The sequence below is a fragment of the Pteropus medius genome, unplaced genomic scaffold (assembly GCF_902729225.1).
Source record: "Pteropus medius unplaced genomic scaffold, Ma_sr-lr_union100, whole genome shotgun sequence".
In the NCBI taxonomy this organism is placed as follows: Eukaryota; Metazoa; Chordata; class Mammalia; order Chiroptera; family Pteropodidae; genus Pteropus; species Pteropus medius.
This window is the reverse complement of record NW_024349800.1, coordinates 48,254,675-48,315,622: the sequence shown is the minus strand read 5'-3', so window position 1 is coordinate 48,315,622 and position 60,948 is coordinate 48,254,675. Positions and strand designations below refer to the sequence as shown.

Below are 60,948 nucleotides of genomic sequence, written 5' to 3'. Positions count from 1 at the left end.
TGCCCTCGGTAGTGTCTCAGAGACAAGGAGGGAGCCCTAGAAAAGCGCTGAGAAGACCAGGAGGGGGTTCATTTGGCAAGCCCTGGGCACATGTGATTCAGTTGGCCAGGCCTCCTGGATGGGCAAACAGTCTCTCACCAGCTCTCCCTGCTCTTTATTTCATAGTCTGCCAATTCATCTGCAAAAAACATGGAGGGATCTGCCTTGAAAAATTCTTAGTGTCTTTGGGTGAGTGGCTCTTTGCAAGGCTGCATAAAGTTGGTGAAGCCCTTGGCTTCCCCTATGTCCTTTGGATGGTGAGGGCTAGAAGGGGGTAGGGTGGGAAGTGGGAGAGGTCATCATTCTTGGGGGGAGATGCCAGCTTAGAATTTCTGTCCAAGGGCCTGGGCTCAATGAGGAAGCACACATGGACTGCTAGGGTTCACATTTTCCAAGCGTTGGGGCTGTGGAATCTGGTTGGGGAGGAGGCCATAAGCTTCCTGCTATGTAAGTATTTCTGGGAAAAGGCGCTAACCGTGATGGAGGGCCTGCTGTGTGCTAGACACAATCACAAGCCTATTATGTGCCCTATTTAATCCTTATAGTAACACTATCAGGTCAGTACTATTGTTATCCCCATTTCATAGATGAGGAACTAAAGCTGAGTAAGGTCAAGCACTGGCCAGAGGTCACACAGCTGGAAGAAGCAGGATCAGGATTCCAACCAGCTCAGCCTGCTGCCAAGGCCTAGACACTTCCAGGAGCAGCTTGAGAGCTGAACCAGGATTGGTCCCAGATGCCAACTGCAGCAGAACCAGGGGTTAACTGCCAATGGCCTCCCTATCCCAAGCCTGCCATGCACTCCTTTGCTTGGTCACCATGTAGTGGGGCCCACCTCTCTCTTTCTATAGCATCCCCACAGGAGAGTTTGGCCACTTGGGAGGGCCCAGTGCCCAGGAGAGCCTCAGAGGAAATGAGGCCAAGGGGAACCGTCTCCTGGCTCCCTCTCTCCCCCATGCAGGGAGCTGTGGGCTCCTTCAGAGCAGTGGTTGCTATGCAGCCTTGTTTATTCAAGGAGAGCCTGGCAGAGAGCAGGAGCACGCCAGCAGCAGGGCCAGTGGCCACCTCCGGCACCTGCCCAGACAGGAGGCCCGCAGCTCAGGGCTGTGAGGCTGAGGCGGGGCCAGGGCAGGCCAGGCGTGGGGCTGCTCCGTCCCTGCCTTCTTGGATCCACCGGCAGCATTGTCTGCAGAGAGACCATGGAAGCTGGATTCCTCCGGTGACAGGAGTTTGGCCTCTGGATGGAGAAGTGAGAGGTGATGTGTCCACCAAGCTTTTTGTGGGGAGAGGGGAATGGGAGGGTGGATCAGGACACCTGAAGTCCTTGGAGGGGTGTCAAGGACCTGATCTGGAGCAAAGACAAAGGGTGCGGTGAGAGGAAAGGCATCATGCCATGAAATGGAGGCTGCGTGACTGTGGGGAGGTCCCGTCCTCTCTCTGGGCCTTCCTGTGTTGGCTCTGGAGGAGGCTGGACTGTTGCTGAGTGCTGCAAGCCAAGGAAGGAGGGGCTGCCCTGGGCTGTCCCCTCCCCAGCCATGGCCTCTGTCAGAGCTCTCTGGGAGTAAACTGCATGCAGCACCCACCTAGTCAAGGCCCCCTGGAAGTGCCAGGGCAATGACACCGGGAGGGGGTGGGACGGGTGGTGGAGAAGGCTCTGTGCTCAGGGATGCAGAGGACACCCCAGTAAAGCACAGACCTTGGAGGGGCTTTCTGGGTGCAAATTCCGACCCCACCTCTTACTGGTTGTGTGGACTTTGACTCTTTTTACTCTCAGCCTCCTACAGGTGAGTTTCCTCACCTGTAAAGTGGGGTAAGTAATCCCCCCTGGGGCTGCTTGTGAGGAGTGGAGACAGTGAGAGCGACCAGTGTGTCACCCCTGTGCTGGACGGAAGCCACTTTTGTTGATACCGTTATTATTATTGTGGGGATGATCGTGTTCCTCTATAGAGCAGATTTTGGGCTCCTGAAATAGGAGTTTTGTGAATTCCTTCTTTAGGACAAGAACTCACATTGGCTGGGGACCTCAAAGAGGTCCCAGGCCCCTGGAAGGCACTGAAGGGGCTTGGCTCTGTTGGTACACCACTGAGGCGTGTCATAGAGCATGGTGGTGCCCGGCCCCAGGTGGGGGAATGTAGGAGGAAATAATCAGGCTGCTCCCCACCACTCCCTGGCAGGACCGGGCCCTGCAGCCTTCCAACCCCAGGCTGGCCAGCTCCCAGGACTGGCTCACTGGCTCTGTCTCAGCCCATGGAACCTTGGCCTAGCAGTTCTGAAGAAGGGAGAATGTAGTGCGAGCAAGTAATGGGGAGATATCCAGCTAAGCTCTGGCCAGACCTACCTCCGAAGGTCTCTCACTGTCCCCAGGCCACCTCAGAGGCACCAGACCCTGCTCCCCATCATGGATACTTGGAAGTTTATCATTTGTTTTATGTTCAACCTCTTGTAGACAGAGAATGTATGAAACTCATGAACTGCTTAAAGAAGAGCTATAAAGTGAATGCGTAGTCACCACCACCCAGGTCAAGAAATATATACTCGTCTTTTTTTAAACTTTATATAAACAGAATGACACTCTATGGAGTCTTGTGTCTGCCTTCTTTCACTAAATATTACACTGTGGATTCATCCATGGTGTTGTGTAGAGCAGTAGTTTGTTCATATTCTTTGCTGTGGAATATTCCATGGCATGAGTACACCATGATTTATTTCTCCCCTTTTCTGTTGGGAATTAAGATTCTTTCCAGATTTTGGCCATTATCAGCAGAGCTGCTATGAACAGTCTCATATTTCTTTCTTGGTTCCCATGTGCAAAGTGTTCTCTGGGGTGGATGCCTAGGAGTGGAATTGCTGGGCAGAGGGTTGGCATGTCTTTAACTTTATTGGGTAAAGCCGGACCACTTTCCCAGGTGGTTGTGCCCACTTGTACCTCACCAGCCACGTGTAAGCCATACTGTTCTGCATGTCATCAGCACTTGGCATTATCTATAATCTTTTTAAAAAATTAATTATTAATGTTTATGGTGACATTGGTTAACGAAATCCAATACATTTCAGCTGTACACTTTGACAGTATATATTTATACTGTGTATTCACCTCCCATAGTTAAGATTTCTTTCTGTCACCATATATTTGACCCCCTTTACCCCGTCTACCTCCCCCCTCTCCCCGCTCCCGCACCCTCTGGTAACCACTAGTCTATAGTCCGTGTCCACGAGTCTCTGTTTGTTTGTCCTGTTTATATGTTGCTTTTAGGTTTATATCCCACATATAAGTGATATCATGTGATTTTCAACTTTTTCTGTCTGGCTTATTTCGCTTAGCATGCTTACCTCAAGGTCCATCCATGTTGTCGCAAATGGCAGGATTTTATCTCTCTCATCTATACTCTTGATGTTTATCGATCTTGGAAGATTGGTGATAGCATCTCATCCTGACTTTAATTTCATTTCCCTGACTACCAGGAGGTGAAATACCTGAGCTTGCCCTTCTTCCTCCCCGCTTCCCTTTGGCTCCATTCCCTGGTCCCCTCTCTCAGCCCCTCACCGAGCCGTTTCCCAACCTCTATTTTTCTCTCTGTCCCCCCTGCTCCTCTGTGTCTACTCTCCCGGTCTCCTCGTGACATCAAGCACTTGTCCAAGTTAGTGCTCTGTCATTAACCCTTGAGCTGCAGACCTGGGCTCCAGAGCAGCTATCTGCAGGTCTAAGATTTCCGCTTTGTCTTTGCTTCAAAACTTCTGGTTCTTGGCCCAACTTCCATCCCTTCATGGGCCATGGACTTCCTTTCAATAAAACAAAGATAGAAAGAAAATGGCTGTCTATAGTTGCCTGGGCAAAACCTTGACATATGCCCAGGAGACGCTCAAGTAAGATTCTAGCTCTTGGTCAAGGCGAGCTGGCTTTCTCCTGGGGCCGTAGGGGAAAGGTCTGAAGTCTGCTCTTTGTATCTCCGGCTGCTGCACCGAGAGGAGCTGTCGCCACATCTCAATGGATGGCCATAGGGAACTGCTCCAGCTTCCTGATCACGGGGAACAAGCAGAGCATAGCACCCAGCACAAAACCTGAAGGCCCGCAACTCCTTCCACGACAGCGGGCTGATTCACTGCCAGGCGGTGGGCGTGGGGCCGACGGCTGCAGCAAAGGCGTGGTGGTCGTTGGAGATCCGGCCTCGAAAGCCGGCCGCCTCCCATGTGCGGACCACCATCAACAAGAACGCCTGGGGGCCACCCTCAGCAGCATCCCGCACGTGATCCGCATGGGATCTGCGCCTGGCCGCCATCTGCAGAGCCAGTGCCATCCTGCACAGCCAGCCGGGGGCCGTGCTGGTGAAGAGGCAGCGGGCTGCCCCACCCTCCAAGCAATAAAAGGGTCAGCTGACCTTTTTCAACCAAAAAAAAAAAAAGGTCTGAAGTCTTCTGAGTTTCTTGCTGGGAGAGAGACCTTTGCCAAGAGCGCTTTCCTGGAATGGGATAGACATTTAGATGCCAGGCATGGCCAAAATGACCTTGTGGAGACTCCCATTGGAAAAGATGTTTTACTTCTTCCCACTCCCTCTGGTCCTCTGGTGCCTGTAAGTGTTCGCAGACTGCAGTTTGAAGATCGGAGTCCCTGCTTCTGAACAGGGCTCCCGGAACACCTAAATCAAGCCGAAAGCATTCCTGGGGCAGTGGACCAGGCCGCTTTCTGTTCAGGACTCCGGGACTGCAACCTAGGACAACTCAGACCTTGATGGTGGACATCTCAGGGTGGGTGGCAGACTTCTAAGCCCAGGCCAGCGGCTGCATAATTTCAGGCAGGATTTGACACAATGGCATCCATCCCCACTAAGAACCTTGGTCCTCAGGAATGTACTGTCATGGCTCTGACCAGGCACTGCCATACGGAGGTGACTGTTTTGTGAAAGACTTCGTGGGAGGTTGGAGAAGGAAGCTTTCCTCCTAGCTCTGCTCAGTGGGTGGCCAGTATGATGCCTGTAGGGGTGTGGGCCCCAGGATAGCATGGGCTCTTGACAGCTCTCAGTATGTCCTACAGCCTCTCTGGGCCTCAGGTTAATCCCCCCCCCTCCATTTACCAGCCAGGAGACTAGCTGAACAGGTAAAGGCACATCTTGTCCCCACAATGTGAAACTTCACTAAATTACTAGCTCATGTTCCGATCTCTGATTTATATTTGCATCAACATGATACACAAAAGTGAGAGCAGGCTCAGCAGATTTTGAATTTCATAAATTTATGGATACATTAAGAACCTTTTGTCACAAGGGCTGCCATTTGCTCATACAGTGCCTTTGCGTGAATTAGAAAAAGACGCCTCTTTCTCGAAAAACTTTGCTTTTATTCATCAGAGAAGGGCTGTAATAAATAAACAAATCTTTACAGTAAGGGATGTCCCCTGAATTGTGATGTCCTGTACAGTGACCGACCTGGACGATCAAACAGAGCAGCCCTGTTTTTCAAAGACAGTTTAAATAAAACTTTATCTCACTGAAGCCTTTCCCTTATCTTCTAGACCAATGACTCTCACTTCAAAATTTCTGGGGACTGTTCTCAGCAGGGGACTGTTTCAAATGTCACAGACCTCAACATGTACATAGCTTTCCCCTTCCTCTCTCTCTTCCACCCACCCCCCCAAACCAACACGCTGAGCTATTACACATGGAAGACTGCATTCCTCAGCTGTGTTGGGCATAAAGACGGTTGAGAAGCACCTCTTTGGGCTCTTGGCCATGAGATCTACTCTGTCCTGAGAGGCCATTAAGATGTGGGCACTAACAACGTAGGTAAGAAGGGATGTCTCAGAGCATTTCCCAGCAAGGTGGAACTTCAACTGCTCTTGTGAGTGTCCTGCTTTGGCCTGCCTGTTGCCTGCTGCTCACCCCAGAGGGTATCCTGCTCCACCAGGTGACCCCTCTATTTTGCCATCCAGCCTCAGCCAGGCCTCTAGCTTCTTGCCCCAAAAACTTTCAGGAAGGACATTTCCCTCTCCTTGGGTATCTGAACACACACAGTAAAATAGTTATTAAACAAACAATAATGTTGATAGCCACTTTTTATTGAATACTTGCTAGGGGTCAGAGATAGTATTAAATGCTTTTCACATTTTATTTAATACTCTCAATAACCTTGTGAATAGATATTATTATGTCCATTTTGCACTTAAATGGAGGCTTGAAGAAGTTTAGTGATGGGTTGTGTGCTGAGAGTTTAGCTGTGTGACTTCACTCAGCTAGCAGGTCCAAGTCTGGTGACTCTTCAGGGCTCACTCTGAAATACTGTGTTCCTCCACTGCCAAGAGCAGAATAGCTCTGTGGCCTTGATCTAGTTCCTTAACCTCTCTGAGCCTCAACTGAGGGCAATAATATCTGCCTTGTTGCTCTGTTTCCAAAGTGAAATGGCGTAACATTTAGTAGCACCGAGCTCAGTGCCTGGCCCATAGCAGCGTAGAACAAGAAATGTTTCCTTCACTTAGTTTCTTCTGAACAAGACTGGCTGGAAAGACCTGCTCTAATTTTAATTCATTCTTTCATGCTACAATTGTTGAGTTGTTACCATGTGCCTGCCACTGTGTTTGCACTTTGTCTGCATTTCTTTAAATTCCCGTGGGTCTGAGAGCTGACCTCACACTGTCTGGAGGACAGATGGCTTATAGGAGTATGGGTCCCATCCAACCCCACGGCAGGGATATGGCAACTGCAGCCACCTGTGGGTGTATCTCCAAAGCTGCTTAGGGGACCCAGGAAAGGAAGGTTATAGGGGGAAGCCCATCTCACCTGTGCACTGCCTTCCTGCTAGCCCATGTGCCAGTCACAGCAGGAGCCAGGAGCCTGAGTGGGGAGCCCTTGGATATCCCCTCACAAAGGGTCTGGTGGGATGAATATCAGTCTCCCAATTTTGGGTGGAGGTGGCTGTTGGGGCTATCAGCTCCAAGAGAGGCCAAGTTTTTACCTAGAGGATGAGAGGAAATCAGCCCTGCCCCAGGCTAACAAAGATGGAGGCATCTGGCTGGGGCTGGGTGGGAAAAGGAATGGAATCGAATTTTTTCTGGGGTCAGAATACACTGTGTTCCCGAACTTCTGAGTGCAGCTCTCATGCTCAGCAGGCGTACCTCCCACTTCATTTACAATGTCAAGGCCTTCCACCCTGGCCCCTCACCTTTCTGCCTGCTCCCTCTGGACCCCCCATGCTGCCCTCCTCCAGCCAGGCGAACCCCTGCCTGTGCCTGTACCTTTCTCCCGATCCAGTTGGCTCTGGGATTCTGCTCCGTCAATTCCCCTTTCACCTTCCACCTTCCACATCCTCAGCCTTTCCCTTCTCCTGGCCATCTCTCTCCTCCTGTGAATATGCTCTAGTAATTTCTACCCATAAAAACACGGAGAACACATCAGCAAACAACACAAACTTCATCCACCCTTCACTCCCCCCCAGCTACCACCTGGTCTTTCTCCTCCCTTTCTCATCCAACATTTCTAGAGCTGCCTATACTCACCGACTCCAGGTCCCCACATGCACAGAAAGTGCTCTCACTAACCTTCAGGATGATCGATTACCTAATGGTCGCATCCACTGGGCTCTGCCCAGTCCTTACCCCACCCGACCTCTTTGCTGAGCGGACGCTTCCGCTCACTCTTTACTCTCCTGGCTTTTCCGGCACCTGTTCCCCAGGTTCCTGGACTGTCCTTGCTCCAGGCATTCTGTCCAGGCATTCTGTCACAGCCTGGACTTCTCACTGATGACCATCCTCCTCGAGCCGCAGACTTGCTGCTTCCTGGATGCCTCCACCTGGGTGTCCATGAACCAGCTTGTCCAAACCGGAACTGAGTCTCTCTCAGACGGGCCCCTCCTCCTGTGAACACCGCCCTGTCCTCTAGGTGCCCGCGCCAGAAACCAGACTCAGTCTAGATTACCCCCAACTCCCCTTATCCTAAGCGTGTTTCAGGCCTGCCTCTTTCCCCAGTTTGATCCACCTCGGCCCCAAATTGCACTCTTCTTCTCTCTCTCCGGGATTCTTTCCATAGCCTCCTGCCCTGTCCACCCAAACCCGTCCACCTACAGCTGCTGCGAGCTTTGTTCGTTGCACTAATGATGGCTATTACTACTTGTAAGGGCCAGACTCAGCACGCAGTGAGTTTTGTATTTTATCGAATGCAATATTGAAGTGGGATAGGTATCATCTCCATATTTACAGTTAAAGAAACGGGCTCAGAGAAGTTAGGCAACATGCCTGCAGTCGCACAGCTCATAGGTCCTGGAATTTAATCTTATTCACCTTTGTATCCTAGTACCTAGCAAGTGGTCGAATGAGTGAGTGGATCTCAGACTTTGAGTTATAGATGGAACCCGGGAGGTCAGAGGCCGATAGGTCAATTGAGAAGATCAAGAGTTTTCCCTGGAGGTCTGTGGGATGGCCGCCTCCTGTCGGGGGAGGAGGAGCTGGGTAGAGGGGTGAGGTGTGAGTATGATGAGCAGAGGGGTCCAGTGGTGACTCTTTACCCTTAGGGAGACAGCTTGGGGTATAGGAAGGGTTATGCTATCTGGTCTGAACTCTGCCAATGACTAATGGCAAATCTTGGTTAAGTCGCATATTTTCTCTGTGCCTACTCCAGAGGCTGGGCTAGTGGTGTCTCATTTTCAGTCCTAAGATCTTGTCAAAGGCCCTCCTTCTCTAGGAAGTTCAAGGGATCTGCATGAAAACGCAAGTCAGACAATGTCATCCCTCTCCTTGAAAAGTCTTTAGAGAGCTCCCTCTGCTAGCAGAACAGACCCAGACTCTCTGACAGAGTTTCCCAGGTCTCCCATCCTGGCCCTGATCCACCTTCTCAGACTCAGCTGTGCGTTCCCTTCATGCCTTTGCTTAGACTGTTTCCTCAGCCTGGAACACCTTTCCCATTTCTATACTCATCTGGATCCCGCTTCCTGCCAAGCCCGGTGAGAATGCTGCTTTTCTGGGAGCGTCTCCAGGTGCTGAGCCAGACAGGGCTGCTGCTCTCCCTGTGAGCCCATCTCTGCCCAGGACTGACTGCATTCTGCCGGGCATCACAGGGAGCGCTGAGTTAGCGGCATGGAATCATGGGTGAGATCTGCAGGGGGTCAAAGGACCGTCTAATTTGCCCCTTTACTCTGTAGACCCGTCTGTCTCCTCCTCATGAGGATTGCCTGTGTCACCTGGGTCTGTCTTGTAGGAATGGAGGACTGGCCCATCATAACTCCAAAGAGTGTGGGTGGCATGGGTGGGCAGGGGAAGGAGGAGAAAGAGCTCAGACCTGACATTATCGAGCAACTACTAGGTACTAGCGAGGGTCCTAAATTATTTTTATACATGACTTCCTTTAATCCTAACAGTATCCTTTATTAGGACTTTTTTTTTTTTTTTTTCAGATGGAGAAACCAAAGTTCAAAGAAATTAAATAACTTTCCTAAGTTACTATAGGAGGGTTGAGGGCAGGTCTCCAAAGCAAAAGTTGTGAGATCCCTGAGGGGGGCGTTCAGGAGGATTCTGGGCATGGGGTGTGGGGTAGGAGGGGTGCCTCAGTCTGAGCCTCTCTTCGAAGAGTGTTTCCATGGGGGGCGTATTTTTGGGTTCAAAAACTAAGTTCGTTAGCTCTGCCCACTTTGCCCTCTTCCCTTTCTCCACTCATCTTGACGTGGGCGCCAGTCCACCAAACACGTCCGAGGAGGTGAGAACCCTGACTCACTGGAACCCACGTTTCTCAGGAGTCTGCAAGGAGAAGTGGACAGGGTCACACCCACGTGAAGAGAAGCTTTGGGTGCAGCAGCCCCTGGGAGGGTGGGCAGGTGGGGCTGCGTCTCAGGGTCAAGGCCATCTCCTTGTCCTCTCTGCTCTGACCCTTCCTCCCTCCTCAGGCTTGTCCCTTGCCTTCCTGTCCAAGGACTATTCTCTCAGGACCAGTCTCTGCCTCGCTCCCACAGAAGCGAGGTGGACGTGGAACAAGGCACCGGCTCCCTGTGGGCTGTGCAAGGCCCTGGGGTGGTTAGGATTTTGCTCTAGAACTGGCATTCTTTACTGGGCTGGTCCTAGTTTTTGTTTCCTGTCCACTTGAAACCTGTTTCTTTTGTCACCTTTCCTCATTCCTGTGGTGCCGGTCACCATGGAATCTCTAGTCATAGCTTCGGTGGAAGGAGTGGGCAACGGCCAATTTTCTTGGACTGCCCCATTCCCTGAGCTGGAAAATTGAAGCTGAGGGTGGAAGACCCAACAGCTCGAGGAATCAGAGCATCGAGACATGAGAATAGAATCCTGGTCCCCAGAACCCACTGGCTCTTAGTCCTTTAGGTCAGAGCCTGACTGTTCCAACAGGGGTTAGTCACGCCTTGGTGCACAGAAGACTGCCGGAGGCAAACGGAGACTCACTGAATCGTTCCTTGGGGATCAGGTGTTAAGTACTGTCCATACTAAACCCCAAAGCTTTGTCCACATTTGGGCTGGAATATCTGATTCTAGTCTTTATAGTTTGGACATGGATTTTTACGTTCCCACCAGGTCCTGGGCCTCTGTGACTTTCCTGGGGGAGGTGCCACCCGCTGCTCTCACGTAAGACATAAGACATAGTTGTTTGTCCTTGGGCAGGTAGGCGCCTAGGTGATCCTGCACTGTAGACCCTGGGGGCTTGAGAGGTCAAAGGTGTAGACACAGGCAGGGGCAGGCTTAAAAGGGACTCTGCCTGATGGATGCCTTAGCAGGCTGTGAAGCATCCAGGTTTCTTTTCTGTACTGCTGATTTGCTCTGGGGCATAGAATAATGTGGGCTGTCTTGGCCCTTCTGCCTGGAGAAGTTTGTGGTGGCTGAGGTGGGGAACAGTCTTGTTCAGAAGGCTCTTTACAGTAGAGGTGGCCACTGAACCCTGTGCTATCTATACTCTCAGACAGCTCCAAATCTTCTCTTTAGCCTTTTTGGGAGTGACCGCTTGGGGAAACTGAGGCAATAGCCGTTTTGATGGCGAATGTGAGAAATAAGGCTGGGATCTTATTATAAAGTGAATCTGAATTATATGGCTCAGTTGTTCTTAATCCTGTTTGAACATGAAAATCACTCAGGACTTAAGGGAGAAAAAAAAACAAAGAAATGAAACAGATCCCTGTGGCCTGCTCCCTAGAAGAACTAGTTCAGTAGGGGCCTGAGGTGGGGTTTTGGAATCTGTCGTTTTAATCAGTTCCCAGGTGGTTCTGAGCTACAGCTGAGGTTAAGAACAAGAGCTGTAGGTAAATATTACTCATCTACACAAAATTTGCACAGAACTTCTATGCTCTAGTTGGTTATGGGTAGCAGGAGGTTGTGGGGCTCGCAACTCTCATTGTCCCCAAAGCCTGAACTCCACCTCGTTTGCTGTAATTCAGCCGTGGGAGGTGTGTCCCCTCCTGGAACATTCCTGTTGGGCTTTGTCAGAAGCAGCCACCTCACCTACCTCCTGACTCTTTCCCAGCCCCTGAGGCGAGGGATGGGGTGTTGGAACCTGTGGGCTAGAATCTTCTACCGCCTTGCTAGGGATACCTGCTATGTCTTGTGGACATTTCTGGCTGCTTGTCATCCCTGTGGTCAGCAGACAGGGCGTTGCCTTCTCCTCTGATTGTGGAGAAAATCGTCCTCAGACAGAGGACCTAAGTGGCTTGAGGTCGTGAGCGGTGAGACGAGGCCAGGACTGCGCTGGAGCCTGTGTTTGGCCAGAAGGGTTGCTAGGAGCTGCTCTGCTTGCTGGGGACTGGGCAGGGAGGGGTGGCGGCCTGGTTTCCAGACAGGAGGCAGGTTCTCTCAGTTCCTGAGTTGGGATTTCTTGCTCAGCCAAAGGGAGTTGGCACTGCATGCTGCCCTGTCCCCAGATGATATCTCGAGAGAGAGCTACTCTCGAGTAGAAATTAGTGGCCTTTTAGATGTAGATGTGACCTTTTGCCCTGATTTAATCACAAGCCACCTCCCTACCTGTCAGGGTAAAAGTGACTCACCATTACCTCAGCAAATGACTTATAAAATTGTGCAAAGTCACAGAGTCTGGGTGAGACCCTTGTCACATAGAAAGAGAATGAAGTTAGGTTGAGGGCAACAGCCGATGACTGACCCCAGAGGTTTAAGGGAGGCTGGAAGGAGGCTTGGGGTGGTCAAGTAGTCAGCCACGGGACCGTGAAATGGCTGAGAGGGCCAGAGGTTTGGCGTGGCCACTGAGGTGAGAATGAGGGCCAAGAACTTCAAGACACAGGTGTGTCCCAAAAGGAAACTAGAGAGCTAGTTCCTGGGAGACACCACGTGATAGCTGAGTGATGATCAAGGTCACAAAGCTCAACATTTGTCATGAGCTTCCAGGGCAGCTGGTAGGGTAATGGGTTTAAACAAAGTGTCAGGCCCCCGCCACCCCTTGATAAATTCCACTGTCCCTTGGTGCCCACGGGCACATGGCCTTGGCACTTGGAAATTCTGAAGTGTCTGAGAGAGTCTAAATGTCACACAAGAACTGTCTTTCGGTCCAGTGGCAGATTTCTTCAGTACAGAATGCTTTATTTAGCTCCTGAAGGGCTTTCTGCAAAGCATTTAAAAAGTATTTGTTATTTGTGTGTACTGACTTCTCTCTGCCCCTCCTGACCAGAGATCCCTGGATGCTTATAGGTTGGGGCCCTCGGACCCCCGAGGACTGTACTCACAGCCTGGGGAGTAGCTGTGGCCTCTGGACAACCTCCCAGGCACCTTCTCCACCCAGGGCATGGGCACCCGTGACGCTGTCCCTGCAGGTAAGGGACACCAAGGGCGGCCGTGGTGGCGGGCTCTTCTCTGACTCTCCTTGGGACTGGCCTCTGCCTGGGAGCTGTAGCCAGGTCAGGCCTTCCATGCCGGCCCAGCTCTCCGCGGACTGACGCTGGCCCTCCCTGCTCGGCTTGCTGTGTGGGGACTCTCTGGCCTGGAGAGGGCTTCAGAATGTTCTAGGGACTCAGTCTGAGCTTTGTCTCCACTCTCTGAGCTGGGAGGCTGGCTGAGGGGCCTCCCCGTTCTGTGGTAGGAGAACGAAGATGGACAGAAGAGTTGGGCCCGTGGCCTCAGGAGGTGATGCGTGTCCCCAATTTCTCAGCTGACAGGCAGGAGAATGGGAAGTGTATGGCCTGTGGCCGGCTCAGTATCAGGAGAGGAGGTCCCAGGCCTGGTGCTGCTTCCGGCAACCGGCTGTGTGAGCCTCAGTTTCCTCTGGAGAGTGAGGGGCTCGGTGGATTCTGCCCCGGGTAGAGTGGGCGCCTGTGAGGTGGAGAGCTGCTGTTCCCTGGAGAGGTTGGAGCAGAGGCCAGGCGACCACTTGGGAGGAATGCGGAGAGCCCGAGAGCCAGAGTAATTCGGGGAACAGCTCATTAGTCTCAGGGCGGAGCACCGTGGGGCTGTGATATATTGATGGGAAAACAGCTGCATGATTTAGAGCTACCGCAGATTCTGCCTGACTTTAGATTCTTGTCGGAAAGTGAGAGGTGCTGAAGAAAAATCTAGAAATCTAGAGGTAGCATGAAGATGTGGTCGTATGAACCCCTGGTCCTGTTCAACTCTTGTTCCACTGATCTGGGAAGCGAGGCTCAGAGAAGTGAATGTTTTTCCTCAAGGTCACACAGGTGACAGAAACAGGATGAGAACCCAGACTCCTGACTCCTGGTCTAGGGACCTTCTACCCTGGGGTGGGTGTGCTGGGTTTCCCCACTTTGTGGGGGCTTCTCCAGGTGGTGGGTTAGGGCCCATGGCTGCTCCTGAGAAGGTGCAGGACCATTGGTTCAGCTCGTAAACATTTAAGTGCCCACTGAGCTCAGGTACTACAAAGATGAATAAGACGTGCTCCCTGCCCCAGGATGCCAAGGGCTGGACGGGGAGAGGCAAGGAGAGGAGAGTTAAGATGGAGACGTGCCTGGGGTGCCGCGGGAACACAGAGACGAGGCGAGACTTCTCAGAGGAGCAGAGGCCGAGCTGAGTCTCCTCTCTTTTCCTGGCTCCCTGCTCAGGGGCCCCTCCTTTTGGGAAGCCCTGTCTGTCCCCACCCCCACTGGGGCTCACAGCCCCCACATTGTTACCGGAGGTTATTCATTACCCACCTCCCGAGTGGGGAACAAGTCTTCAGGTCCCACTGAGGACTGAGTCAGCCTTGCCCTTGACTGTGTCAGCAGGGACTGTGAGGGGCAGAGTGCCCGACAGAGAAGCGCTTCATAAAACGTCTGCGGTAGGGAGCGAGGGCGCCTTTGCTGGGCCGGAGTTCAGCAGAGAAGACGAAGGGTTTGTGTAGGACCGTGGATGAGGAGCTTGAGGACTCTCAGGAGAGGGGAGTCAGTGAAATGCTCTGCTTCGCCCCTGTGGGGAGAACTCAGGACCTAAGCCATGGGTCTGGGGGTTATAGCATGAGGGCGACAATGAAAGGCATAGCAGTGAGGGGGTGGCCTGGGCGGAGCAGCTGGTATGAGACATGCAGAGGACAGAGGTCGGGGCTGGAGGTGATCGGGGCCAAGGAGCCCAAGAGGGAGGCTGAGAAGATGGTGGGCAGGTCGGGGAGCAAAGCTAGGAGGGAGAAGCCAGGCTGAGGGGACTGGGAAGAGCAGGGTCATGGGCTTCGGTGGGGGATCGTGGTGCCCTGACTGGCTGGGCTGGGGGTGGCAGACCCCCATCTGAAGGCTAGACTCTGGTTTGGGAGGATGGGCTGCAGACACCCCGAGGGCTAGAGTACTCGGGGCGGTCTGTTCCTCAGTGCGGGTCTCAGAGGACTCTAAGATGCCACTCTCCCCACGGTTCTGTCCCCAGCCAAGGTTCTGGCTCCAGTGGCCGTGTGCTCTGGGAACATCCCTCCGGCCAGTGCTGGGCCCTGCACACTCCCAAGTGGAAGCAGCGACTCCACCCTGCAGGCTTGTGGAGAAGGTAAGATTGCAGGACTGGGCCTGGTGACTCGGTCACACCAAATTGCTTTCAAATGACCTGGATGGCCTCTCTGGGGCCTCGGGCAGAGACGAGGGGATTCCACCTGGCAGCAGCCCAGTCAGGGCTGGTGACCACAGAACAGAGCTTGGGCCTTATGCCTGGCAGTGGCCTCAGGTGTGGTTTTTACTGTGGTCCCTCCTGAAAAATGCCCTTTGGTTTTAAGTGGGTCATTTCAATCCTGTGCCTCAGGAGATGGGGGTATACGGAGAAGGACCTCAGAACAGGGGAGTAGGGATACCAGCATGCACCTGGCTCCCCTAGGAACCCAGGGAGAGCCTGAGGAGCCCAAGGGAGACGGGGTCTGCTGACCTTCACTTCGGGGTCTGGGTGAGTGTTCAGCATCCAGGCTGGTGATGGGATGTCTGGATCACAGTATCTGCTGGAACAGTGATTTTCAAGACACTCACTCAGCTTCTTTGTTATTTTCTGCTCTGCAACTTTCTGCTTTAGCTTCCAGCTGCAGAAGATTTCCTCTGCAGAGCCCCAGTTCCAGTGTTTTGGATGGAGAGTCTGATTTGGTTACTTGCCCTCTTTCAGGCCAGTCCCCTCACAGGCCTTGGCTGGCACCGAGTTTGGCCCTCCTTAGGTCTGGTGCCAGCCGCATTGCAGTATCTGTGGCCTGGGCATCAGGGTCTCACGGCTGACATCAAGGTGCTCTAAGAAGAGCTGTGTGTGAGACAGATTCTGAAAGCTGGTCTGTTTGTGTGTCCCCTCTCTGCCGCCCCTCTGCCCATGGTCCAGTCTCATTCAGGGCCCAGTTCAAAGACTTCACTTCATGAAGATTTTCCAGGTCCCCCTCCTCCTCTACATGCACTGAGCGTCTTGTTGATCTCTCTCGATGGCACAACTCACATCTTGTAACGAATCCACTTAGGAACATATCTTATTTCTCCAATAGATTGACAACGTCTGTGACTCACATGAGTGGTATATAATTTAGAAGCAATGCTGCATTGTGTTTTATTCCTAAACAAACTGTCATAAAGGATATGTTGGATGGAGTCTTAAAATAAGATCATGTGCACTCTATGATCCTAAAGGAAAAAACATCCTGCAGAGTTACTAGGTCAAAATTCTGTTTTGGGACAATATTGTTAAAATGTTTTAATATTTAAAAAAGAAAAAGATTGGAAAGGTTTAAGAATCTGACAAAGGTTTTGCTCTAGCTTATGTATGTGTTCTCATGGCAATTCCATAAATTATTTTCAAAGAATTTGTTCTAAGGTAACATACTAAAAAAGAACCTCCATCAAAAAAAAAAGTGTGCCTCTTATGTCTCTGTGTCTCCAACTGCCTGGACAGTGCTCGGCACATACTAGACACCCACTGAGTGTTTGTTGAAGAAGTAATTGGATAAACTGCTGTCTGCATGGGAGCATGCTTTGTTCTGAATCATCTGAACGTCTCTTTTCCATTCGTGTCTGGCGTATGTCAGGTGCTCAGTAGTATTGAAAGAATTGGTTGGTTCCTGGAGATTGGCGGATGGCGGTTTCTGGGCAGAAGCCCTTTCCTAAGTACTTACGGCCTTTTGTCTGTGTTGTGATAGGGCTGCATGTCGATTCTGCTTTTCACCCTCTTGTTACCGCAAGACGTGGGTCTTGCTTAGGTCTGCTGGTTCCTGGATGCTGCTAAATGAATGAATCAACCCAGAAATAACTAAAGCATTGAATGAATGGGATTCGCCTGGCAAGTGGCTGACTGTTACAAGGAGGTAGTGCCAAAGAGTTTGCTGGGGCCTGGTGCCACCCCGGGCTCTGTGTGCCAAGCTGCTCTTGCCTCTGTCTCCCTCAGCCTCCCTCCGGCCAACACCGAGCATCTTGCTGGAGAAGCCATCACAGCTCTTGAGTGGACATGCTGACCCTGGAAGCCTCAAGCCAGATGCTCCCCTCAAGGGCTGGCAGGCCAGGAATGGCCACCCCAGGAACCTCGGGGCCCTGTCTCGGAGCCGACACCCCCTGGTTCCCCTCACCTCACTGGAGTCAGAAGCCAGCAGTGTGGCCCGGGACACCACCCAGCTCAAGGACAAACTCAAGAAAAGGAGGATCTCAGAAGGCTTGGCAGCATCCTCCCGAGGTGAGTCCTGGGCCCTGCATACCGGCTCTCTGCCCACCCCAGGCCAGCTTCTGAGTTACTTCCCACTCCCTGAGCTCCTAGAACTAACTATTTCTCCATCTCCACCCCATTAGCCTCTCTGGATCTTGGAGGAGGCCCCAAAGGGGGTCCCCTGAGGAGCGCCATCCCCCGGGCCACTGCTCAGAGGCTGCTGAGGTTGCCCAGGCCGATGCCCCCCATCCAGAGCATCCCTGCCACCCCTGAGTCCGGCGGAGCCAAGGAGAAGAGCCTGGACCCTCCCGTGAGCATTCAGGGGCCTCAGGGGAGGAGATCCCACACCCAGGAGGTAAGCAGACTCAACTGCTCCGAGTCTTTCCTCCCTGCTGTCTTTCCTTCCATCCTTTATCAACCCCTGCTCCTGAGCCCTGAGCTTCTCTAGAGGTGTCTCAGGTGCTGCCCTTGGGGATGGGGACAGCATTGGGAAGGGCTCAGGGCCCTCATCTCATCTTCCCCCTCAGTGTACAAAACCCATGAAGCTGGCCTGGGAGCTCTGGGTGGCCACCCCAGAGGTGCTGAGCTCTGCTCAAGGAGAGGCTGTGTGACCATCTGTCTTTACACTTGGTGGTCCCTAAGGCCTTCTCTGGTCTAAATGTTTCAGAATTCCTCATGCTTCTGACCCCGTCCGTTGTAGGCAGGGGCGTGTGGCAGAGGAGAAAGAATGTCAGGCGACGGAAGACTCGGGAGATTGGGGCTTTGGTTTCTGCTCTGCCACTCACTGTCTGTGTGACCTTGGCCAGTCACTGCCCTCTCGGGGCTCCAGTTTGCACATCTAGAAAAAGAATGGATTGGACTAGATGTTTTTGATCCCTTCCAGCTCTGCTGTTCTAGGATTTTTTCCGAAAGGAGAAGAACAGAAAAATGAATAGTAATAACAGCAAAAGGAATGAGGGGACCCATTATCGGTCTTGTTGCCTGGAGTAGGGAAGAAACAATGAGCTTTTGGGGGTCCCGGGGTCGTGTGGCTGGGAAGAGAAACCAGAGGACACTTCCCAGCATTGCTGCCCAAGTGGCTCCTGATAGGAGGGACCACCCTTCTGAGGGGCCTGGGGGGTGAGCATCCAGGAGGAAATGTTTATGTGGACCGGAACCCTCCCTCCAACTCCCCCCTCACCCAGGTACAGATCTCCCGGCAATACCTGCACTGTAATGACCAGAAGATGCACAAGTCACTGGGAGGCATTGTGATCCCACCCATCCCAAAGGCCAAGGTGCCCGCTGGGACATCCTCCTGCACACTGGGCTCCCTTCCCGGCCTCTTGCCCCCAGGCCAGGACGTGCTCATGGGCTTGAGGGCCCCCCCCACACAGTAAGTAGCCCCAATTCAAAACCACCTATAGTCCTCTCTTCTTCTGTCTCTCCAAGACCCGCTTGGGGTCCCCATGGGTGAAACTGCATGCCAAGGTGGAGCTCTGGGGGACTGAGCATGCGAAGGGCAGGGTCCCCCACCCACGAGCCACAGATGTGGGGAGGCTGCAGCGCTGTTGCCTGCTCTGATCCTCGTCTCTCCCCAGTGCCCCAGCCTCTGTCTCCTCCCAGTTTCATCGTGTGTGTAGTTGTTGCAGTGATGAAGAAAATACAGATGATTCTAAAGCTCTGTGGAAGTCATGGTAGCTCTTTGTAGTCTGTATTTTCTTAATGAATGGATCCTAAAAACACAAATATTAGCATGTGTGTTTGAGGTGGGGAAGGTTGTCCGCAAAACTTAAAAAGAGCCTTCATATCCAAAAAAGGGTGGGAACCAGCGGGACAGAGGATGGCTGTGTTGTAACAGAGTCTGGGTTTATGGCGTGGGACAGGTGGTGCTCTGCTGATGGCTAGCCACAGCCCTGTGGTCAGTCCAGACTGATGTCAGAGAGTGTGTGCATGTCTGTGCGCGTGTGTGCACGTGCATGCATGCGCGTGAGAGGGAGAGAGAGCTCACAGTCTGTGGGCCTGGCTTACCCAGCACAGGTCCCTGCTGTGACTGACTTCTCTCCCTTTTCATTGGGGCCTGATGTAGTGAATTTTTCCATTTCCCTCAAGTTCTTCACTCTCTCTGTCTCCCATGCTGCCTTCTCTCTGTATACCCACATCCACATCATCCCTGACCTAGTTGGAGCATGGGAACTGTCTGTGGACTTGTTTCTGGATTTGAACTCTGCTCAATTCTCAGTGGCCTGTTTAACTGACCTCTACTTCCTCACCATCGGACCCTCCTTCCCTTTTCCTACTTAGACATCTGCCTCTCCCTCTCCTCCGAGAGGGGCTCTTGGTGGCTAAAATGACTCTCTGATCCCAGGCCAGTGGCCTTTCCTTCCATCTCACAGCTCTTAACTTCTCTGCATCATTCGAGCTCTTGGTGCTGTTGAACTTCTCCTTCCTCGCCCTCCTGACTTCATGCTGCTTCTCAGCCTTCCGGGCTCCTGTGCTCCCTCTTTCATCTGTCCCTTACATGTGGCCGTTCCTGAAATTTATTCCAGGGCCCTTTGCTTCCTTATTTTTGTCCCACCCCTCCCCCAGGATCTTATCTGTTGGGCAGCTTCCAAGATCACCTGGGGTTGGGTGGCTTCCACGTCCCCTGCTCTGCCCTGAGGTCTCCCCAGAGTCAGGCTCTGTGCTTCTGCCCTCCTGTTGGGCATCCCCAGTGTCCTCATGGCTGATGCAGATCCAATGTCAGAGCGAGGGAGGATGTGCCACCATCACAGCAGCATCACAGAGCATCTCATATTTTCCCGAGCTGCTTCCCGCCCACAGCCTCCTGATTTCCAGCACCATGGAGGCATCATCTTTGACTCTTGCTCCTACTGCTTCCTGTTACCTACAGATGGCACATCTCATCAGGTCTTTCTTAGACAACAAGAAAAAAAACAAAAGCTCCCACCCCTCTCTTACCTCTTACTTTGCACTTACTGGCTCCCTCTTCATGTCCCCCAAAGCTTTTAACTTGTCTCCTTGTGGCCCTTGGCCCGGCGTTCTGATGTCACATTTTCACTGCCACATACCCCCTCCGCATACACCTCTTTCATACCCTTCACCTTTATTGACTTCTTGATGCCAGTAGCTTAAAGATGAGTCTCCTTGGTCTGACCTTCAAGGTGTCCTAGCTCATTACTCCACACTCTTCCTCCTGTGCTGCTCTGCAGGCACCTTCCCACTACTCCAGACCCTCTGTGGGTGTGCTAAGCCCTGGATGGCGCCTCCCCTCCTCCAGCCCTGCAACCCCAACATGAGGCTTTCACCTTTACCGCCCACTTCAGTTTCTACTGTTCTTCGCGTCCCAGCTGTATGTCTGCCCTCTGAGGTCTTCCCTGCCCTCTTCAGGGTGGCAAGGAGGGAAGTACCTTCTCTGTATCACCCAATGACATCTGGCCCACGGGCTGCCTGACCACCTCCTTTCACTGATTTGTTCAACTTTTATTTAAACCTCATTCTATTCTTTAACTCGGAACTCTACCAGGAGCTTTATCTCAAAATTGTGGTGGCTCCTGTGGTGTCAGCTTTGGTACCCGGCATGGGTAGTCACATAATAAATATCTGTCCATTTGCTGTGACATAGATTTCTCTCCACTGAGTCTATGAGACTCTCTGCAAATGTATGGGAAGGAGCCTCCATTACCACTTTATTTATTCATTCATCCATACATCTATTTATCCCTTTACTCATGTAAAAGCTATTAAGTGCCTACTATGTGCCAGGTATTGTTTTAGGTGCTGCAGAAACAAAGCCAAACCAGATACAGTGTCTATATTCTAGGCATTCATGAGAGAGATTTACAAGTAAAGCACTGAATCAGAGTCTAGTGAGGTAAGTGCCAAGATAGAAGGCTGCCCGTCATTCTGGGAAGCCCAGTGGACAATGACCTCAATCAGGCTGGGAAGACTTCCTGGAGGAGGTGAGACCTAAGCTGAGTTTTGAAGGCTGTGGGAGAGTTTTCAAGATGGAAAAGAGGGAGACGTGTGAAAGAGGAGTGACTGAGACATTTGAGGAGCTGCAAAATCCCTCTGACCTCCACAGTCCCCTGGGATAGAGGTCCCCTGAAACTGGGCAGGCATCAAATGGACTCTTCTACTACCCGTCCTCTGGCCACCCCGGTCTGAGTCATTATGCTGAGTGAATCCTCTGAGGTTAGAGCACAGGACGTTGAGTCCAAGTCCTTTCATTGTGGCTTCCTACTCTGTCAGTTCCCAGGGGCTTCTGATGTCTGTGTGTTTCCCCACTGAGCAGAGAAAATCTATGTTGGATGATACATAACCAGTCTCCAAGGGCGTGTAAGCTCTGTGAGGGCAGGCATTGTCGTCTGTGTTATTGATGCTCAGCGTATAATAGACGTTTACAAATATCTGTCGAATGAGTAAATGGCGCTGCCTATTTTAAAAACAATTAAAACCAATGCAGGAATGCCCATTCCCTTCCTGGGGGTCATTTGGGTTTGAAGCTCTAGGACAAACGGTGAGAATTTATCATCAGCAGCAAAGGAGGTCAATCACTCTAGCCCCTGTGGAGTCAGAGGAGTGGGGATTACTACCAAGAGGAGGAGGAATTTAGGGGTCACAGAGCTCTCACGGGCTGGAGCAGTTTGGAGGACTTGAGCTCAGTGTGCTCTGAACTGGGTGGAGATATACCCCCTACCTGCTGATGTTACAGCAGGGGACGGGGCTTCCTTTAAGACAACAGTTTCCATGTGGAGACTGGCTTCCTGGGGAATCGAGGGATGTGCGGTCAGAAAATGGGGCTCAGAGCTTTGTCTGGACGCTCGGCCTGCCCTTGAGTTTGCAGAAGGAGCTGCGTATCCTGTAGCTTTGAACTCCTGGCCAAGAGCCTCTTTACAGGGCCACCCACAGCCCTGGCAGTGTCCCCCACCTCAGCCATCACCCCATCCTTGAACTACCTGCTCTGGGCTCCTCCCAACAACATCTCTCCCTTGCCGTCTTTCATGGTGCTTCTTTCTCCCCCTATTCTTTTAAGATTGGTTCGGGAGAGTGGGCCTCAGGAGAAGACCCCTAAATCTCTGGGTATGTACTCTCCATATGCACCCCCACTTCTCATTTAATTCTTGGGTTCCAGGGCTGGGTCATGGGATCAGAATTAGAGCCAGAGGAGATCTGAGAGCTCTGGGACCCAAGCCCTTCATTTCACGACAAGGAGGTTGTCACTTATGCCATGCTAGTGGCCCATGCTTGTGCCAGTATGTAGATGGGCACCAGTGTGTGTAGCTTTACCGTGGGAAAGAAAGCTCTGTCTCCATTTGACAGATGAACGGATGACGGAGGTTCAGCGAGCCCGACCTTCTTGGTCTCAGAGTGTGGAAGGCAGCCAGCCCCATCACATCTGCAATCAGGTCTGCACGGCTACAAAGCTGGCACTCTTGACAAAATAGTGCAGCTGTCCCTGCTCTATTTTAAGCAAGTAGAGGAGAGTATTCCTAGCCAGACAAAGAGAGACGTTAAACCACACCCCATAAACCGCTAAGTCTGCTGGTTCTGGAAGGTTTCAGTGTCAGGGAATAGGGCTAACAGGGCTGGAAGTGAGGCAGGGGGCCAGGCAGGAGGCTGAGGCTCAGAGAGGCTTTAGAAGAGGGTGGAGGAGGCTCTTCAGCCTGATGACCTAACTGGAGAGGTGGGCGGTGGGGTGAATGAAAGCTGAGCCCTGGGCAGGTTAGGTGAGGGGACCTGGGCGGAGCACCCTGCACCTGGCTGCAGGCCGTTGTGGGTTGGAGGCAGCTGCTGTGCTGGCCAGCAAGAGGGGTGGACTCCTAGTCCAGCTTCCTGGCGGCCCACTCTTTAATCAGCTCAGCAGGTGGGTCAGTTGGCGAGGGGTAGGCTGTTGCCCAAGAGGCCCCGGGATCAGGATGTGCAGCTGGGCCCAAGAGGCAGGACTGGCAGAAACCTCTGTGGCAACTGTGTCTCCCTTGCCCCCACGCCAGGCTGCAGCGGGGTGAGCTCAGGCAGTCAGACATGACGCACACTGGCACCCGAGCGTCCCTTAACGGCTAACCCTGGAATGCTGGCGTGGGGGTCTGTGGCAGGACACCCCAGTCCACATTCACTCCCTCGTCTGCCTGACTAGATGCTGCTTGAGAGCCATGTCCCCAGGGGCGTGGGGGCAGGGACAGGCTGCTCAGACAAGGCTTTCTACAGTGTCTTTTGGAGGTATAGGTGAGGAAGGGGGATACGAAATAGCAGTCTTTAGGGGGCTCCCTGACCCTCCAGCTGTCAGCTGGGGGCGACATTGCCCAATACGCATAACACACGCAGTACATAGGGGTTCGTGTGGTATTGTCTAAAGCTCAGGGCTTCCCCAAACCTTGTGGCATTGCCATGGTCCTTGCTCCGGTCTGCTGGAACCTGGACACCTGTGCCCTCTGCCCTGTCTCTTGCCTCTGGGTGGATGGAAGCTTAGCCAGCCCCTCCTCCCCCTCGGCCCTTGATCCTCCTCCAGAGTCGTAGGTGCCCCTCGCACGACAGCAGAGGGATCCTTCATAGAAGTCACTGGCCGCACAGAGGACCAGGGTGACCCGGGAGCCCTGCCGGGACCCCAGGCTCAGATTTTCAGGTTCATCCAAGGATGGTGAGCTCCAAACTTTGTGAGCAGGAGAACACGGTTAACATTTTTTTCATGAAAAGAAAACTGATGGATCTACCCCCTACCACTCTGCTTCCGTAATAAGAAATGTACTTTAAAAACCATTTGATTGGGAAAATATAGAATGACAAAGAAATACTGTGGATTTGATGTCATTTAGAAATAAATTTGTATGTTTTTCAATCACAAGAGCCTCTGAAGGTCACTGGGTCTCAGCTTTCCTATCTGTAAAGTGAGAGGATTAGATTAGCATATGTTAGTTCTCTAGCCCCTTCATACTGTGTCATAGTCTCAGACAGGCTCATTTTACTTTTTTTCATTTCCTGACGTCATACCTACTAGGTAAGATAGATTTATACTCTCAAGAAATATCTTAAAGCACTTAGACAACAGACCTGACCCTGCTTCTTGCCCAGCTTCCTCCCCTCCCCTTCCCCGTATTGGAAAAAGGTATGCAGTGATTATTGAATGAATGAATAAGTGGGTGTATGAATGAAAAGAGGATATTGGTCCTTGGGTGGCCCATTCTATGCCCACCAGTGCAACTCTGTAGAATAAACTTCACTTGTGCCTTTCTCCATCAAGGGAATGTCGGGCAGGAGAATTGAGGGTGGAGGGCTCAAGCGATAAAGCATCACACGGTCCACAGGGTCACAGAGCCTCAGGCATAGTCCAAAGGGACGGCTGCTGCTTCAGAGTGCTGCGTGTCCTCAGCTCCATTCTTGTTCTTGACTCCTCAGAACCAAAACCTTTGGCCCCACCCATCAGAGACAGGTCTGTCGCCCCCGAGAAGCCTGCTCTGCCTTCATCTCAGTCTGCTCCTATACTGACAGCCTTCTCCTTCGGCCATGCCAAAGAAGCCCACCCCTTGCAAAAAGAAGAGGACCAGAAGGAGAACAGCAAGGTATCTGGAAAGTGAGGGGAGGAGGAAGTCAGAGTCAGAGGGGACCACTGGCTGAACACAATGTGCGTGTGTGTGCGTGTGTGTGTGTGACCAATGGCGTGTGTGTGTGTGTGTGTGATGATTATTATCTGTAATAATATAATAATAATCACGATAATGCGATAATATCGCGTCATCATAGCGATAATATCACGTCAATAATATCTTTAATCTGATAACGATAATATCGCGATATCTGCTTCATATCACGATAATAATATCGCGATGAAATGCGATGTCGCGATAATGACCAATAATATCGTGTCGCGTGTATATTTCTCTCTAAATGTCGATCAAAGCCTGGAAACAACCTTAATATTTAAGCCGAAATATAGATGCTCGAAGAAACTAAACTTCGAAATAGAGATGAGCTGTCAAAGGCGCCGCAATAAACAGAGATAAGAATGAGAGAGAACAAAGAATCCCATAATTCAGAAAATAGGAATCTACAAAACAATGGGCTCGCTCGAAATAACCAGGTAGCAGGAAATGGCACAACCGAGAGGCAGCTGACGCAGAGACAGATCAGGCAAAGGCTGCGCTTGACAGGCTGACAAATAGCTTGCACTTCTAAGGTGACCTTGACCCACATGATTCTCTTCCCTAGTCTGGATAAATCTAATAAAGCTGGGAGAGTCCCTGTTACGGGGACTCGATCTCCTTCTTTGAAACAGAGATATGAAAGTGCAATAAACATATCTTGGAGGCCTGCTATTTGTATGTACTATGTTCGGACTGGGATCCAGTGATGGTGAAGATCAGGTCCAGGCCTACAGCCTTCCCACTCCAGCAAGGGTGACAGACCATGAAACAAAGGAAGACTAATTCGGTGACCGTGAAATGATCCCAGCTTCTGCCTCACCTTAGCCATTCACTCCCATGGTCATATCATAGACCTTGGCACTGCGAGACCTTGACCCCCACTGGTATCTCCAGTCCACGCATCCCATTTGCTCAGCACTATCTCCTATTATTCTAGTTCAATCTGTCTAATGTGCCAGCTCCAACATTTATTCCTTCTCTTGCATCAACAACATTCTCCTTGATATTAACAGGATCCTTCTTATAAGCATCTTAGCTCTCTATTATTTCTTTCATCTTAAGAAAAACAAAACAAAACCAGAACAATTCTCTGAAAAACCAGAACCCGTTCTCTCCTGAGACGATTGCAGTTAGGCTTTAGTCCCCTCCCACCCCCACTGAATTCCTCACCTAGGGATGGAGCGGGGGAGATGGCTTCTTTCTTGGTTCTCTGACTAAACCAAAGGTAGCCCCTTTTCTAGTCCTTTGCAGGCTCCTCCTCATCTTCCTGATCTCTGCACACTGGAGGCCCCCAGAGCTCAGACCTCTGGCCTCTCGTCCCTGTATATTGACCCCTGTGACTTGATCCAGTCTGTAGCATTAAGTGCACCAGGACCATGTACAGGCCAAGGACTCCCAAACTTCCCTCTCCAGCCCAGACCTTCAAGTAGCAATTAAATTATATAAATACATACATATGTTGTTACTTACCATCCCTGTTTAGATATCTAATTATCTTTCAAACTTACTCTGTTCAAAACTCAGCTATTGAAACCTTACCCCGCCCCCCCTCAAAACCTCCCTTTCCCCAGGGTCCCCTCTCAGCGAGTGGCAATAAAAGGTAACTCCAGCCTTCCATCCGCTCTGGCCAAAATTCGTGGGCCCCTCCTTGCCTTCTCTTTCTCTCTCAATCCACACCTCACACATCAGCGAAAGCACTGGGCCAGGAATGATCATTCCACCATCTCCATTTCTGCTCTCTAAGCGCGAGCCCCGTAATGGAGTTTGCCTTGACCTTGTGCCAGATCCAGGTCACCATCTCCAAGTCTGCCCAGGAGAAGCTGCGGCTGAAGCAGATGAGGGAGATGGAGTTGTTCCGAAGGATGAAGGAACCAGACACGTCGCAGGGCCTGGGCGCCCGGGGAACCTTGATGAAGGAAGGTACTGTGTGCCTGGGGCGTGATTTCCGCAGGCTGCGGAAGCTTCTGGGCTAACTCCTTGGCCAAAGAGATGCTGCCACAGCTTCCCGCCCTCCCCGTCCTGCGACTGGACAGGGAGCCACACCTGCTCTCTTGTAGCCTACCCTTGGGCTGGGGGATAGACAAGACCGGCTCCATGCTGGGGTTTTTTCTCTGCCTCCACAGGCCTCCTTCCTCTCCGGGGCAGCAGGACCCTGTCCGTACCCACTGGGCTGAGCAGCCCACGCAGAAACAACATCGGTGTCATCCTGAGGAAGCGGGCCAACCGGGCCTCACTGCCCAGCATCCCCGTCAGCAAGCAAGAGCCCAGCTTTGCCCGCCATGCTTCAGGTAGGGCCCAGAACTGCTGGCAGGGGGCATATATCCCTCTCGCTGTGCTGCCTCAGGGCACTTTGGGGCATAGCGAAAGTGAACTAGGCTGCTCTGCTTCGCTCTGCCCACGTTAGAGTATGGGCAGCCTGGAGTGTGGTCACCTCACCAGAAAGAGAAACAGAGTCTGGGAGATAAAAACATCTATGGGCCAGGCTGGGAACGCAGAGTATCACAACTGACACTGTGGTTGGCTAGATCGATGTGCTCAACCTGACTGACATGTTCTAGAGGACTCGCCAGTGCAGCAGGACCATAGATGCTGGGAAATAGCATCCATAGAAATATCTGGAAACACTGGGAAGAGGAAGAGAGGGTTCTGGGAAGGGCTTGGGTTCCTGCATGTTGCCTCATAAAGTGTCAGACAGGGCTGTGTACGGACTGGGTCTCAGGACCCAAAATTTCTATGGGGTGCTCAGGACGATGCCAAGAAGCAAGAGGGGCTCTGTCCCCATTCGGGAGGGGAATGCCTCTTTTGCCTGACCTTTTTGTACACCGGGCATCCACGTGAGACTGCACTCGAAAAGATTTCGCTACCAAGAAGCATTGGCAAACTGCCAACCTGGTTCAGAGTTTCTTTAAGTGTGGGATATGGTGTGACAATGAGGGGTAAACAGAGCATCATTTTCGTGCCAGAAATAGTATCGACTCGCTGCCTTTTCCGTTCTCTTTCTATCCTTCCGATTCTATCAAGTAGAAAGTCTTCATTTTCGCTAGTCTTTAGCACCTCTTAAGACTCGCAAATATTTAATTAATTAATTAATTAATTAATTAATTTATCTATCTATCTATCTATTTATTTAAATTAAGTTTATTGGGGTAACATTGGTTAATACAATTATATAATTTTTAGGTGTACATTATCATTTGACATTTGTAGATTCTATTGTGTGTTTACCACCCAAAGTCCAGTTTCCTTCAGCGACCATATATTTGATCCCCTTTACCCACTTCACCCTCCCCCTACCCCCTATATTTGACCTCCTTTACTCCATCTACCTCCTCCTCTACTCTCCCACCCCGCTAGTAACCACTAGTCTATAGTCAATGTCCGTGAGTCCCTGTTTGTTAGTCCTGTTCATTTGTTGCTTTTAGGTTTATATCCCGCATATAAGTGATATCATGTGATTTTTAACTTTTTCTGTCTGGCTTATTTCACTTAGCATGATTACCTCAAGGTCCATTCATGTTGTCGCAAATGGCAGTATTTCATCTCCTCTTATGGCTGAGTAATATTCCATTGTACATATGTACCACAGCTTCTTTAGCCAATCATCTATCGTAGGACACTTTGATTGCTTCCATGTCCTGGCCCCTGTGAATAATGCTGCTATGAACATCGGTGTGCAAATATCTTTTTGGATATGGGTTTTCAAGCCTTTGGGGTAAATATCCAGTAGTGAGGTTGCTGGATCATATGGTAGATCAAGTCTTAGTTTTTGGAGGAACCTCCGTACTGTGTTCCATAGTGGCCGTACCAATTTGCAGTCCCACCAGCAGTGTATGAAGGTTCCTTTTCCTTCACATCCTCTCCAACATTTGTTATTACTTGTCCTGTTGATTATAGCTTTTCTAACAGATGTGAGATGGTATCTCATTGTGGTTTTGATTTGCATTTCCCTAATAGCTAGCGGTGTTGAGCATCTTTTCATATATTTGTTGGCCATTTGTATGTCCTCTAGGGAGAAGTGTCTGTTCAGATCCTCTGCCCATTTTTTGATTGGATCAGCAAATATTCTTTTTAAACAAAGAGATCTTCCTTTAGGCTTGAAACATCAGAAGGTGGCTATTATTTTATAGGTAGAACTTATAATGTTCTTTTATTGTAAGTATTTATCATTTTCTGTGACAAATAATATTAGTTTATCAATTGCAGTAGTGACATAAATTTCTCTTTAAAATAACTTACGTAGGATTCGAAAAGTAGTTTGATTTGAAGAAAAATATATAAATAAAAGTAGAGATAATTAAGAGATATGGCAAAACCATAAAAGTAGTAATTGAATGGTTGATATTTGGGAAATATTGATCTATCTAATCCACCCCACTCATCTCATACAGCAGAACTGAGACCCAGAGACTCATGGTGACCCAAGATCAGTCGAGGTGATGGTGGCCTGCAGGGACTAAGATTTTGGCTAATGACTCTTATTCCAATGGCAGAGCTGAGAACAAAATGCAGGAATGAGGTCTTTGTGTTTAGCTTTAAGTAAAGAACTGCCTGTCAACTCAGATTTACCAGGACCTCCTGAGTATGCCAGGGTGACAACCATGCCAGTGGAGATGAAGTGAGTTTGGCCGTGAGAGCTCTGGCCTTGGAGGAGACCTTCTTGTCCTGGCTCTGTTGACAGAGGAGTTGAGGGACCGTTGGGGGTGGGGTCTGTTAGGCTGCATGACCTCCTATGCCTCAACTATGTGATCAGGGCATTGGGAGAGATAGATGGCCTCTAAATTGCTTTCCTGTTCTCTGGGATTTTTATGATTCTAGCATGTGTCCCCAAGGAAGGAGAGCCTAGGAAACAGGAACTGAATTTTAAACAACATGTCTGCTTATTGCCAGTCCCTGCAGGTGTGGCCACTTCTTGACCACACAGGTACCAAGGAGACAGCCACATTGTCTCCTTGCTGCTTTCACTGTCTCCGGCTTCCTCCCGCCCTGCCTTCACATTGTTTCCCCACCATAGGCAAATTCACAGAAAGATAGAGAGTGAGGGGGAGGGAAGAGAAGCTGATAACGCAGGCTCCTGCCTGGGGAGGAGGTTAGAGTGCCACCAAAGTGAGTAGAGGAGTCATTCCTTGACAGATTTACTGGCCTCATCCCAACCACAGATAGGGCAGGACTAGGGGTCTATTACTGCCCTGGTGGGTTCGGTCACATAACATCAAGCTGCAGATCACAGGTCAGTTTGTTTATAATAATAATCAGGTTGACAAAGGCAGGAAAAGTCAACAAAAGGTAAAGTTAGGTGGCCCCTGTGGCACCGCAGGCAGCAGAGCCCAGGCGCCGGCTTTTCAGCCCTCACCAACCCCTTCTCCTCTATGCCCAGTAGGGTGGGCTCCATGCTGTGAGCCAAGCCTCGGGTCCTCTTGGTGAAAGCTCCAGTGTCCCCTTTATTTTCTGTGAACGCAGCTAACTCATTACCTGCGGTGCTTACGTTGGGGTCTCCTGAGTGGGAAGAGGAGGATGAGGAGATGGAGCTTCGAGGCTTTAAGGAATTGAGGCCTTTCTCAAACCCAGAGCTGGGGTTGATGGATGCCCTCCAGTGCCTTGACAGCAACGACTGGTGAGGTGACACCTTCCCCTTTGTGTCCTGTGGCCAGGGGATGGCTACAGAATATTTCCTGCCCTCCCTCCGCACAGCCCGTCCCTCCCCCACCACCCTGCTGCCAGCTGCCCTCTTCTCCTACTGCTAGGGCCCGCTCCTGTGGAAGGAGGAGTGTGTGTGTGTGTGTGTGTGTGTGTGTGTGTGTGTGTGTGTGTGTGAGGAGAGACAGAGACAGAGAGTCCAGCCGCCTGTGTCTGCCCTGTGATGTCCAACAGCCCTGTGCACTGTTCTGTGGCACATCAGGCCCAAGAGTGACAAGTATAAATTTGGCTCCACAATTCTTAGGGGGGCTTAGAAAGGTCACAGCCCTTTATTTCTCTAAATCAAGTTCCATCTGCTCCCAGCGTTCCTACCGCTGTGCTGGCGGATGTACAATCTGAGTCGTGAGCAGATTGTGGGGCCAGAACATTTGCAGAAAGCCCTCCCCATCTTCAGTCCTCATGTTCAAGTACCCTCTCTTGAAGGCTCTGGCTTTGTGCCAAGCATGGCCCGGGTCCTGGTGTTGGGCTTCCCTCTTGGGTGAGGATGAGCCAGGGGCCCCATAAAATGGCTTTTACACTGCCTTCGGGGCCACTGAATCCTACTTTTCTGTAGTGGGGGGAGGGTAGTGGCATAGGTGCCCCCGGTCTGCACAGGGGGTGGGCCCCTCCCCCACCCCCGCCTGTGACAGGGCCTGGACTTGCTTCTCAGGCAGATGAAAGAGAAGGGCCTGGTGAGCATCCAGCGCCTGGCGGCCTGTCACGCGGAGATCCTTGCTGGGAGGCTGCACGACGTGTCCTTGGCTGTGACTGGGGAGGTGAGGCCTCACCAACAGCCCGTGTACGATGTACCCCACCCCACCCCAGAGCCAGTCTCCCTTCCCTGGGACTGTTACTCAGTGCAGGTCACACAGCAGCCACGGAGGGGCCCATGGCATCCTCACTTACTTCTCAGGTCTTAGCCAGTGAGGTGGGAGGTCGGTACCCATTCCTCAGACTGGAAAACGGAAGCTTGGGGTCTCCTTGTTTCTGTGTTGCAACCCCGCATTGTCCTCTGCACCCAAAACACCAGAGGGAGGATGGAGTGTTCTGAGCCAGGTCTCCAACTACGGGGCGGTTGTAGCCCCTCCTGAGTCCTTTCTCCCAGGGGGCTGGTGCTTAGCCAAAGCTGGACCCAGAGGGGCAACAAGATGCATCTTATCACAGGTAGAAGCTGTGCACCCCTCATCACCCCTTGGGAATAGACGGTTCGAGTGTGGGGCCTTGTAAAACTCCAATTGAACACAGTTTGTGAAAGTACATTGTAGACTGTTATACACATTTCAAATGTTAATGATAATGATGGAATTAGTAATTATGATGATAACAACAGTAATAGTAATTTTTAAAAACGGGACTGTTTTGCCGGGAGCTGCTGCGAGGTTTTGGGTTCCAGCCTGGTCAGGCCTAGGCCTGGGGCGCAGGCAGAGGCGGCAGGAGCAGGGTGTGCACTGTTCCACTCTTGGCATGTTCTGGAGTCCTCGGCAGGGCCCAGCAGTCCTGGAGGGTCCCTCTCCTGTCTCTCCCCAAGGTCACCAACCTCCGCTCCAAGGTGTCCCGCTTGGCCATCAGCACCCTGGGAGACCTCTTCCGGGCCTTGAGGAAGAATATGGACCAGGAAGCTGAAGAGATTGCCCGCTGCTTGCTCCAGAAGATGGGGAACACCAGCGAGTTTATCCAGAGAGCAGCCAACCGGTCCCTGGGGGCCATGGTGGAGCATGTGACCCCCGCCCGCTCCCTGGTGGCCCTCACCTCCGCGGGCATCTAGTAGGTGGTGGCCAGTTGTCTGAGGGGTGGGGGTGGTCCAGGGGAGTGGCCCTGGAATAGGAGGAGGGGGGCTGGAGAAAGTTCCTCAAGAATTTAGCTGGGGGAGGGGGACCCCCGCTTCCTGGTGGGCTTCTTCTCTCCCACCTCTCCTGGGCCACACTGGAGGTGACAAGGTGAAATCTGGGCAGCCCTGAGCCCTGTCTGAAAAGGGAGAGGTACTTTGTTCTGTTAAAGACTGGGGAACTCATAGTGGCCTTGGTGACTTCCCTGGAGACCGGGCGGCAGAGGCAGCCCACACCCGTGTCTGAGGAGCGCCTGCCCCTCTCCCAGGGGAGGGGTGTTTCTTTCTGATGAAATTTGGGAGTCAGGAGAGTAAGGCACAAAACCTCACAGTTTAGTTGGCACTGCTTGGCCTTCTGCGGAGGAGGAAAGGGCTAGTTTCTGTGTTTGTGAACACAGAAGCCCTGCTTAGATAAGGTGAAAAAGAAAGACGTGATATCCCAATGGGTTTCTCTTGTAAGATTTCAGGCTCCCCTTGTGATGGCTACCAAATCACCCATCAGCTCCCTGTCACTCCCTCCTGTCTCAACTCAGCTTAACAAATGTGCAGTCAACTCCCACTCAGTGTGGGCGTGTGCCAGGAACAGCGGGCACTGCTGATTCAGCTGAGAGGGTGACTAGGTGCTCACCCCCTGGGCGTCTCACCTGACTGGGGAGCGGCAGGGGTATATCTGTACTTCCTACGGGGCAGGGGCAGTGCTACCCTAGGGAGTGTCTGGTTCTGCCTCAGGGGCTGGGGAAGGCAGAGGAGACCTGGGTTGGGTAGGATCTTTCTAGGTGGAGGAAAGATGGGGAAGTGCGTTTAGACAAAGGCAGACTCCGAACTCAGGAAGGCGCAGAGAGCGGTGGGCACAGGTATATCTGGGGGACACCACGGGGTCTCAGTCCTCAGGCCCCTGTCCCATGGTTGCTGTCATCGTCTTTTGTTCTATCGTCAGGAAGTGACTGACAAAGATTCCCCTTAGCCCACACGAGACAGAATTCAGAGCCCATCACCTTGTGAAACATGGATGCACAATTGCAGGTCCATGTGAGCCAGTCCCAAACTCTGTTCCTTGACTGAGCTCTTGACCGTGATTGTGTTTCTTTTCAGCCACCGAAACCCCTTAGTCCGGAAATGCACTGCCGAGCACCTCTCAGCGGTTCTGGAGCAGATCGGTGCTGAGAAGCTTCTCTCGGGCACCAGGGACAGCACAGACATGCTGGTGCACAACCTGGTGAGGCTGGCGCAGGACTCCAACCAGCACACCAGGTAACACAGGGCCAGGAGCCTAGGGGCTGTGGACAGGCCGGCCCAGGGCAGATGAGGCGACCAGCCACCCCCGAGGGCCCTGGCCCCACAGCTCAGCTTCGCCAGCATCACGCGGAGGGACAGTTGGATGGGTGGAAGCTGTGTCCTTTCCTTCACAGCTGTCGTGCCATCTCTCCCCACTGTCATAGCCAGGGACCGGCCAGCACTCCCCACCTCCACCCTGTCACCTTCCATTCTCTCTCGAGCCACTGCTCCTGTTCCGTCCCAGCCCCATCATCTCTAAAGACTATTTATTCATTTTCTTCAAGAGACGTTTAGTGAGCACTATTTCTGTTTTTATGACTATCATAGTAAATAAGAAAAATGCCCCTGCTGTCTTGGAGTTTACCTCCTAGTGGGATAGATGAATAATAACCAATAAATAATTATGATTATTTCAGGTACAGATAAAGGACATAGAGGCAAAAACAAGATATAATGGAGAATGGGGTGTGGCTACTTTGGACTGAGAGTTCGGGGAGAGCTTTCTAAAGAGTGACATTTGAGTTGAGCACTGACTGCTAGTGGGAGCCAGCTCTTTGAGGGTCTGGGGCGCGGGCATCCCAGGCAAAGAAAATGGTGCAAAGGCCCCCTGGACGGGAATAAGTTCTGTGTTCTAGGAAAGGAAAGGCTGGGCTGGGCTGGGCAGAGCACCGTGAGTGGTGGGGCGTGGTGTGTGGAGAGGACGGAGCTAGGCCGGGGGTTCCTCACAGGCCTTGGTGGGGAGTTGGGATTTTGGTTTGCGTGTGACCAGAAACCACTGGAGGAATTTTTAGCAGGAGCATGAGGCGGTATTAGCTGGTATGAAGCAGGAGAGTGATTGGTTCTGATTGATTATCTTTAGAATCCAGGTTCGAGGTCCAGTTAACCACCCTTCTCAGCTCACAGCATGTTATTACCATGTCTGGAGACCACAGCATGCCCTGTGCAGCTCCGGAGGGCACGTCCACTCTGCATTCTGTTGCATCCCAGGCAGGGCATTCATGAGGACAGGCTGAGGATGCTCCCTGGAGGGATGTGGTGCATGCTATTTCTCTCACCTTCCCCAATGCAATAGTGCTGCACAGCACATCTTCCTACGTGCCCCAGACGAAGCCCAGGGGGAATGTCTTTGGGAATATGCCTAGGAACAGGGACCGTGGTCAGGGGCAGCCCTAGCATTGCCAGGAGCTCTTCTGCATGCTACTCCCTCTGCCTCCCTCATGCAGTGCTCCAGGTGCCTACATCCTCACTACTATGCAATATCTGAGTCTCTAATTTTTATTGATCTAATGGGTAAAAGCATCAGCTCAGCATTGTTTCAGAGAGCCCTTTTTCCCCCATTACTAGTTAATGTTTCTGTATATGTTTGCTAGCCTTTTATTTGGAAAAAAAAACTTTCTCTGGCTGCTCATTGGAGGATTGATAGTGGGGGAGGGGTCCAGGATGGAGGAGGACACCAGGTCGATGGCTTTCCCATAGTCCGGGCACGGGTGCTGGAGGCTGGCAGAGGTGGATTTGGGTATAATTTGAAGGCAGAGCCAACAGGAGGTAGGTGGTGAGGCTTTCAAAGAGGGATCAAAGATGACTCTTAGGTTTATAAACTGAAAACTGCATGAATGATACTGCCATTTACTAAAACGAGCACAGTTGTCGGGGAAGAAAAAGGTTTTGGTGGGTTTGTTTTAATTGCTGTTGCGGGGATGGAAATCGAGGACCACGATTTCGGCAGATCTAATACCCTTCTCCATTCTGACCTCTCTCTTGGTTGGATGGCGTTGACTACACTTCGTTTTCCTTCTGGGAACCCTGTTCTTTCTGATTTCACTCCCTGGTTCTCCTTGTCTTTCTGTGGCCAGTTCCCTACCCTACCTGCCCTCTGAATGTAGGTGGCTGCAGGAGTGCATTTAGTCCTCGTTCCCCGCTTATGACTTTCCCTGGTCAGTGTCATTTCTTCCTGTGGCTCCAGCCACACTAAAACTCTAATGCTTCCCAACTTCTCACTCCAGCCCACACCCTCTCAGTCTCGTATCTCTGATGCCGCCATAGGACCCATCACAAAGATGTCCAACCGTTGTCTTCAGTGCAAAGTGTCCCTAAATGAACTCATCGCCTTCTCCCCAGACCTGCTTCTCTGGCTATGTTCCCTCTATTGTTAAAAGTCACTATTATTTACTGAGTCATCTAAGATGCTAAATGAGAAATTTCATACTTCATTGATTCCAAGACACACTTCTCCCCTACATTTTAATATTTTATAATCAGAGGCATCTCACAGTTGCTGTTGGCCAGGCAGCAGTTGTAACTTAGGTTTTACTATCTGCACATCTGCGAATTCATTGTTGCTCATAGTATAAGCCTTTGAATTAAAATTTGCATTGTAGGACGTATGCTATGAGCCTTCTTTGCTTGTTAGCCTCTCATATTTATTTTAAGAAGTCACTGTGGATGCTCCATGGGGAATCATTGAGTTTAATTGCTGTTTAAAATGTCTTAGAAATATTACACTATTACTCGGCATTGAAACGAAAAGTTATTGCATATGAGAAAAGGCATGGAAATAGAGAGATGGGTACAAATTAGATATTAATGCAAACATTCATCATTGAAGGAATGACCAAAGTTCCACATTTTCTTGTAATCACCAAGCATTTTATCTGGCCTAAGGATACTACCCACAAGTAATGCTACCTTCTCTTTCTGAGATAGCCTGTGAAAGGGTTGTCTTCACATGTGAGGCAGTGTCATTGAAAGCGGTGAATATAGCCAGTGTTCTCTTTTTCTGTTTTTTTTTTCTTAGTAGAAAATAGATTAATGGTGCATTTTACAATCAAGAAAGTCTTAGAGTGAGCAAAATATGATCATGTTCATTCAGCGCTTCATGCTCCACTTTCAATCAGCTACTGAGTCCTGCAGTTTCAACTTCCTTAGCAGCTCTTGAACCTGATCACTCTCTCGTACCTCCACGCTACTGCCTTACTTCAGGTCTTTTTCAGAACCAGTCACTTGCCTGGACTATTCTAGGTAGCCCCCTAATCGGTCTTCTGTCTCCCAGCCTTGTCCCCAAAGATCCTCCACACTGTTGCCAAAGACATTTTGACTAAAGTGAAAATCTGATCCTTCCTCAGCTTCTCATTGCCTGCAGGCTAAAGCCCGACTTCTTCCCATCTGCCTAAATTGGTCCTACCTTCTTCTTCAGCCTACTATCTTCCTGAGTCCAGTCCCTGCTCACTATTCTCCAACTACACAGCTGCTGATGTGTCAGATTGTCTTATGGACCCTAGAATAGCTCCCTCCTCCCACTTACTCACTAATTCTGTCCTACTTATAAACTCCTACTCATCTTTTGAGTCCCAACCCAAGGGTCACCTCTTCTATGAAGCCCTCCTTGATTCTCTTCCCCACTCATCCCATTCACCAGGTAGAGCTGACCACTCTCTCCTCTACTGCTCCACTGCATTCTTCCTCAGACTTCTAAATGTCCCATACCAGAAAAAAGTTAAGTACATTTTGGTACAGCCATCAAATGAATATTATGTAGCCATTAAAAAGATGACATGGGAAGATGATTAATGATTAAGTAAAAAAAGCTGGATACGAATTGTACATATACATTCTGATAGCAACTAAAATGTATGCACATGGGAAAAAGACTATAAGAAAACATGTAAAATGAATAGTGATTTTCTCTTGGTAATGGGAGCATGGATGATGTTTATTCTTTTATGAATCTAATTTTTAATTGGGTAGGGATTATTGTTATGATTAGAAACAGTATTAAAAACTCTCTTACTATAATTAGAAAATTATACGAAGTTGTAAAGTAACTTTGCGATGCCTTTCTGTGGCTGTTTCTTTATCTTACTCGTCTTCCTATGGCAGATTTTACGGCCGGAAGATGGTGAATATCTTGATGTTGAACACGAAGTTCGATGCATTTCTGAAGCAGTCCCTCCCATCCCACGACTTGCAGAAGGTTATGGCGGCCATTAAACAGCGGGTGAGTTGGCAGGCTGTGAGCCGGTCTTGAGTGGGGGCCGAGAGCTGAGCCTGGGAGCCCTCTTGCTGGTCAGGGTATGTGTGGGAGCGCCCTCCAGAGGCTTGTATTTCACCTACAACACCTGCCAGGTGGGATAAATGTGATTTCCTTCCCTTGTGCTTAGACTGGTTCTGCCCTTCACGGCTTGTGTCCCTTGAGCCTCCCTGGGCCTCCACGCCTTCATCTGTGAAATGGGAGTCTTGACCCCCATTACTTGGCCCCAAGTAGCAGTGCTCCGGAAGGCTCAACTGTGCCCTCCAAGGCTCCCCCAGGTGGAAGAGGTTATTTCTGTTGTGGTGTAGGTTGGAGTGTCTGGCAGTTCCCTAGAGGCTACTCCTTTTGGCTCAAGTTCTGTGCGTATTTTTCAAGGGAATAGAAGATAGTAATGAACTTCCATCTGCCAAAGGCCGCAAGGTGTCAAGGAGTCTGGAGGTGTGGGAGAATGGTCTGCCAGGCGAGAATGGGTATGTCTTCTCCTGTCTCTCTGGGGTTCCACATCCAAGACTGCCAATAGAGGCGGCCAGGGGAGGCTCTGGGAGGAAGTGTGGATCTGGGCTATGGCTGAGACCTACATGGGTCTGTAGCACTAGTGGGAGAATTTATAGGATGTGTTCCTCCACCCAAATCTCAAGGACACCAAATCCTGGGCTCAGGAGCCTCTGCCAGTAGAAGTGGATTCCCACAGTCTTGGCTGGGGTCAGGGGTGAGATCTGCTGTCGGTCAGCCTGTCTGTGTGAGCTCAGCGTTTCTCCATCCGCTTAGAGCAGCGGATCCTTTCTCCATCAGAGGGATGGGACTAGATGAGAGGAAATGGGCTGAGGAGCTAGAGGGCGGTGCTAGGAGGAGAGAGAAACCCAGCAGGAATCCAACAGTCACTCCTGTGCCTAAAACTTAAGCTCCTGGGAGGACCACATCTGAACGCCTAGCAGGGGCCTCAGGGAACCCCGCGCCCACCTCTTCACAGGTGTGTGTTCTCTTTCCCACGCATCCTCTCGGCCAGACCAGAGCAGCCTGTGTTCTCTGCCCCTCCACGTTCTCTCTCCCTACTGGGCCTTTGCTTCTGCCGTCCCTTGGCCTTATGCTGTGCCATCTGCACCTAGAATGTGCCTATTCTGCGAGTTTCCATGAGATTCAGCTCTCTGGTCACCTTCTCCCAGAAGCTCTCTCTGACACTCTGTGCTTCCATGTCTTCTGGGTGGATAGGTTGTCCTGTTCTTCAGTCCGCTGTCGGCCCGTTGACTTACCTGTGATGTCTCCCATTGGTCTGTGAACCCCCAAGGGCAAAGATCGTATCGCTCATGGTGCTGTTCTCAGTGCCCTGAACGGCGCTTGGCACTCAGTAGGCAAAGAGTGTGGGTTGTAGAAATGAGTGACTAAATGATGTTGGGCTCTGTTGGGTGGGACTTGGCTGTAGGGCACGAGCTCAAAGACCCAGGCTCTGAGCCGGAGCAGAGCTAGGAGTTCTGCATGGAGCTGCTCTCATGTTGGCTGGAAAGGGCCAGGAGTATGGTGGGCTTGTGGCCCCTGTGTAAGAGAACATGACTTCTTAACTTTTCCCTAGTTACCGGAGGACCGTGAGCAGGGCTCAGGATCCAGATGCCTGGCAAGGTCTTCCCCTGCTCTTAGATTGACTGGACACTGGTCAGCCTTCCATGGATTCCCACCTCTTTACTTCTGAAAAGAAAAAAATAATGCAGAAAGAGAGGGCCCTGCCCCCCAACAAGGGGTTGGGGCTCTAGGCAACCATATTGTTGTCCCCCAAGGAAAAGAGATTTCCAGAATCCCCCAAAATCAGGCGAAGGAGAATCTGGGACTGGACAAACCTGGTGACACTCTTATCTCAGACCCACCTGTCCGTGGGCGGGGGCATGGGACAAGAGGTGTGTCCATCCCCTGGGGCTGCCCGAGTCAGATGCTCCCTCCACTTAGGCTCCACTCCAATGGCCCGCGGCTGGCGGGGCTGCGCTCCTCCGTGCGGGGTGGACAGGAGGTGGCGGAGCAGCTGAGGGAGCTGACACGGCTGCTGGAGGCCAAGGAGTACCAGTCTCGGATGGAAGGCGTGGCACGGCTCCTTGAGCACTGCAAGGCCAAGCCAGAGCTCATCACCACCAACCTGGTGCAGGTGAGAGCCACCACACTCTTGCCCTCCACCTGTCTCTCCCCTGTGGGTGCAACTTCAATTTGGAAAACTCTGAACAGGGTGAGACTTTGAGCCAGGCCCCTCAGCGTAAAGGAAGACCAACAAGGATTTGCTGTCCAGTTGCCTTGGTGATGCTCTAAGGCCACCTGGAAGTGGCTGAGGGGGACCAGGGCACTGCCCTCCACCAGGCTCCTTGGGGCTGCTCAGAGGTGTCCTGGGCATCACTTATCCCTCTAGCAGATTTATGGGGAAGAGGGCAGAAGTGGAGGATGCTGTAGCTGAGGGCTGCTGCTGGTTAGCTATGTGCATAATGTTTTGGGGCCAGTCAACTAGGCCAGGATTGCTGGTCAGGTGGGTTAGGGCCAGGCACAGGCTTTTTACAGGCTGGAAACCAGAACAGAGCCTGCTTCTTCCAGGAGCGAGGCTGCTGACTGTCAAACCATATAGCCAAGTAGTTGAGACACAGGCTTGAAGTCAGCAGACCTGAGTTTCCATCGAAGTTTTTTACTACAGGTATGATCTGGACAAGTCATTTAACCTCTTTCAGCCTTGCCTTTTGTTTTGTTTTTAATGGTAAAGTGAGGAGGAGAACACACGCCTCAGGGGTTGTTAGGATTATTCTAGGAAAGAGAATACCGAGTACCTAATACGATGCTCTGATACTCTGCACGCAGTGAATGCTCCAACATGGCTGTTTTTCCCTCTTGTGCACCCTCCGCCCCCCACCCCCTCACCCCACATCCCCGCCGTGAGGAGGCAATCTCTTCACTGTTGAGAATGTTACGGCATAGGTTAGACGACCCTGGCCAGGGATGCAGGAGGAGTCCCTGTGGAGGGTGCTCGGTTGGGCTGTGGGACTCCTGCCCAGCTCGGGTTCCCATGGGCTCTTGGTTTCTGTTCCCTCCATAGGTCTTTGATGCTTTCACCCCAAGGCTTCAGGATGCCAACAAGAAAGTGAACCAGTGGGCGCTCGAGTCTCTTGCCAAGATGATTCCTCTCCTCAGAGAGAGCTTACACCCCATGCTGCTCTCTATCATCATTGCCGTTGCAGACAACCTCAACTCCAAGAACTCGGGGATTTATGCTGCTGCTGTGACTGCGCTGGATGCAATGATTGAGAGTCTGGGTGAGTCCCCTGCCGCGGCCCCCACTGGGCTCTGGTGGCCAGCTGGCTCCCTTCCTAGTGCCTCTCTTCCTGCTGGGGAATCAGCAGAGCGGTGAAAGGCATTGATTAAATGTTTTCCCAGAGGTTGCGTAGGGCAGGGGTGAGCAGCCCAGAGGCTCTGAGGTTCTTGGTTGACAGCTTTGCCATTTCGCAGCCGCCTGTGTGTCTTCACCCTTGATGGTGAGAAGTAGAGGAGATGTGGAGATGATGTAGTCTTGCCACCTTTAGTACACGTGATGCAAATGACTCACCCAGGGTCACACAGCACCACGACGTGTGAGCCTTTAGAGCATTGAAGGAAAAATAGGTCAGGATTGCCGGGAAGGAGTGGGGAAGGGTTTCCTTAGTTGTGGAGATGGTAGCAGTGGATGTGGCTCGTATGGGGACCAGGTGGGATGCTGGTGAGACTGCAGGGCGAGCATGTTAAAGAGGACAAAGCTGATGGGTGGGTGGGCTGGGTGGCGGGCCACCTTGATTGTCTGCCACAGGAGTTAGGCTGAGATTCCATTGGCTTTTTGAATGTGGAATGGGTAAGAGTTGCCTTTTAGGAAGATTGTTTGGAGCCAGGGCTTCAGGTGGGAGGGATTTGGGTTGAGGGGAGTGAAATTGGAGAGGAGTTGGGGGAGGAATAAAAAGGGAAAAAGGAGGGAGCTGTGGGAGACATATCAGGAAAGGCGAGAGCCCCCGGTTCCCATGGGCTTTGCAACTTAAACATTAGGTGGAATTTTTGGTGCATCTACTTCTGGTCTCCATCGCCTTCATAGACGATTTGAAGGTGATATTTGGTATATCTAGTACAAAGGCTGAAGTGCAAGTTCAAAACCTCCACTGCGTGTGAGAATGTAGGACATGAGTAGATTTATGTCCCAACCAGTAGAACCATGAGTTTTTGCAAATCAGTCTTGCCTTGATGCAAGCTTATGATCTGAGAACATCTTTGTTTGCCTTGTCGCTGTATGTCCTGATGAGCACAGAGCGATGTCCTATCTTTAGCACCCATGGTGAGGCTAGAAACCCCGCCTGGCACACCACCCCTCCTCCGCATCCCTGTACCCTGGCCTGAGCCCAGCTTTCTGGGGCTGGGACAGCACTGTGTCCTTGGCTGGAGCCTCCAGGAGAAGTTTTAGTTACAAATCAAAGGCTCGGCCAGGCCCTTCTCTGCCTCTCGAGTTCATAAATACCGTCAATTTCCTCTCTTCATCTCAGTGGGAATTTATGATTTGCTGAGTTTGTTGCTGTAGAACAAACAATATAAATCTAGCTCTAAATTACGGCTTGTTCTCAGTGCTGCTCTGGGTAAGTGAGATTGCTGTTGCCAATAACCAAGGCTCCTGGTAAATCACCGCGGGTCCTGGATTTACTAGGAAAAACTACACCACACAAAATAGGCTTTAGCTGTTTGAAGAGCATAAGCACCCTTGCCTGGGGAGAGGAGCCTTTAACTCTTCCCCTCCAGGTGTTTTCCTTTCCATTTTGGCCATCGGGCCCGCCTCTTGAGCACATGGGAGCTCTGAAGCTTTGGGCTACAGAATCTGGTGTCCGGCATTGTCACAGGACTCAGGTCCGCTTTACTTGGAACCCTGCTGTTAGCACCTAGGCTGGGTGCCGTGGAAACAGGGGTCTAGGGATAACCTGCTTTTGTGATCTGACCACACCTTAAGGCAGGCTCCAGCTCCCAAGAAGATACCTCCTAGGCTAGGGTGTCCTTGAGTGTGGATGATGATGTCTCCTCTGGTCCATCAGCTGGAGGACTTGGTGCAGGGACAATGGAGGCAGGTATGAGGGGCACTGTCTTTCTCTCTGATGCTTAGGTCAGCACTAGGCTAGAATGGAATGAGGCTGGCCTCAAAGGATGGATGGAACCCAGTAAATCCCTGGCAAAATGCTCCCTTGGGGTCCAAAAAGTGAAGCAACAGGGTCTTGGCTTCATGTCATCTTGAACAGGTGTGGTAGTGGTCTCTCAAGGCCTGGCTTTGCTGTGAGCCATACCCTCTCATCCTCACCAGTAACACTGGTTTCGGAAGTGTTCTTAGCTGGGAAGTGATGAGCCAATTTTCATATCCACTGATGTCAGAACTGGAGGGATTTAGGTTGCTGACAAGGATCATTCCTCACTGCCTGCGTGTGCCAGGATAGAGTCAGACTCTTTCCAGGAATGGTTCTCATTTGCTTGGAATGGTCTGAGCCTGGCCTGCAGAGGGTAATGTGGATGCACGTAATTAAACTTCCCACTGTCCGAGGGGATTGGGCTGTCGAAGCAGAGATGGGGCAGGCGGGATAGTAGAGAAGGGATGTAAATCTTCCTTTCCACATCACCCAGGCTGTGTCTGGTGGTCCCTAGGGGACCCTTAGCACCCAGAGGACCTTCCCGGAATTGGCTTGGAGCCCTTTGAGCAGAGAGTTTTCTCCCAAGCCTGCTCTTTCATGCCCCATAAGGGATTCTGGGCTCCGAGCTAAAGAGGAACTGTGAGATGCTGTGAAATACTTAAACGTGAAAAATCACAAAGCAACAGCTCAGTATGTTATATTTATTTCCTGCTCTACGGGGGGCCAAGGGGATCAAGAATAAAGCCAGGCTAGGCTGTCTTCTGGCACAAAGTCCAGATTGCATGGCCAAACCGGGAGGCCGGCCTTCTTAGGCGGCCTCTTAAGATCCCTCTTCGTTCTGGAATTCAGAGATAAAGAGATGCCACCACATCTCTTCTAGTTTTTTGGTTTTCCTTAGGGTGAGTGGGACAGGTGGTGCGCTGGTTGACAGAGCAGGTGGGAATTCTGCCCATGTCCCTTTTCCGGGGCATGGTGAGGAAGGAGGCATGTTGGGCATCTTGCTCCCTGACTTCTGCCCTTTGTCACTGCCTGACTTGGGGCCTCTCCAGGAACGAGGCTGGAGTGTGGCATTCCTTCTACTCAGCATCAAGACCTTCTGATTTTAGTCCAGGTATCAAGAGGAATTAATCCAAGTATCAAGGCAGTTCCTAAGCTGACTGGATGGTTTTATCTTTGGGCTCCGTTACTGGGTTAGTTACAGAAGAAACTTCACCAATTAAAACATCAGGCGCTGACAGCTCACCTGCTCCTGCTCAGACCGCATTGAAGCTGCTGAGCACCCAAAGGCTTAATTTATCACAGCTCTTGGCTAGTGCTGGAGAGAGCAGATAAGCTTGAAAGTGGGCAACTTCGGGTCTACTTTTGCTATTTGTACTCTGACTTTAACCTTATTACCTTATATAAATCATATGACCAACATTATATTGTTAATAGGATTTACAAATTCATCCGTGGTGTCCCTCTAGTATACCAGCTGCTTAAAAGTGTCTCTTCTATTTTTTGTCTACATGATATAGAGATTTCTCTGGTTAAAAATCGGAATGTAAATACAATGTTGACTTTGCATCTTTCATTTAACACTATCCAGTTTCCCAGGTTTTTATGCACTTTCTAGTTAACTTGAAAATATAAAGTTTACTTTCCACCGCTGTAAAAATATACTTATTAATTACTGAGAGAATGGAAAATGCAAAGCATTTGAAAGGAAAAGACTCACTTGCAGTCCCCAAACCTAAAAGAAACCATTATTGATTTTGGCATTTTCTGTTTTACATATTTTCTTCTGTACCTGTTTATATACGAGGTTGTGCTTACATTACACATTTGAATTTACATTCTGATTTTTTTTTAAAGGCAGAGCATGAGCATTTACATATGATTATACACTTGATTCACTTGTCACAGCTATACCATAGCTTGCATTATTTTTTGTTTAAAAGGATCATTCCCAGTTTTTTTCCCGTAATGACCAGTCCTAGTTTCGGTGGTCACAGAGAATTCAGTTGTGTGACATCATAACTTACTGAGCTTATTGTATTGTGACATCATAATTCTTAAGTTTATTGTCTGGAGTCCAGTTTCACTCCAGTTTCTTTGCCGCCACTGTCCATGTGACTTGTCCAATGTGACATAGTAAAACGTGGAAGGGCCAGGATTCAAACCCTGGCGATCCGGACCTGGATCCCACACCCTTAACCTCTAGGTTTTGCTGCCTCTCATTAAACCTGAATATGACCTGAAAGGTGAGCACGCTGCCCTGTAGCAGTAGCCAGAAGAAGAGAGGCCAGCCACCCAGGGCATGATGCTCTTGGGATCTCTAAACCAGCTTGGACAAACAGTGTCTCTGCTTTAACACTGCCCTGTACTCTGTGAGAATTTATTGAGCATCTGCTGTGTGCCAGGCACGGCAGGAGCATGGTATGGCACAGATGTCTGCTGGATGTGCATTTATAAGTATTCCCTAAGTTTTTCACTTCTTTTCTGCCCTGGGAGGCCATGTTAGTGGCCAGGAGTGGGAGGTCCAGCTGCATCCAGAGAATGTCCTGTACTGAGTGTTTTGGGGAGAGAGCAGAGAGGGAGAAGTCCTTGTCCTCAAAGGTGAGTTCAAGGCCGATGATGGGAGTGGAACGAAGAGAAGCACCTGCACACAATAATGCAGGCGACGGTCTAAAAGCCTATTTTTACACAATTACAGCCTTATCAAGACACCCCGAGACCACTTCTTGCAAACTGCAATATTCTAGAGGCTGGTAGTTCTTTTATCTCCCAGCACAAATTATTTTAAAGACTCTTGCCTTATGGACGGAGCTTTTGCAAGCAGCAGAGAGGTACATTTTCTCCTCGATATCTTTTACAGGTCTCAGGAGGGAACAAGGGAAGCAGGAATTGGCTCTTAGCTAGAATGGTTGCCTGATAGAAAAGCAAAGCTTTGATTGCACATCTGTGGGGATGCTGAGGCTCAGTGCTGAGGTATTGAAGGAACTCAGAAAAGGTGCGATTTACCTGAAAATACTTCCTCAGCCATGTCCCTAATCCCTGTCCCCTGCAAAGAGAAATCTGGCCTTGAGATGGTCAGCTCCTGGGACCCGGACACACTTGCTGGGGCTTGCTGTGGTAATGCCCCTCATTTCCCTGATAGGTACAGGCAGGCCCCACAGCCACATCCCTGCAAAGTGCATTTTGTTACTGGCCCCAGCTCCCATCGAACTGTATGCTCTGACTGCTGTGGTCGCAAAGTGTTGGGAGCCAGTCATGCTGGGTGCCTCCAGGCTCCGCGGCAGAGGCAATGGGAGGGAAAAGGAGACTGGTCCTACCTCCTGTATTTTCTAGATTAGTGTGCCTTGCTTGGGTGAAGGCTGCTTTTCTTACCTTGCGTACCTTTGTGAGGAATGCAGGACTTTGTTTAATAGTTTGAGACACCAGGACACATCAGCTAGAATGAGGAAGAATGAGCAGCTTCTAAATTCAGTACCTGTGGGGTCATGCCGGAGTTGACTTTAGAAATGCCATCAGAAGAATGGCAGAAAGCCTCTTTATCCTGGAACTCCCCCACCCCCACCCCTGTTTGCTGTGACTTCACCGTTTGTGGTTCCTTTCTGCAGTTAACACTCCTTCAAGATCCATGTGCAGAGGTGCTCGGTCCCCAGGCTTTGCCTGTTGGCATGGCTGGGCGGCAGGGGGAGCTGGGCTTCCAGGGCTGGGTGTGGCTGGGGTGCTGGGTGGGTGTGGGGGTGCTGGGACAATTAGGAAAAAGATTAAAACTCCCCCTTTTCCCTCAGCCTCCTGAGAGGTGGACTGGGGCATGTGGAGGACACACTGCTTTCTTTACAAGTATGTCATCTGGGTCTGAGTCTTACGCAGTGAGGTTATATATAAATTTTGAGAGATAAAAACTATTGAGATATAAACATGTCTCCACCCCCAACTCACAAAGTCCCTCCTCTGACCCTCCCAGAGTCAGCCAGGAGCTCCTGCTCCTGATAGGGTAAACAGCCATCCTGGCTTGCCAGGGCCTGGGAGTCTTCCTGGGACATGGGACCTTCAGCCCTAAAGTGGGGAAGGCTGGGACGGTCTGCGACGAGTTGGTCACGGTCACTTCAGACACCACCCTGCCCCCTCCCCAGGCTCATAGTTACTCGAGCATGGTGCTTCGGACTCTGCGTTGGAGTTCATGTTTAAGTGTCTGTCTCCTCATCACGTGCACCCCTCATCCTTTGGTCTTACTGAGTCTCTAGCTCCACGCCTGTTTCATAGAGAATATCAGTAAATGTTCAATGTGGAGATAACTGATCACCCAGCTGCGGTACGTCCTGTGTCTTGGAGCACGAGTTCAGGCTCTGATGTCACAGACCGTCTGTCAGGTGATTTCTGAATTCTGACCCCAACCCTTTACTGAACTCTGGTGTGACCATGGCTAAGTGCCTCAGTTTCCCCTAAAACTACATTTATATGCCCACATCTATATCTATCTATCCATCTATCTCTATTAGCCGTCTGTCATCTATTTTCATCTATCATCTACCATCAATTATCAGTTATCAATCAATCATCAATAATCTATCATTAATCATCTATTATCATCTATCTGTCTATCAATTATTTATCTATCTATCATCTATCTATTATTTATCTCTATCTATCAATCTACCGCCCCTTTTCCTCAAAGCTCACAGTAATTTTGAGGAAGCACAAACAATATGAAGCAGATCTGTGGGAGGAAAAGGGCCTATTTGGAGACAGTTTATTTGGAGAAGCTACTCTTCTCCAAATAACCCATATAAAGTAGCCCCATTGTGACCTGGAAAAATTAATTCAGCTCCCCAAAGAGCCTCTTCCCCATACAGGCATCGTGGGCACCTGGCACCGAACGGCTGGCGCCATTGCTCAGGCCCAGCATCACGGCTGCTGACTCGCTCTCTCTTTCAGATAATCTTTGCCTCCTACAAGCGTTTGCTGGGCGGGTGCATTTCCTGAGTGGCCAGGCAGTGCTCGATGTCACCGACCGTCTGTCAGGTGAGCGCCCCGCCCCCACTGCCTTCCAGCCAACCTCTGTTCTCTCATGGCAGACAGTTAGTTGAACCACCCACTTATCCCAGACCAAAAATGATCACAGATCATTTAAACTTTTTTGGATAACCTACGTTTTAATGATAATCCCCATGTTGCCAGAAGACGATCTTTACTTTTGGTCAAAATGCAGGTTTGTACATAGCTAACATACTTTTAGGAAACTATCGTGCTTTCTTCCTCTCTGCCACTAGCCTATAGGTCACCTGACCCCTTCCAGACAGGCACCGCTTTGCAAGTGCTTGGCCAGCAGCAGCACTGTTGCGAGAATCAGACAAAATCTCCTCTTCTCCGGCATGTGCAGCCTGGTGAGCAGGACACGGGCCGGATTTTAACCCCGTTTGTTGCTCAAAATCAGCATTTTCTGGGTGAAAGCCTTCCTGTCCTTGTATAGATAATTTACGGGGCCCAGAGGTGGGTGGGTACCTCACTTTAGATTATCCATTTACTATAAATATTTTTTATCTATTTCCAAGAGACCCTAAAAGCAAGAGTTTCTATGCAGCGTTTCTGTTAACTAGGGATCAGAGAGACAGAGAAGAAAATTTCCATTGACACAAGGTGTGGACTAATAATAGCACAGCTTAACAGGAGTAAATCTTTTGCTAATTACTTCAGCTGCCTTTTAAGCTTGAGTTTAATGAGGTTTTCTTCCTCATGATGACTCCCAGGGGGCCACTGCCTCCTCTGCCTGTGTGAGAGCCCTAACTCTGACGGCCAGGTGATCTCCCCCTCCCCGTATCCGTATCCGGGAATGTGGATTTGAGGAGTGGGTGAGATTGGGTTCCTGAGGAGTAAGCTGCCTGGGGGCTGGAGTGTAAATGTCTCCCTGTGGGCAGAGAGCCCTTGTGCACAGGTCTGGCAAGGTGGCTGTGTTGGGGGCATATGTACCCCTCATCCTTTGGTCTCAGCAGGGGAGCCCTGCCTTGGGAGCATTGTCATCTTCATTTGCAGGTGAGAGTCAGTGGAGATTTAGGAAACGTTTGATTTATAGTTGTTTGGAGTAGGTAGCTAATCAGGAGCACTTCTCTGTTTGTTCCCTTGTGCTGCCCCCCCTCCCGTCTCCCCCTCACTCCCCCACCCTAACTAAGGACTGACCGGGGCAGCTTTGCTGTTAATCGAGCCCTTTCTTCACAGCCTGTTCCAGGTGCTCATTCCACTTGATGAAGCGGCTCGAGGCCCCTCTCTTCTGGGAGACTTTCCTAGTGGCTGAGCTGCTGCCTCCCCCAGGAGTGAGGACCACCTCTCCTTCTGAGGGCTCTGTGACATTGGGGAGCCCCTGGGGAGCACTGGGAGTCAGTGTACACAGTCCAGAGGAAAGGACCCCATGAGAGGCGGGCTGAGCTGAGGGGGCCCAGGCGTTCCTCTCTCCTTCCCTAGTGTTTCGGGCTGGCTCTGAAATCAGGAGGCCCTGTGGAGCTCCTGCTGGAAGATATTCTGAAGGACTGAGTGATGTTGAGCTGACAAAGGAAGAACAAATTAGGGGGTTCACGAAAAAATGAAAGTCCAGACCAGCCTCTGAAATGCAGAACCCCTGGAGGTTTGGGGCAGTGAGGTCTGGAAAGAGCGTGAACTTTGGAATCAAGCAGATCTGGCCGCTGGCCTCAGCTCTGCCCCTGTTAGCTGTGTGGTCTCGGGCCAGCTCTTGACCCCTGAGTCTTGGTTTCCTCCTCTGAAATGGAAGAGCATCTTGCCTCTCTGGGCATTGCGAGCATGAAATCCCGCTGCAAAACTCTGAGCCCGAGTCAGGACGCAGGCCCCGTTAGTTTCCCCGGGCAAGTCTTGGCCTACAGAACCTTCCTAGTTCTTTGCCCCATAAATAAAGTGCTGCTCTCAGTGTTGTTTGCCTTGGCCAGCTTTTTTCCTGCCTGCAGACAACAGGCAGAGTGCACTGATTATAAAGCAAGCATTGTTAGTAGGAAGGCACTTCGGGTAACATGGCTGTGGCTGAAGACAGGAGCAGCACCCCCCCCAGACGACTTGGGGTAGCCCTCGACATGGCTTTGATATCTGGGACAGCCCTGGTGTTTACTCTGCAATGGAAGCTTGCTGGCAGGTTTAGCCGGCTTCTGGGTTTTCTGGGGTTTAGAGAAGTTGGGGAGCCGTGGGGTAACCGGAGTTGGGGGTGCTCATCACTGAATGATAGTTATGGAGCACATTCATGCCTCCTGGATTGCTGCTGGTCTTGTCCTAAGGTCTGGCATCCAGATACAGGGAAGGCCACCCTGGTCTTACCTCCTGCTGGCTGTTTTATTTTCCAGAATACTTCATTTGAGGGAGGCTTGACTTCTCTTCATACAAGTTTTCCCTTTGTTTGTGTGACGTCTCCTAGGTGGTGATGCAGATTAAAGCAATATTAGTACTAGCTACTATTTGTCGCCAGCCTGCTTAGGCACTTCAAGTACATTTATTATCTAATCTCTAACAATCTCAAGAGTTTGGCTCAGGATTATTATCTTTACAGATTAGGGAACAGGCTCAGAATGAGGGGGTGGCTTTCTCAAGCTCCCACAGCTAGTAGAGAGCAGAGGCAGGATTGCAGCCCAGGTGCGTCTGCCTCCTCCTCCCCTGGGTTTTACAGTGACCCGATGTGTCAGTCATGAGCCCCGAGCACTTTTGCCTTTGCATACACCTTCCTCCCTAAAAAATACGAAAAATTGTATTTTACGACCCGTTGGTATAAACACAAATGTAAATCGGGCTGTATAGCTACATCTTTTTTTCTCCTGATTTTAAAACAAAACATTTTCACGGGCCCCCAACATCGTGTGAGTCTAGGTAGTGTGTCTGATGGATCGGTTTGTCTTGATGGGCTGCCTGCCCTCCGAGGGACAGAGTTGTCCCAAGAGAGGCAGTGGAAGAGGAAGAGAGGCCTGACTCAGGTGACGCTTCCTCTTTTCTGCATGACAGTGCTGGTGGCCTCGGTTTATCCCCGAAAGCCCCAGGCCGTGGAGCGACACGTCCTTCCCGTCCTCTGGTACTTTCTGAACAACATGATCGGGAGTGGCATCCTGCCTGGGCATGGCGGGAACATCCGCCCAGCGGTGTGCCGGCTGTCCAGGCGCCTCCAGGATCAGATGGGCTCCCGGCTGCAGGACCTGGCTGCCGGCCAGCCAAAGCGAGTCCTCAAAACGCTCCAGGAACTCTTAGACACGGAACCCTTGTGAGGCAGCCCCAAGATCGCCGACAGAGGGCTGGCACCCGACAGCGAGACCACCGGCAGCTCATGCCCCTTTCAGCTGGATTAGAGACAGATCTGAAATGGGCGATCATCATTTTTTACCTTACTTTATTTTTGGGATGGCATAATCTGATCTACTTTTTCTTAGAGTTCCAGATGTTGCATAGTATATTTTGAAGTAGAAATAAAAGAATTACTTATTTTTCTAAGGTTTTCTTGTCTTCCACTTTTTTAACCTCAGAGAATTTCCCAATAACTAGATTTGTGACAAAAACGAAGCACAACACAACAGCAAAACCAGCTGTAGATAATACTGAGACAAAGAGGGAGAAAAAGGGTAGCACAGACCCACATATCGCAGGACATTTGGGGGCATTGCCCCCCATCTTTGAGCGGCCGGACAAGCCTTTCCTAAAAACTAGAGGTCCTGAGTTGGTCATTCAGATCCAGTCCATTTGTTATTGGCCTGATCTGAGGTGAGCGTAACAGACATCTCTGGGCATTGTGCTTCTGCCTTACAAAATCTGCGCAGTGTCCCTTGGTTCTATGCAAACCTTCTAAATGAGATCTGTTGAGCTTATCAAAAGGCAAGGAGAGTTTGACATTTGCATTACTGAAAGCCTTCTCTGGAAGTTGGCATGCTGGCTAGTTTATAAGAGGACTAGAGATGTTTTACACTTGAAATACCATAAACGAAAGCACTCTGTAGAGCATAAAGCTCAACATGACGTGCGAACGTCACGTGGAAGCTCTGGAATTGCACAGGTTACTCCACCTGGGCCGGATCACGAAGCTGGAGGTGTGTTGGATGCAGGGTGGGCCCGGACACGAGGGAGTCGAGAGAAGGTGTTGCCGACTGATGGAGCGGCCAGAGCGATGGTGTCCTGGCCGCGAGGAGGGTGGTGGAGGGCGTTCCGGGCTTGGGCTCTGGGCACAGCAGGAGTGGCTCTCCTTGACTAGGGTCAGCGGGAGGTTGACAACGTGCGACTAGGCAGAATTAGATCTCAGGTTATCACCTCGAGGATACAGAGGAGGTAAAAGCTGAAGGGATAGTATCCCAGCCCCAGGAGAGGAGCCTAGACCCACAGCGGCACTTGGGGGCCGAGCCAGACGGTGGGGCCTCCGGCTCCGGCCTCACGCCAGTAAGTTTTCCCCTGGCTCTCATCATCCCGGAGCATAGCATCGCTGTGCTGAGCCTCCCCTGGGGAGTCTTGTTCAGGGCAGGCTGGGAAGCCCCAGATTGGTTCACCCATTTATTTCCAAACACCGTGGGTGCCCCTGGCTGAGGAGGCCACTGTTCCATCTTGCCCACGTTGCCAGGTGTAACTAGGCTGCCCCCTCCCCCAGTGCCCTGGGGTGAGGTTGGACATGGCATGGCCTGCTGGGACTTGGGCTTTATCAGGGCTTTAAGTGATTCTGGGTAATGCTAGCCTCTGTGCGAGTGCTTCTCACCTAATCCTGACCCCAGCAGGGGCTTCTCTGCAACCCTCTTCCCCTTTGTTGATTCTGACTGAACCAGGGTAAAGCCTGATAGCCCGGGAGCCATCAAAAATGCTCAAGAGGCTGATTTTAAACATGCGTTAAATTTTACACAATTTAATTGATTTTGTTTGCTCCGAATCTGAGCAAACTTTTTGGATTTGGTCAGGAGATTAAATTTTCTGCTTGTCAAGATCCTATAGCTTTTCAGAATATTTCAGGACTTTTTTTTAGAACTACAGGAACCCAAAGACGTGAAGTCTGGCAGGGATTTCAAAGGCAGAAAGTAAGCTCAATGTCTTTGTCCTGTCTTCCTGCGTTCCTGTCCTGTCTTCCGAGTACATTTTCGAACCCAGAGCTTCTGTCCCCTGTGCTCTGCACCCACTCGCATGGTGGAGGTGTGTAAAACAACTGAAAACAGCCGAAAAGCAAAGACTAAATCTTTGCCTTGTTCTATTTTCCTTTGCTATTTCAGGTTTTAATCTAGTCCCCCGCAGCCCTGGGCTTTGGGCGATGCCCCTGGCGCAACCTTATTGGGGCTGGGCTGGGCTGGTTCTGGCACCTTGGGAAATTTCAATCTCAAAGGGTTTTCCGCGTTGTTACTTTTAAAACAGAGGGAAGTTAACGCCTTAGTAACCTGGGTCTGATTGTCTGATTGATAAAGATCGGAAAGGTCAACAAATGGCTCTAAGGCCACAAGCCAGCAAGAAACAGTACCTGGACTTGAGTCCAGCCCCTCTGACCCGAGTGCCTAGCCTCGGCCTTCATCCCCAACCCCAGGACACCCACAGGCTGCCAGGTGAGAGCTGTTGGGAGTGTCTGAAAGGATGGGGCCTAAAGGAAGGCCGGCGGTAGGAAACTAAGGGTGTCCTGGGGGCCAGGAGCGGGGCTTTGCTTGGCTGGGTGCGAGGCCAGGAACTCTACTTACCTAAGATGCTCCTGGGGATGGGAGTAGAGCCTCCAGTTATAGAAGATTCTCTCTCATTTGGGAACACGTGACTGCTTAGGACTTCCTTTCTCATCAATTGAAATTTTTGAGAGTTTAGAAAATTTTCCTACCGGCCCCACCTCTTATTTTCTCTGCGTGTTCTCCTACCTTCTATGCTCCAGAACCATCTGGTGAGATTCTGAAAGATACGGACGTCCGGGCCGCATTCCCAGGGATTGTGGTTCAGTGATTGGGGGTGGGCCGCAGGCAGCTGTCTTGTTTCCTTCTTTCTCTTTTCTCTGCCCTCTCTTTCTCTTCTTCTCTTCAAGTAATTCCCACGGGTGACCAGATTCTGAAACCACAGCAAAAACAAAGGTGTAGAAAAGTGGCAATGGCTTCGGCCCTCTAGGCTTCTGTCCTGCCAGCTCTCCTCACCCGGCAGCCTGTGGGTGTCCTGGGGTTGGGGATGAAGACCGAGGCTAGGCACTCGGGTCAGAGGGGCTGGACTCAAGTCCAGGTACTGTTTCTTGCTGGCTTGTGGCCTTAGATCCATTTGTTGACCTTTCCGATCTTTCTTTATCAATCCAGTGTGTGGATGGTGGCGAGATGACAATCATGCCCACTTCATTGGAGAGCTACTGCCAGATAATTGGGGTAAATTTTGTGGAAGTACTTATTGTCAGTACAAGAGCCCATAGAAGCCCTTGAACGTTGACCATCACTGTATTTTTGGGGGCGGGGCGGGTAGGAGGGTAGTCATTGCTTTAGGAGCAGCTATGATCAGGGTCTTGTGGTTTCTCCTGCCTTGGAGTTGAAAGAAGAATGTGCCTCGGGGCCTTGTGGGGCCTGAGGTCCACTGTCAGCCTGGCTGGGCTCCTTTCAGAGGGTAGAGCACTTTCAGCCCTCTCTGCTGGGAGCTGGGGCTCTTCTCACCGTTTGGGGGCCTGTCATCTCTCAATTGCCTTCCCTTTCTCCTCACTTGACATGTCCCTCAGCTGCGAAGTTTGGAAACTGCTCCAGGCAGCGCTTGCTTCCTCCCCATCCCCCACCCCCTCCTCTGGCTCAGCTGGAGGCAGAATGAATTGGAGGATTAAAAAACACTTTCTTGCTAAAGCATTTTCCTGTCATTATAACTCAGTTCTGTCATTAGGGAAGGAAAGGGAGAGACGATGAGAGTAGAGGATCGGCTGTTCTTCTGGTGATGGAGGGAGGAAGACGGAGATGAGGGGAGGGGCCAGCCTCTCAGCTGAGTGTCTGCAGTGTTCCCAGTCGGTCGTGCTTCTCAATGTCTCTTAAGGAAGATATTCTTCTCCCCATTTCCGGGTGCATCTCAGAGATGCTTCATAGGCTACTTCAGCCAGTGCGTGGGAACTACTGGGAATCTTGTTAAAGTGCTGATTCTGATTCAGCAGGTCTGGTGTGGGGTCCTGAGTTTCTGCATTTCAAAGAAGCCCTCAGGTGACTTTGATGTTGCTGGCCTGGCAGGGATCACATTGAGGGGAACAGACCCTACACACAGCTAGAAGTGACTAGAGCTTGGATCTGTGCTCAGGTTTGTTTGACGCCAAAGCCCCTGACCTCCTCCAGGGTACTCTGTGGTTCTGAGATATCCGCCCCCATCCCCCCAAAGGGTGTCAGTCGGAGCCCTGTGAGAGGACCAGGTGAAACCCCATGGTCTCCAGGAGTTAGTCTGGTTTCAGAGTTTTGCCCCTCAAAACTTCAGGGCAGAGAGGGTCCACTAGGTCTGCTCTGATCACTAAGGCATGCTGCAGACACTTGGCTGTCCACCCATGGCCCTGGTGGGGGTAGGATTGGTGCAGCAAAACAAAGACCACCCAGGTGAGGAAAGCCAGGACTTCATGCACAGCTTGCTATATATAGCAAAGGAGTCAGCCACAGTCACTTGTGTACTGGCAGAGACTCAAGGGCAGGTAGAAGAGTAAAAACGCTTTACAGAGGGAAAAAGGGAAGGCTGCAGGTGTGCCGTGATCAGAGGATGTTGGCATGGGGAAGGCACAGGCGCACTGCGGGCTGTGGCTGCTGGCAACAGCAGCACCCGTGGTGTTTGTTGAAGTACAGACCCCTAGGCCATACTCCAGACCTAATGAAGCAGGACCCTCTGTCATTCTTACAAATCCTCAAGGTTGAGAACCTCTGCTGCAGTCTCGATGCTCTCAGGGGTCGTTAGGTTCCCAGGCTAGCCCACACCTGGGAGTTAGCATCCCTCAGCCAATATTTCCCAAACGTGGTTGATGAAAACAATTGCTTGGGGAAGAGGTGGGGAGACAGGGCTGGGGTGTTGGTTAAACATTCAGATTCTTAATCTCAGCTGTAGATCTGTCCCTGGAAGAGGCATCTAAGAGTTTGCAAATCATCGAGCGGCCAGGTTATTCCTAAAATCAGGCAGGCTAGAGAAGCGGTGCCTGAAACACTTGTTTCCAGCTGGGCTCCAGGCCCACCTTGTGCAGACAGGCAGGGCACCATCACCTTGTGCTCACCAGGCGGGTGTTTCTGAGTCAGGGACACTTGGGGGTTCCGGTTGGTTCTTATCATTACTGGGGCTTATTTAGGGGGCTTTATGGCTTTCCGTATCCTGTCACCTGGTGTTTCAGTGAAGAAGGCTATAACATTTGAAGGTTTTGTTTTGTTTTAATCACGGCTTTATAATTACCTCCATGTGGGTTGACAGCTGTTATTAGCAGTCACTCACCTTGGGTTTGCCTTGAGAATTTTTATATCCAGAAAGTGATCCAGGCACCTTTGCGGCCATTAACTAAACAATAGCTTTAAAAAGTCACCAGGTTTTGTAAACACAGCCAATCCTGTTTCCTTTCAAAAGAGGAAAAAAAAGCTAGATAAATAATTTTCAGGAAGGTAATCTGTTTCCCAGGGTCTATATTTCCTCTCTGCCTCATTCACTGCTTATTACTGCTCTGGGGCACTGGCAATAAAGTGTAAGTATTGTCTCCTAAAGTGTCACCTGCCCCTGCAGGGGCTTCATGGCAATGAAGAACAAAGCTTTTTTTTTTTTTTTTTGAAAAGACTTAATTGCTTTAATTTTTTTCTTAAAAAATATTTTATATGTGCATGTGTGGGAGCAGTTAAGGTACATAAAGGGGATTATTATTTTTAAAAATTCTCTTAGATATTTTGTTTTGAGTTTCCATCCAAGCTAGTTTAAGAGAAATGGCTAAAATTACTGCTGGACTTTGGCTGAATGTGAAAAATAATTTCCTATTTGTAAATGTTGGAGTAAACTGAGAATTTCTTCCAAAGAAGGTTGTGGTGCCTTTTTCCATGGCTGTACCTCCCTCCTCAGTCGCCCCCTAAGAGCAATCTACTGCTCTCATTAGGTGTTAGAACCAAGGCTGGCCAGGGGCTAGGGGACCAGTTCTGACACTAGCTGGCAGTGTGTCTCTGTAGCAAGCAAGATATTTGACATTATTCTGCTTACATTTTTTTTTTATTTGTAAAAGATACTTTAAAAAAAAATGCTTCGTTCATCTTATAGGATTAAAAAAAAGATCTAATAAAAACAATGTGGACACTTGCATTTTCAAAAAGCAGTGTTGCACACAAAGAAAAGATATCATTATTAACTGTAGCCTCATCTCAGTAAAACCTGCTTTCTGAAGAAACTAAAGTCATTCCCACCATCTGACTGAGTCATTCCCACCATCTGACTGAGCCTCAATGGGGGGAATAAATGGGAGATTCCGAAGCTTAATTCGCTTTCTTGCATTTGGTATACTTGACACATGTAGTTGTGATTGCAAGGAAAATGTTTTAAAGTCTTTCCACTTTCAAAGACATGGAATACTTCGGAGATAGAAGTCAATTCGAGCTGAGTTTGGCAGCTGTTTTTAACTTTCTCTGAGAATCAAAATGTAGATCTGGAAGGAGGGGGACAGGTACTGAGTCGTTTTCTTAATCACAATCTTAAAAAAAAAAGTGCAGATGGCAGAGCCGAACATTCAAAACAAAAACATGGCTCAAAAGATGGGTTAGGAATGAAGCCAGGTCACAGAGTGGGGTGATGGAGGTGTCGGGCGTCAGCTCCTGTGTCCTAATTCTAACCATTCGGAGTGTGATCAACTCTGATTCCTGAGGGTGACCATCACATTGATCACGTCCCTCCTTCTTTCTTTCTTCTTCCTCCAATGTAGGTCCATCAGGTTTGCCTGTGGGCATTACCTGCATCCTGCTAGTGCCATCATTCCAGCCAAAACAGATAATGGTGACTCGTGTGCTAGGCTTCAGGGTGTCTGGAATTATAGCATTTAGAACCAGGGTTCCCAGACCAGTCAAATTCTATAGTCACCCGGTGCAGGGCCCACAGACTGCCCGTGAAGTTACTTTCTGAAGTCCGTGAGTGTCATCAAGCCAGCAGAGTTCAGGGTCCTCCGTAAAAGTGAGTTAGAGTGCTGAGCGAATTGTTTGCTCCTCTGCGTGTGTAATGCATCTTTAATTACATTTCATAAAAATGTCTGGATGGATTGATGGAGCTTTATTTAAACTTCAAGTAGGCACAGGGAGTAAAACAGTGCAGTATAACATGTTCTGTTAATGTAGGCTCAGAACACATTGACTTTATAGCAGTTCAGCAGAATCTTTGATGTGGGCTACTTAAAAAGATATTATCTTTGAAAAGCTTTCCTTTGAAAGATAGAGTGGGTGTTGGCAGGCTGGAAGCCGTCAACCAGATAATCAATTGACAAACATGTTGACACTTATACCATTCACTGTATGGGCTCCCCTGGTACATGTAAAACACTGGTTTATTTTAGAAAAAAAGAATACATTTCTCAAAATCCCTTTCATTCACCCTGTAGAGTTTTATGAGGGAAGTAGTGTCAAACATAAGCTCTTCATAATGAAAAAGAAGTCTCTTTGGTCTGTTTTCACTGAACTTTCTATCAACATGGATTATTTTAGGTTCTGATCTGGGTATATGATCTGAGGAAGGAAAATAGATACTGCTTTTAGCAAACAACTGCTCAGAGCTGCGCTGTGGAGGGAAGTTACAGTTCATTGTGAAGATTGCATTTATACCTGCAAAAAGCTATCACTGTTTCTCCAGGATATTATATTCGCTCTTTTTTTTTCCCCCCATGAATCCTTCTGATAGAAGAACCAGAAAATTGTGTTTTTTCCCTGGGGCTGAAAAAGATAAAGAGCTGGCTGAACACCTCCCTCTCTGCAGCTCTGGGGGTCTCCATGGGTGCGGAGGAGGAAGGCTGTAACCCCCAGAAAGATGTAGGTTCAAATAAGAATATGGGTGCAATATGTACCCCTGAAATGGATCTTCTGTGGTTGGCTCTCTTTTGTCTTCATACCCAACATTCCATCTTGGTTTCCAACCCTGTGAAGAAAAAGTGCAGACTCTTGAATCCTTGATGGGTTGAGTCTATCGGCGCAGTTAATTAAAAAAGACAAAACTAAACAAAAAAACCTGACCTCCCCTCTCCCTTGAGCACAGGAGGTGGATTGGGCTCAGCGAGGATGAGGTTCTTGGATGGAGGCGGGGAGGGTGGGTAAGAGGGACCCATCTGAGAAACTGTGGAGTTGGGCTTGGCCACCAGCAGCCACTGGCCACCAGCAGCCTGCTCTCCAAGGCAGAACCCAAGACATGGGTTTGAGAAAAGAAAAGGCCTGGTCTCCAGAAGGGCTGGAACTGAGCTGCTGCTGCCGCACAAGAGATCTGTTGTGATGGATTAAATTTCTTTTGTACATAGTCTAATGCACAAGTAATTTGGCTAAACCTGGTAGTTGGGACAGTAGCCAAAATAGCACATCTTTGACCCATCTTTGGCCATCTCGAAACTGCTTCGCCTTTGACCTTTATTGACTCTCAGCCCCTTGGCCTTAGCAACCCCTCCCCATCTGCCCCAGAGGAGCTGACTTGGGACTTTTGAGGCCTTTGAGGTCTTTGAGTTCTTGAGCAACCTGATGTCTACAGGAGCTAACTGTGCCTGCAGCCTGAGCCTGGAGGCTCCTGAGGCCCCTCATTACGTCACACATGGGGATACATGGCAGAGCCTAGCATGGTCCTGGCACAAGAAGGTGCTCAGTAAATGCGGAGGAGTGAGGGGGAGTCAGGAACTGCCCCACGGCTGATGGCAGGAGCCCTGGGAGCCCTGTATCTTCCCACTGCTGCCTGCAGCTCAGGGTGGTAGGGTCGGGGAGGGAGTGTTGGCTGATGCTCAGGAGCCTGGCTTGGCAGAGGGGGAAGTTTTTCATCTCAGAGAGCCTCTTGCCAGGCTCATGGAGGACAGCAGTGGTTCATTCCAAACTCTTCTAGGATGTTCTTTCTAATGCTGACTTCTTTTATGACATAACATGCTGTCAAGCTCTTGGATGCCCATTTCTAGCTCCCATTGCTGCAGCTGGGTGCACTCAGCCCCCACCTATACATTCATGCCAGCCTCAAACCTCTAGGATGAGGCCCTCTTAGGGGGGATCCTGGGCTAGAGACTCAGCCTCACTTCCCCTTCCTGTGGACCTGACTCCTGCTTCTTTCCTGGTTCCAGTCACTAGACTTTTATCGTCCCTGTGGTTGCGCCCCTGTGCTGTATCCCAGCTTCACCATCCGCGTCACTGTCCAGTCTCCCTGCTGCTGGGGTTCTGCTTTGTTTCCTCGGACCTCCAGGAAGTCTGTCTCTGAACCCCAGCACAGGGCAGGACCCACTTTCCGACCAGTCCTTTTGCTGGGAGCTGGGTCTCTCCATACTGCTTGCTTTCTGCACGCCCGCTCAGCGCCCAGCCGCCCCAGTAACCCCACCCCCCACCCTTGTTACCCACTCTGCAGGCCTAACCAGGTAGGCAGACTGCTCAGCTCTATGTCAAGCAAGTTTCCTAAACCTGCTGTTCTCACACAATTACCTCAGCCCTGCCCTGCCTGGGCAGCTGGACTCCCTCCCATTTCCCGCCGCCCAGGCAGTTCCCAGGGTCTACCCACCCACCCGAGGGTGGGGCTGGGCCCGAGAACCGGCCCTGTTGCTGCCTGAGTTCTGCTCTCAGGATGAGTGCAGCTACGGAGCAAACGTGAGCATACAGCTGGGTGCGCACACACATTTCCCCGTGGGGGCTGGTTGTGGGCCCTCTTGGTAGTTTGATCCCTGTTCCATGGGTTCTTTGGAGAGATGACCCCTGTCACTCATATTTTAATGATTGGTCAAGTTAAGGTGAGATTTATTTACTTGAACACATGGCCTATCCCGGGGGAGGTAGTTTCGGCTTAGGACCCAGTTTAACACGTTCTCGAGTCATGATCTATTTCAACAAGAAAGGACTTGTACTATATAATTTCCCCAAACTTAAACATTCAGCTTTGCCGCAGATCTGGAGGGCTGCCCCTTCGCTGTACCCCGTGGGTGAGAATTCTTGTCTCATGACAACCCACTGAGCCGGCATTGAATCACCCAATGACTGCAAATTCTTTTCTAAATAGAAAGCACTCCACAGCCTCCAGTGGAAAAATTCCAAGATCTGCATCAAATATCTAGCTCGTTGCGGGCAGAAGCCCGTTTTGGGCACCAACGACCATTCATTCCTCACTTCATTTTCAACACCAGCAGAAGTTCTGCAGGTGACCCGGATAAAGGTAGCCGAGAAGCCCCTGGGAGAGTTTGTATGTCTGCACCTTACCCCCACCGCCCTGCCTCCTGAGCTCCAGCCCCCATGGGGCATGGAGAATAAGCTGCCTTGTTTGGGAGGCTTGGTTGGGCC

The 60,948-nt window shown here is 50.6% G+C and overlaps 1 protein-coding gene across 1 annotated transcript; it reads left to right on the top strand.

Annotated features, from left to right (window-relative positions):
• The first annotated feature begins 1,115 nt into the window (after positions 1-1,115).
• Positions 1,116-51,288, top strand: TOGARAM2 (TOG array regulator of axonemal microtubules 2). The gene is made up of 20 exons (XM_039887493.1): positions 1,116-1,295; positions 12,627-12,768; positions 14,795-14,908; positions 16,760-17,041; positions 17,155-17,366; positions 18,196-18,386; positions 22,026-22,072; positions 24,383-24,546; positions 26,412-26,547; positions 26,751-26,915; positions 30,085-30,238; positions 30,971-31,076; positions 31,829-32,064; positions 33,218-33,376; positions 37,277-37,394; positions 37,803-37,897; positions 39,363-39,555; positions 40,483-40,699; positions 47,492-47,578; positions 50,543-51,288. The coding sequence occupies exons 2-20, from the start codon at positions 12,741-12,743 to the stop codon at positions 50,797-50,799; spliced, it is 2,961 nt and encodes a 986-aa protein (XP_039743427.1). The 5' UTR covers positions 1,116-1,295; positions 12,627-12,740; the 3' UTR covers positions 50,800-51,288.
• Positions 51,289-60,948: the final 9,660 nt, after the last annotated feature.

Coding starts and splice junctions, on each gene's coding strand:
- TOGARAM2 (XM_039887493.1), top strand. CDS start 12,741: ATGGGCACCCGTGACGCTGTCCCTGCAG. Junction 17,042..17,154: donor CTTGGCAGCATCCTCCCGAG/GTGAGTCCTGGG, acceptor CCACCCCATTAG/CCTCTCTGGATCTTGGAGGA. Junction 40,700..47,491: donor TGCAATGATTGAGAGTCTGG/GTGAGTCCCCTG, acceptor TCTCTCTTTCAG/ATAATCTTTGCCTCCTACAA.